This window comes from Leucopleurus acutus (assembly GCF_964270905.1).
Source record: "Leucopleurus acutus genome assembly, chromosome: 2".
NCBI lineage: Eukaryota > Metazoa > Chordata > Mammalia > Artiodactyla > Delphinidae > Leucopleurus > Leucopleurus acutus.
Genome location: NC_139143.1, coordinates 124,901,573 through 124,973,661, shown reverse-complemented (window position 1 = coordinate 124,973,661; position 72,089 = coordinate 124,901,573). Strand labels below are relative to the sequence as shown.

Sequence of the window (72,089 nt, the reverse complement as noted above, 5' to 3'; positions counted from 1 at the left end):
GACTTATTATGATTTTGGGCAGCCTCTCTGCTAATGGGTGGGGTTGTGTTCCTGTCTTGCTAGTTGTTTGGCATAGGATGTCCAGCACTGTAGCTTGCTGGTCGTTGAGTGAAGCTGGGTGCTGGCGTTGAGATGGAGATCTCTCGGAGATTTTTGCTGTTTGATATTATGTGCAGCTGGGAGGCCTCTTGTGGACCAGTGTCCTGAAGTTGGCTCTCCCACCTCAGAGGCACAGCACTGAGTCCTGGCTGCAGCACCAAGAGCCTTTCATCCACAGGGCTCCTTAATTTGGGATGATTCGTTGTCTATTCAGGTATTCCACAGATGCAGGGTATATCAAGTTGATTGTGGAGCTTTAATCCGCTGCTTCTGAGGCTGCTGGAAGAGATTTCCCTTTCTCTTCTTTGTTCTCACAGCTCCCAGAGGCTCAGCTTTGGATTTGGCCCCGCCTGTGCGTGTAGGTCGCCGGAGGGCGTCTGTTCTTTGCTCAGACAGGACGGGGTTAAAGGAGCCGCTGATTTGGAGGCTCTGGCTCACCCAGGCCGGGGGGTAGGGAGGGTCACAGAGTGCAGGGCGGGCCTGCAGCGGCAGAGGCCGGCGTGACGCTGCAGCCTGAGGCGCGCCGTGCGCTCTCCCGGGGGAGCCGTCCCCGGATCCCGGGACCCCGGCAGCGGCGGGCTGCACAGGCTCCCCGGAAGGGCGTGTGGCTAGTGACCTGCGCTCGCACACAGGCCTCCTGGCGGCGGCAGCAGCGGCCTTAGCGTCCCATGTCCGTCTCTGGGCTCCGCACTCTTAGCCGCGGCTCGCGCCCGTCTCCGGAGCTCTCCCAAGCAGCGTTCCCAATCCCCCCTCCTCGTGCACCAGGAAACAAAGAGGGACGTAAAAGTCTCTTGCCTCTTCGGCAGGTCCAGACCCCTCCCCAGACTCTCTCCCGGCCAGCCGCGGCGCACCAACGCCCTGCAGGCTGTGTTCACGCCGCCAACCTCAGTCCTCTCCCGGCGCTCCGACAAAAGCCGGAGCCTCAGCTCCCAGTCCCGCCCGCCCCGGCGGGCGAGCAGACAAGCCTCTCGGCTGGTGAGTGCCGGTCGGCCCGATCCTCTGCGCTGGAATCTCTCCGCTTTGCCTTCCGCACCCCTGTTGCTGTGCTCTCCTCCGCGGCTCCCAAGCTCCCCCACTCCGCCTCCCGAAGTCTCCACCCGCGAAGGGGCTCCTAGTGTGTGGACACTTTTCCTCCTTCACAGCTCTCTCCCGCTGGTGCAGGACCCGTCCCTATTCTTTTGTCTCTGTTTAGTTTTTTCTTTTGCCCTAACCAGGTACGTGGGGGGTTCCTTGCCTTTTGGGAGGTCTGAGGTCTTCTGCCAGCGTTCAGTAGGTGCTCCGTAGAAGTTGTTCCACGCGTAGATGTATTTCTGGTGTATCTGTGGAGAGGAAGGTGATCTCCGCGTCTTACTCTTCCGCCATCTTCCCGGAACTCCTCATTTTTTATTTAACAAACTATTAGACATAAAATAAACTACAAGGATACATTGTACAACTCGGGGAATATAGCCAATATTTTATAATAACTATAAATAGAATATAATCTTTAAAAATTGTGAATTACTATATTGTGCCCCTGTAACTTATTTAATATTGTACATCAACTATACTTCAATAAAAAATAAGTTAAAAAATAAACTTGCCTTTTTATTAGCCATCTGTTTATTAAAACAACCCCCTTTAGGCTACAGTCAGATCTTTTGTGGAGCAAGATGAATGAATAAATAAATAAAGCCTATATCCATAGCTTGATAAATTGCTTAAGAGGGTGGATTAAAGATATAATAGTTATTAACTGAGAGTGACCACTGCTCCTGGTTGTTTCCACAAGGTTTATGAATCTCAAATAATCACCCGTAAAATATACATTTTTGAGAGTCAATAGTGTGGGTTATTATCTGGAGTTGGAATTCTGTGAGGTAATTCTGTGAGGTAGCATTTTAAAAGCATGCCAAGACTAATATGTCATTCAATAACTGTTGACTGGTTAGTTAAACATTCTGAATTAGTAACTCTGAATGTATGTACCCCGAGAAGTAGTCCTTCACAGAGATTGTACAGCATATAGACAAAACGAAAAGGTGGAATAATTTTAAAGAAAGGAAACAAAAGGGGGTCATATTTCAATCTAATCATTCAGGGGTGATTCAATTCAATAGAGACTTCATTTCTTTCACAGAAAGAAATGTTCTAAGATGTGGCAGAGGTAAAGTAATTGTGTGAATAACGCTAGGCAGTACGGCTTCTTTGGATGCCTTTACCACATTGTGAAATTCTCTGTGAATGCTTCTCAAGATCACATATGATACAGTCAAATTCTCAACTAAATATTTTAAACTACTTGTATGATTTCACTTTATACAATTTAACTTTATTAATGCAACTGGTATTTATTGAGTCCTTACCGTGTTCCAGGTTTGGGTTGAGATAACCTGAGGGAACAAAACAGACAGAATTCCTATCCTCGTTGGGATAGGGTGAGAAATGCCCACCAAAGAAGTTGACATAGTCCCAGGAAGCTGTGAATATGTTAATTTCTGTGGCAAAGGGACTTTGCTGGTAGGATTAGGTTAAGGACCTTGAGACGAGAGGTTAGCCTCACAGGATTATCCCTGTGAGCCCTAAATGTGATTACAAATGTCTTTACAAGAGGGAGGCAGAGAGAGATTTTCCTTCAGGAGAGGAGAAGGTGGAGATTGGAGTGATGTGCTATGAAGGTATAGGAAGGGCCCACAAGCCGCGAAATGAGGGTGGCTTCTAAAAGTTGAAAAAGAGAAAGAGATGGATCCTCTCATCAGAGCCTCCCTGCTGATACCTTGGTGTTAGCCCAGTGAAACTGGCTTTGGACTTCTGAGCTCCAGAACCATAAGAGAACACATTTATGTTGTTTAAGCCACCGAGTCTGAAGTAGTTTGTTATTGCAGCCATGGGATACTAAGGCATTCACGGAGATGTCATCCTAGAGGGGGAGAGAGCAAATAATAATTACAATAAAGAAAGAAATCATATATTATGTTAGAAGTTAATAAGTACTATGGAAAAGAGGAAACGTAGTGCATGGTAAGAGGGATGGAGAGGGTCTGATCCATGCAGGGGTGCTGGTGAGGCATGGGGGGAACAGTTTACAGTATAACTAGGAATAGAACTCATTGAGAAGGGGAGATTTCAACAAAGACATGTAGTTGGTAAAGGAGTTGGCTAAGCGGATATCTGTGGGAAAATTATTCCAGTCGGAGAGAACAACAGTACACATGCCCTAAGGTAGGAAAAAAAGCCAGGGTGATTAAGATGATGAGGTAGAGAAGGATGATGAGAGAGGTAGTTGCAAGCTGATCGTGTAAGCCACCGTAAAGTCTACAGTTAGGAAAACGAAACCATTTTACAGATTTGCTAGAAGGTATTTTCTAGAAGATGATAAATATCTGGTCAGTTAAGTTAAATAGGCTTCAATTGAAAAAAATTATTGATAGGGTAAACTAGGGGATAACCCTAGACCCAGAGACATCTTCTAAATTAGTTTTGAAACACCAGTTAGGAAGAGTGAAATTAATTAACTGATGATGTGTGTGAGACAATAGTTTTCCATTGCTTTTGAGTGTAAATACATAAGGACTGTACTTAAACTGAATTTCAGCGGATATCACTGCCTGTTTTTATTTTATAAAGTTTTGATTGATTATTTTAAGGTCAAACTTCACAATTCTGACGAAATAATTTCTTCTTAATTTTTTTCTTCTTCTAGCATATGGTTTTGGATTACAGTGCAGTTTTGGTATAGTCTATATCTGGATTTAATGTACCTGAAACGGACAGATTCCACATGTGAGGCAGGGGTAACTATCAATACATTTTAGTTGGATGGGTCAGCCTCAGGCCCTCATGGCCGAACAGCCTGGACTGACCAATTGGAGCAGATATCTTGGTAAGTTGAAGGCACAATGACACAGTGATTGCCAACCTAATCCTGGCCCAGTGGTTCATTTCATATTCCAAGTACCTTCAGGCTTTCAGAGGTAGCCTGGTTTACCCAAAGTATTTTCCATACCACACCCTGATGTGGTTAAGTTCTAAAATCACCTGTAGATGTGGTGTGATTATGAGCTCAACTCCTCTTTCTTCTTCACATGTTATATTTGGGTGATGTCTACCATACCAATTCTATCAAAGACCTCTTGCCCACTTAAATTTTAGCTGCATAACTTGATGGCAAACTTACTCCAGAAAGTCTGGAATCGTATCCAGAATTTTGTTCAAGCTAAACCCATAAACATTTGTTGAATAAATTAGTAAACCAGTGGTAGAATTAGCAGGGAGTGCCTGTCTTTGTTAGAATCTTCTCTAGCAGATTCCTGGGCTTGTCCTGATGGAGCGGTCGGTGGACTCAGACCACAAGCAAAGGGGAACTGGAGTGGACTTTGCCCATGGGGTATGTGGGAAGAGTCCTAGGCACGTGCATGTCCGGTGGGCTGACTTACACTAATTCCACTTCATTCACCCACTCTTTACAAACAGGCTTTTCCCTTGGTTTTTTATTCTGTCCTCTAGTTCCTTGTGTGACTGGTTCTCTGTATGGAATGCTATCTAACTGCTGGTGCCCTGACCACCCTCATGGTGTATGGGAGGGTCGTTTTCATGTAGAGGCCAAGCAGTAGGATTAGGATTTTGTATCAGGGTTCTCCAGAGAAACAGAGCCACTAAGTTGTGTGTGTATATGTATATACACTGAACATCTGATTAGAACAAAAAGGCAGGCGTCCCCAAGTGAGAGGGAATTCTCCAGTGGTCTGCCTTTAGACTGGAACTGGAGCATGGTCCTCTGGGTCTCTGCCTGTGGGCTGAACACTCATGTAGTATATTACATATATATGTATATAATATATACTTTATATATAATTTATATATATAATATGTGTAATATATATATGTAATGTATATATGCACACACACACGCATACACAAGCACACACACACACACCTTATTGATTCTGTTTTTCTGGAGAACTAATACAGAATCCTAAAGAGCATTCTAGCCTAGTCATTTCTCTTTTCTGTTCCCTTGCCTGTTGTTCTCCAGTGTGTAGATGAGATGTCTGAAGATCAGAGGAGTCCAGTGACTTGTCCAAGATGATCAGCTAATTAGTGACTGAGTTGGTATGTTGAGCTATCGGTGGGGTAGGGAGAGAGGGGGCATCAAAGATGACTAATATATTGACCTGCTGGATACCTGGGATTGTCTAAAGGAACAGAGATGTCAGGAGAATGTTCACATTTTGAGACAAAGTTTGACCCTCATTCAATTGTGTTTAAACCATCAGCTGTGGCAGAGACGCAGAAGGTAGTCAATGTGCAAGAGAGGTGTTCTGGAAAGGGAGACATCTCTGTCTGATGATTGTCCTGTTGAGAATAGAGATTTATTCTCAGTTATGATGATGTGAAAGAACAAACTCTTAGCATGTGTGAAAAGAGCCAAGTTTCTATTTGTCAAGGCTGCAGCATTCTAACAGCAGCATTGTTCCCTCTGATTAGTGAAAAATGCCTCTGGCTGACATTTTCACAAGATGAGAGCCTCTTACAGTCAGAAAAGTCACACTCTGAAAGCCAATTTTTTTTTGAATTAAAAGATAGTCATGACCATACAGAGCTTTCAACCTTCAATTTGATTAAAAAAATTGTTTTACGATAGAAGAAGAAACAATGTCAACCACATTAGAATAAGTTCTAAGTGGCCTTTTTGAAAATGAGATGTGATGCCTCAGCTCTGTCTGGGTAGGAAACATGTTGTGGAGAACGTGGCTAATAAGTTGCACAATTCAGTCTGAGAACGACTTTTCCTCTTAATTTTTTTTTCTGCCTTGTGTGTTGGATAACTTGAGAGTATTTTTTGGTTTTAATTTATTCAGCCTATAATTTTGATCTCCACTTCACATTGTCTAGAGAGATATGGTTACTGAGACAAGGGAAAACACAAATGTATGTGGTGATTCAATACACTCTAATGATCATCAACAAAGGAAATGTGCTAAGTTTTAGGGAAGATACAAAAATATAGATGACACAGCCTCTCTGTCAGTTTAGCAGGTAGAAAGCTTTTAGTGCCATAAGGGAAAAGTTGTTACAGGAATTTATTCATTCACTTACCAAATGTTTATTGATTATATGTTATAGCCTAGAGGTACCCAGATGACTAGGATCCAGTGTTCAATGTGTGTAAGCTGAGAAAGAAATGCAAAAAGCAGGAAAAAGGGCAAAGGTACTAAAATATAAAGCTTTTCCTTCCTTTGTGGTCTGTCTCTGGCCTTGTCTTGGTGTTGTTTATTTGCTAGTTGATGTTCTAAGAAAATAGAAACTAAAATAATACATTACTAGCATGAATTTTATTGTTCTCTATATGGTGCAATACCAATTCAAACGCAAATATCACATTTCACTTTGGGGTGGAGTCACCGAAATTACACAATTTGTATTTTGTGGCTTGTCCTTCAAGGGTGCCTCTAGCTGGTCAGAGACAAACTCAAGACTGAATGAGGAAGGTTGGAAGGAAGAAGAGAAAATCCGGCAGCCTGGAGCTGGCTGAGGGAGCCCTCGGGGCATAGGGGCCAGTGCAAAACCCTCACAGATACCCAAGGGGCCCGTTCTGTGATTTGAGGTGTGTATGCATTTGCTGGGGCCTGATGGCTACTGGGTTCCTCCTCCCCTCAAACAAGGGACCCATGTGCAGTGTCCCAGTAGGGGACTTGGGCCAAGGGAGTTTAGCCAGGTGGCTCCCTGTTTCCACGGGCCCACTGCCCCACCCCACGGTAGATGGGAGAACCCTCAAGATCTTAAACCTCTGTGCCAGGATGTGCTCAGTACCTGGTTGAGGGGGTGAGAGGCTTGTCCTGCCCTGGCCCAGACAAGTCTCACCCGGAGTGGGAATGGCAGCAGCCATGTTTGGCCCAGAGATGCCAGAGTGTGTGCCTGATCTCCACCCTACCAAAGCTCGTGGCCAGGCCCCTTCCCAGGTAAAGAGTGGCAGCAGTCACCTGCTGGGGGTGTCAGAGGAGACTGGCTGAGGTCTGGGACAGGGGAATGAGTGGCCAAGAACCCATCCCAGGGAGGCCCATCGCAGGGAGATGGGATTGTACAGGAGTTGGAGGTCTAAGCCCTTGGTGCAGGCTCCATTGTCCCACTGCACTTCACTTAAATACACAAGTTCAAAGATAAAATGATGAAGTGATTTCAAGGTCGCACTGGCTGCCTGCCCAAGAAGGCAGCCCTACTCTGGAGCTCGGCTTGTGGCTACTGTTTCCACAGCTGAGATGGCTCCATCTTTCAAGAAAAGCAGTATCCCTTTTGTGCTGAGCTGGAGGAACAGTGAACCTATCACTATTTTCTTCTTCAAGCTCTCTTTACTTAAATTGCAGTTCAAGGGACTCATTTTTAATGTTTTTTTAAGGGGAGGTTTTCTTGTCTTTAGCAAGGATGGTCTCATCATCTTTCATGGTGGTTTCAGATTTGCTCTGGATTTGGGTGCGGGTGTTTTGAAACTTCACTGAAGCAACATTCACGTGAAAACCCTGGACAAACACTGAATGCAGATGAGGAATCAAGATGACCCCTGATAACTACTTAGCCACAAAGGACATTCCGTGACAGCTGCCAATACTGGGAAAACCCTGCGTGTCCAACCACAGCGTGCGGGGACGTCTTGACAGCTTATCATTTTCAGGGAGGCGGTTGGGCCAGGGGTTAGGGTCAAGGAGTTGAACAGACCTGGTACTGAGTTCCTCCTCTACCATTAAGCAATTTAACCCCTTAATCTTTCTGTGCCTCAGTTGCCTCTGTGCAAAACGAAGATCATGATTTTGCCTTTTTAAATAGAGTTCTAGGGTAAGTTACTTGAATATATATGTAAAGTGTTTAGCATTGAGACACAGCCAATTCTCAACAGATGTAAATTCTATATCTTTTCATATGCAAGCATGCAAAAAATAGTGAAGGAGACAAAGTTTCTTTGCATAACACTGTCTTCCTTTTTGGCCCCTGTGGGGTCCCCAGTGCCTTCAGGCATTTCTGTGATGCTGCATCTGGTCCATTCTCTCCCCTGATGCAAACTCTTGCTTGCCACTTTCACTTTTGTCAAACACTGTATGTCTTGTGTCTCACCTGCTCAGGGCCACTTAAAAATGATAGTTTACTGGGTGGATTAAATTTGCTTCTTAGTTGGATCCTAGCTATCTATATGAAATATTGAAGTCAAATAAATCAGGAAGAAAAGTATCAAAAGGGCAAATGGGAGCCAGGAAAAGGATGAAGGTGAAATGGAAAGAAAAGTGAAAAATCGGTCATTAACAAGAACTAGCATACTAGTTTAGATTTTAAGTTTCTTGAAGGCAGAAGCTGGGGCTACATGATCCCTGCATCTGAAAAGTCCTTAGCATAACACCTTGCTCAGTTTGAGTCTAATAAACTTGTAGAATAAATAGTGAATGGTGATAGGCATCCAGGGCTCCAGAGGGACTAGCCAGGGACAGGGTCCAGGCTGATGGGGAGATGTGGGAATAGACGGGAGTTTTAAGAGGATCTGCATGGCCCCCTGTCCCTGAATGAAGCAGAAATTGCTGAGCACCTCATGGTTTGGGTTGCATCTCACTTTCATCATAGCTGTGTGATCTTGGACAAAGAATTTATGTTTTTTGGGCTTCGGTTTCTTCCTTTCTCCTCTGTGTAATGAGGATAAAATGACCATCTGATGGTGTTGATGTGTGCATTTAAAGAGCCTGTCACAGTGCTGGGCACAGGGCAGGAAGTCAATAAATATTGTCTTGCTATTCTGCTTCCTTCCAACCTTTCCCATCTTTTCACCTCATAGACTTTCCATTCTGCCTGTCTTGAAGAGTTAACAAAAACATCAGTGCTAAAAAAGTGGCATTGTGGGTCTTGGATCTTGTGAAAGGATGTAGATGGATTATTGAAAAACTTCTTGCACCAAAAGAAAAACAATACAGGCATTTGTCCTTCTTGTGGTAGGCTTAGCAGCAACAAACCCTGTGCATAAAGGACAGCACTTTATGTTTTATTAAACCCAGAGGCAATACGAAGTGTTGGTAAGAATATGGGTTTTGTGGTCAGATAGACTTGGTTTTGTCACATGTACTTGCCACTCTAATCAGGCAAGTTACTTCTTTGTGCTTGGGTTTCCACTTCTGTAGTATGTCTACTTCATTCATTCATTCATTCACTCATTCATGAGCACTTCCACAGCATGTGCAAGGTGCTGGAAATACAATGGCAATGATAGACATGCAGTTAGCATGATGCACAGAAACCACAATAACTTTTGAGCACTGAAGCCTGAATAGGGATCAGGCAATGTGTGAGGGGTTGGAGGAAGATTGCTAAAGATAGAGGTGGCAGAAGGCCAAGGGACAGGTTGTAGGAGTTGAGGATGTCAGTGTTGCTGAGGCAAAGAGTTTGAGCAGTGAGGAATGAGAGTTAAACCTCGGGGCAGAAGTAGGGGGATAGATTAGGAAGAGCCTTGAAAACCACCCTTAAAGAATTCAGAGTTTATCCTAAGGATGACAATAGCACTTCCCAAATAGTACTTCCAAGGGGGACCAGAGTCCAGTGGGAACCACTGAGCATGGTAGGTCTGTCAATGAATAATAATTTCCCCATGCATATATGGAAACTCGGTCCGTGAGAGATATATGTTTCAGATTAGTGGGGAAGGGAGGATGTACAAATTTGATAGGGCTGCCATAACAAAGTACCACAAACTGGGTGACTTAAACAACTGAAATGTATTGTCTCACAGTTCTGGAGGCTAGAAGTCCAAAATCAAGGTGTTGGCAGCATTGGTTCGTTCTGAGGGTTATGAGGGCTATGATTCTCTTCCAGGCCTCTTTCCATGGCATGTAATTGGGTCATCTTCATGTTCACATGGTGTTCTCCTTGTGTGTCTGTCTCCAAATTTCCCCTTTTTATAAGGACACCAATCAGATTGAATTAGGGCCCACCCTGATGGCCTCATTTTAACTTGATTACCTCTGTAAAGACCTTATCTCCAAATAAGGTCACTTTCTGAGGTGCTGGGGGTTAGGACTTCAATATTTGCATTTTGGGGGACACAATTCAACTCATAATAGTGGGATCATTTAATAATGGCACCACAAATGTTGGTTATCCATATGGAGAAAAACCCTGGGTTCCTACTTCACAAATACTCAAAAATAATTATCTGAAGGATTAAAGACTCAAACGTGGAAGGCAAAAATGTTAGAACATTTAGAAAATGTATAGTAGAATATCTTTATAATCCAGGTTCTGGAAGGCATTTTAAAATGTGACACAAAAAATGTTAGAGTACAGCATAAAATGTGAGATTAAAAATATTTAAATTTGACACCATTAAATTAAGCACTGCTTGTAAAAAAAAATGATAGCAAAGAAATGATAGTAAAGAAAATGAAAAGGCAAGCTGTGATTTGGAAAAAGATGTTTGCTCTACAACTGATAGAGGATTAGTATCTAGAACACATAAAGATTTAATAAGAAGATAAATAACCCAGTAAAAATTTGGACAAAAGAGACAAACAGATATTTCACAGAAGAAGAAACAGGAATGCAAAGAGAAATATAATTTAGTTTCCCAATGTGATATCACTTTACAACCATCTGGTTGGTAATAATTAAAGAGATAGACAATTGCAAGTGTTATCACAAATGTAAAGGAAATCTCTTAGGCACAGCCTTATCTTGGCAAGTTAGACATTTTCATATGCTATGACCCAGTAATTTCACTCTAGGTATATATCCTAGAGAAACTCCTACACAAAGTGATAAATACAAGATTATTCATAGTAGATTATTTCCTAAGAACAAAAAACTGGAAATAATCCCAATGGTTATTAATAGGATGATATTCTAAAAATTTGGATATCCAAACATTGACTATAGAATTTTGTAAATGAATAACTATTACTGTATACAATATGTGTGAATCTTATAAATCTTGCATTAAAGAAACAAGTTACAGAAGGTTAAGTTACAAAACAAGGAAAATTAAATTACATATTGGTTCATCTGGTTATTTATGTGATAAAACAATAAAAGGCAAGGGAATGATGACAAACAGTTCAGGATAGGGGTTATCTCTGGGGGATGGATACAGAGGAATGAAATGGAGGCAGAAATATGCAGATAGATGTAACGATATTAGTAATGTTCTAGTCTAGCCCTTGTTATGGATGGAATTACTCCCCGCCCTCCCCTCAAATATGTTGAAGCCCCAACCCCGGGTATCTCAGAGTGTGACTGTATTAGGAAATAGGGTTGTTGCAGATGAAATCAATTAAGATCAGGTCGTACTGGAGTAGGGTGGATCCCAAATCCAATATGACTGGGCTCCTTATAAGAAGATGGCCACGTGAGGACAAAGAGAGAGAATGGCACGTGAAGATGAAGGGCAGAGATTGGAGTGAGGCATCTACAAGATAAGCAACAATAAAGATTGCCAGAAATTCATCAGAAGCTAGCCCAGGGTTATGGAACAGATTCTCCCTCAGAAGGAACTAACCAACACGTTGATTTTGGACTCTAACCTCCAAACTATAAAACAATACATTTCTGTTGTTTAAGCCACTCAGTTTGTGGTACTTTGTAACAGCAGTCCTAGGAAATTAATGCCGTCCTTAAATTGGATAGTAGGTGCATGGGTGTTTATTTTATAATTCACAACTTACAAATGCATTATGTATGTTACTTTTCGTGTTTCAAAGAGTTACATAATAAAAGTAAAAAGACAAAAGAAGTTGTTATTAGTTTCATTACTACCAAACTGGGCGTAGTTTCTAGTATTAATGTCAATGGCAAGTTCCAGAAAAGTTTTCCTAGACAGTTTTATTAAAACTATAAAAATCAACTTCCAACACTCCCTTTGATTTTTATGGAGTTTTAATTTCAGCCTCAGTGTCACTGAGTCCCAGTTTCTCTGGCTTTAATTATAATGTGCACACTCTTCTGAGCAAAGTGAACTGCATCTAATCCTGAATGAAGATGATTGCCAGGTACACACCTGTCATGGTATGTTATCTCCTTGCAGACAGGCTGACATCAGCTTTGCCTCCATTAAAGGGAAGCCACCAAATCACATCAGGGTTTTGGACAGATGCTCCACAAAAGTAAGTACCTCCCCCAGCCTAGAAGCCATACCAGAGCAGGGGCTTGGATTCTTTGTCCACACAGCTGTACCTCTGCCTCTTAGAAACAGTGCCTGACACAAAGTAGGTGCTCAAGAAATTTGTTGAATGAATGTATAAATTAAGAGTTTTATGTGCGTCCACTTAGCAGTAGCAATACCAACTACCACTTTTCAGAAGTTTATCAGCCATCCCCTCCCCCCACACACAATTTTTGATCTGTTTGTTTCTCTCATCTGCTGATTGGCCAGCTAGTCTTCCTTATATAAGCAGTCAGAGGCTGCCATTGGGAACTTGGAATAGGGGATCAGATTTGGGTGTGATAAGGCCAGACATATATTTTTTTCTTTTAAGAGTAGTTAGTTAGCTGTTTAATCTTCCATATAAATTAGTAGCCTTTTCTACTGATACTAATATATTCTTTCTATCTTGAGAAGAGATGTAGATGCTTTAGAATCTTTTATTGAGACTCAGGTGAAATGTGTCGATTAAGGAATGGATTCTAAAAAAGGAACTCCAAGAATACATGTGAAGTGGATGCTTTTTTTTTGCGGGCCTCTCATTGTTGTGGCCTCTTCCGTTGCGGAGCACAGGCTCCGGACGCGCAGGCTCAGCGGCCATGGCTCACGGGCCCAGCCGCTCTGCAGCATGTGGGATCTTCTCGGACCGGGGCACGAACCCATGTCCCCTGCATCGCCAGGCGGACTCTCAACCACTGCGCCACCAGGGAAGCCCTGTTGGAAGATTTTTAATCACAGTCTCCACTTCAGTGCTTGTGATTGGTCTACTTACATTTTCTATTTCTATTTCTGTTTTCTATTTCTTCCTGTTTCTGTATTGGAAAGTTTTTTTTTTAATAGGATTTATCTAGTACTTTGAAAACTAAATTAATAATGTTTTGAATATATTACATAATAAATATTATGACTTGAAATTGCATTAACGAGAATTTTCTCTTTCTTTACCCAGTAGATTGAGCAGCTGTTGTTAGTGAGATGTGCCAGTGAGAGATGGGGACTGTTCAAGATTTTGAAGTGTGATACTGGAAATGTCAGTTATAACACTGATGAATTCAGACAGCGTTGGATAAGTGACCAGGCATAGTCCTGGGTGAGGACAGAGAGATGAATGAGACTTCTGCAGGAATTCAATTCAGTGGGAGAGACATAAGTAAATAGGTAATTGCATCTAATGTGATTAAGTGCTGTTAATCACTAAAGGAAAGAATAGTTCTCTGTGTCATGCACATTTTCCATGTGGTTTATTACATAGTTGTTTTTTGGACACTGGTCATCCAGATGTAATATTTCTCTACTAACCAGAATATTTGGTTAACCAAATTTTTCAATTCCCTGACCATACCTGAGTAACAGTTTATTTTACAAGTTATGATCATATCATTAAAAAAAACCCTCAATATTTACCACAGGGGAAAGCTGTGCAATCATTCTTTTCTATAGTTAATGGCTAATTTATTTTATCTCACTGTAGCACTTTATGATCTTTTCCAATTTCTAGGAATTTAGAGGCCCTTTCTGATTTTAGAATGGAGAAAAGAGAGTTTATTTCCATGTGGCATTGGTTTTTCACAAAAGCCGTGGCAATATTTTACTGATAAAAGAGCAAAGGTCAGTAATAGATTTCCATAAGTGATTAGCTATAAAAATGAGATAGTTAATAGGTACAGATCAAAACAATATTAGCAAAAAGTGGTTACAGCATTAAAATGGCTCAAATTATAATTCCTAATGAAGTAGTGGATTTTTCTTTACTTGATCATAAAAATAATCTCCACAAAATTTAAGAGTCACATCTCTTTGGGTAAACATACCACTAGAAATTCTCTCACCATTGGGCTTTTTTGATCATTAAAATGTTACTAATGCTTTATCTGCATGTGTCCTGTGAGAATACTGCTTATCCCTTTCCCTTCTCACATTCTTTAGAAAGCTAGGAACAGTCCAGTCCTCTAAGTGACAGTGAATCCTAAGGCAGTGACTTTCCATTGACAACACGTGGCCCGAATACCTGTTTTTAACTTCCTGGGGATGTCGGTCCCTAAGCCCAAATACACCATCTCTTTCCTTCTACCTGGTTTCTTTATCCTTTTTGAGCTGGATTTGGGAGGAAGTGTCTGCAATCTGCAATCTGACAGTTCAAGACGCTGTCACGACAGCTTTCTGCAGGCTTTCCTCAGCTCTCCTTGTTCCTATTTTACAGCCGTAGAGATGGCGCCTTTAGCTGGAGAATGAGTTTAAAACAAAACTTTTCCTTAAGTGGTCGGGCAGCTGAGGGGGCCGCTCTGATGCTGAGGAGGGGGACGTAGCACCCGAGCGCGGTTCTCAAGTCCCTCCGGGTCCGGCTCTGGACTCCAAGCAAAAGGGGCGGAGAGGAAGGGGCGGAGGTCAACCGCGCCCTCCACCCCGCCCAGGCGGTGAGCGCCGCTAGGTGCTAAAGGATCGGGGGAGCCCAGCGCACCCGGCAGGTTCCGCGCTGGGAGCGCGCGCAGAAGCACGCGCGGCGAGACAGAGTCGGAGCCCGGGCCGGAGCTGGAGCGAGAGCGCGGCGCAGAGCCCCAGGAACCGGCGGCATCGACGGAGCGAAGCCGGGCGCGGGATGGCCCACGGACCCGCGCGCTCTTCTGCTCCACCTAGAGCCCTGCCCGCGGCCCGGGATGCCAAGGTAAACACCCCTTCAGCGGCTGGATTCCCACGCGTTGGCCACCCGACTGAGGTTTAGCCACCCCACCTCGGATGCCCGGCGGCAGCAGCAGCCGGCGGCACCGGAGGGCACCTTAGCCTGAGCTGGCCAACAAGTTTGGACCAGATGCCCCAAGCTGGGGAGACCCGCAGAGCAATGTCTGATCCGTCTGAAGCCTGAGGTGCGCGCCTGGGGACCGGGTAGAACGGATCTCAGAGGAGGGAAACTGGTAAAGGAAAAGATCCCCTTCCCTCTCCTTGCTTCCCCGCCCGCGACACTTCGACTCCGGCATCCTGGCCAGCGCAGGCCTTTGGCGCCCCCCGGGGTGGGAGGGAAATCGGCCTCTGGCGTTTGAGCAATCGCAGAAAGTTTCAGGCAGTTAAGAGGTTTGGGAAGGATGTTGCAAGCAGAGGCCTGGGGGCTGTGGGGTAGTAGTGATCGAAAGTCGAGCTGTGAGTAAGACCGGAGGAGGCGGCCGCCCTCCGGGCAGTCTCGGGCGGCCCCACTTGGGCAGGTCCCAGGAAAGGCTGGCTCCGGAATTCCTAGCCTCCCAGAAAGCTGCTGGGGAAACGCCGGTGGAAATAGCTCGGGGCGGGGTGGCAGTAGTGGCGGGTATAGAGGGTCTGTGACTCAGGCCTCAACTCACTAGAGAAAGAACGACAAATAAATAATTCGCCTGGGATGTAGCTACCCTGAAGCTATAACTTAGATCAACAGCATCTAGGCAGATGCGCCCACAGTGAGGGCGGCCTGCCTCCTATGCTCTCATCAGCCAACATTTCTGCACAGGTGGTAGCTGGACCAGAAAATCTTCCTAGAGACTCAACACTGAGCCTTCCAGGGGTCACTGATGTGTGTGGTTTGCTGTTATTTGACCTAAATCAAATAGTTTTAGAACTTATTCAGAGAAGCCCCATGCAGCGTCAGTGAGATTGTGGCTCCACTTTGCACCCTCCCAAAGTTTGGAGAAGATGATTTTGTCTGCCTGACAGTCATAGGTCTCAAAGAAATAATCTGCACTTTGGGGACAAAGCTCATCAGAGAAAAAAGCAGAAACTTTAGAAAGTCACCTAGTTATTAAAATAGACTATTATACTTTAAAAACTCAACTGGGTTTAAATCTAGCCTTGTTAAGCGACTTCGTAAACCTTAGGAGTTTTAAGGTGTCAGTGAATTGTCAGGAGGCAGTTTAGGAGGTGCCCAGTGGCAGAGTAGCCATAGAGGTTAGCCAAGGGGTCTCAATTCTGGTAGCTTCTTTACCTTGAAAATGAAATGTGGAACTGCAGGCAGATGTGTGCTGTTTTCAGTATGATGCAACCTTGCTCATGACAGGCCAGATAAGTCTGATTCCCACCACAGGGTGCTGGGGAGCTTTGGCCTTCAATGTCAGATGAACAGTTATCCAGGGCTCATAATTTCTCTGTCTTTATGCTACAGATCTCTGGACCGCAAGCCTGCACTGTTTTGAGAGGGAGATGACTTGAGTGGCCAGCTCTTATCTCCACAACAATGTCCACGAACAATTCCAAACAGCCAGTGTCTCCTGCAGCCGGGCTCCTTTCAAATACAACTTGCCAAATGGAAGAAGAGCTTTCAATATCTTTTTCGATAACCTTCATGACAGTGGGAATCTTATCAAACAGCCTTGCTATTGCTATTCTCATGAAGGCATACCAGAGATTTAGACAGAAGTACAAGTCATCGTTTTTGCTTTTAGCTAGTGCTCTGGTAATCACAGATTTCTTTGGGCACCTCATCAATGGAGCTATAGCAGTCTTTGTATATGCTTCTGATAAAGACTGGATCCATTTTGACAAATCAAACGTCCTTTGCAGTATTTTTGGTATCTGCATGGTATTCTCTGGTCTGTGCCCACTTTTTCTAGGCAGTGTGATGGCCATTGAGCGATGTATTGGAGTCACCCAACCAATATTTCACTCTACGAAAATTACATCCAAACATGTTAAAATGATGTTGAGTGGAGTGTGCTTTTTTGCTGTTTTCGTAGCTTTGCTGCCCATCCTTGGGCATCGTGACTATAAAATTCAAGCATCGAAGACCTGGTGTTTCTACAAAACAGATCACATCAAAGACTGGGAAGATAGGTTTTATCTTTTACTTTTTTCATTTCTGGGGCTCCTAGCCCTTGGTATTTCATTTTTTTGCAATGCCATCACAGGAATTTCACTTTTAAGAGTTAAATTTAAAAGTCAGCAGCACAGACAAGGCAGGTCTCATCATTTTGAAATGGTCATCCAGCTCCTGGGTATAATGTGTGTCTCCTGCGTTTGCTGGAGTCCGTTTCTGGTAAGGACCTATGGTTTTGACAATTTTTGCTTTGTTCAGTTAATCGATATTCAATACAAGGTTTCTTGTCTTTTCAAAGTTGGTAGTCTTGATGGGCAATGCTGTTTCATCTTTTAAATGCTGGAACTTACTTCTACTCAGAACTTACTTTAGTTCTCAGCTCTGGCTTAGAATTAAGCTATTTATGACATAGATGGTTATTTCCCCACAAGCCCAGAATTAAAAGAAATCTCTCCCTAAACAATTCTAACCATAGTGTTACCTGTTGCAGTGTGGTATAAAGTAATTTTCACAAAAGTAACATAGTTTTAATATACTGAATATGATTAGTTTCTAAAATGTGAAAAAAAAGGCTATAAGACAATATTAGAATGGACTCCAGTAAGTCTTGATAGAAAACCACATGGACTTGTAATTTATAGACTGGCTGCTTCTCAGCACACAATGACCAGGTCTCAGCTCGCAAAGGGAGGTGATGGGTTGAGATAGTTGGATAGTGTAGGTGAACTAGATGGGTAGATAAAGAATCACTAGTTCACTAACCCAGGATGATAGTAATGCAGGGAGGGGTATGATTGGCAGGAGAGCCAGGGATTCTTCTCTTATCATTTCATTCCTTCCCCTTTTTCAATTTAGCCAGCAGCTATATTTAACATCTTGGTATTTTTATTTGGAAATGACGGCTAAGTTTAAAGAATTAGCAACAAACATAAATCATTTATATGACTTTCTAGGTAGAAGACAAAATACTTATGATTGATAAGTATGACCATAACTGTCTCCAACAGTTTACTTTATGATGGAAAAAGTGATAACATACAACGAAAGAGAAAACATCCTTCTGTATGTAGCTCCTGATGGCAGTAAAGATTATTTTGATCCCTTTTTTTGTACCAGTGGGGAAACAGATTGGTATCCAAAGATAGTAATACAGGTGATACCCAGGTAGAGGTAAAGCAAAAGGGTGAGACAAAGGTAGACATAACACAAAGGTCATGGTCATACCTTGCATCGTGTTATGCAGGTGCTTGTTAATAATGCAGTTCTTCTAGGCCCCCTTAGGTCCATTGTCCAAGAACTGTTGCCAGTAGGGTTTTAATAAACAATCCTGATGGTCCTGGTGAACAGAAAAGTCTTTGACAGCTGTTGCTGCAGACAGATCCTATGGTAGTTGATTTTATTCTGCAAAAAGATTTCTACTTTTAAAATATTTCTTGGGCTTCCCCGGTGGTGCAGTGGTTGAGAGTCCGCCTGCCGATGCAGGGGACGCGGGTTCGTGCCCCGATCCGGGAGGATCCCACATGCTGCGGAGCGGCTGGGCCCGTGAGCCATGGCCGCTGAGCCTGCGCATCCGGAGCCTGTGCTCCGCAACGGGAGAGGCCACAGCAGTGAGGGGCCCGCGTACTGCAAAAAAAAAAAAAAAAAAAAAAAAAAAAATTTGTTTCTATCTCTGTTATTTCCTCACAATTTGAATTTGGCTTCTGGAATTTTTGTATCATTTAAATATTTTTTTCGTGATGTTCCAGAACTGTCCTAGGGGCCCAACCGAGGAGAGGATAGGCTACATCTGTCAATGGCAAGTCAACGTTTTGAGGCTGGCTTATTGTCAATTTAGGAGGCCTTGGGTGACCCCAGTTAGGGGTCTCATCTGAGCTCATAGTTCAGTTGTTTGAATCTGAATAGCAGAGACGAGTTCTATCAACACATCGAGTCATTTCAGTGTTCATTCTTAGAGAGTTTAATTTATGCTACTTGACAAAGGAAATTCCCTTAGAGTAATGCTCCTCTTCTTCTTAAACTTTTAAATAGAGTAGCTTTTTAAAATAAACAGTGAGTCTGAGCAAAAACGAAATTAATTTGAGGGTTGGAAAGGGAATACTAAGAAAGGGAGAAAAGAGGTAGCTGAAAATATTTAAAGAAAATGTAAAAATGAAGGTCCTAGCTCTGGAGAAAACCTGAAAACCATGAAATAGTGAACTTAATGAGAGACAGATAATCTGGACAACTGGGCTAATCACTGGTGTTTTGGTTTTTGCTTGTTCTGAGTCACCTTTAAAATTCTACTTAGTTCTGGCTTTTGACTTTGAGAAATAGGAGTTATAGGTTAACTACTGTAAGGGAATGGAAAGTAACAAAATTTCATCCTCACCATGGATATTTTGAATTTATGTTTTTCTCTAATTTCTTTTCCTGAATTTTTGGTTTTCTTTACTGTTAAAATAGATATTACAATTTAATTCATATTTTGAACATATTTCCTAGTGGAATATAATTTTATTTTTGTGAAACATTTTCTGAGGTCTGCGTTCTATTTAACTGTGAATTATTGCTACACCTATGACACCAATGTATCAATACTTCTAAAATGCTTTTTAGTGTGGAAAATTATTTCTGCATTAGATGTGTAGTAGGTCTACCACAGATACCCCTGCTGGATTGATGTTTTAAGTTGTTTCAAGCATTATTTTCAGTTTCTCTTGTGGAGTCTTGGGTCTTCATGGCAAGTTCTGTCTGAAGGATTTATAACTTGTGGCCTGGACATAAGTGCCTTGCACATTACATTAAGACCACCAGACAGTTCTAAATGGAACCTGAGTGAAAAACCCAGGCTTGGGAATGCCAAAATAACACCTAACACTGATTCCTCTGTTGAACCATTTCTTCTTTACTACGTAAGTGCCCAGGAGGAACTGCATAGGTATTAATGACTGAGCCATTATTCTCCACCCTATATTTTAAAAGCTTCTTGTTTAAAAAGTATCTCTGAAACCAAGCTTCTAAATTCCCATAGATGCACTATAGTTGTGACATCTTCCATGTCAATGGCCTACTTTACACCATGTGCCTTCTCTCTATGATTGATGAGGATGAAATGTTGGATTTGTCATTTGAATGAACATCTGAAGACACTCTTTGACCTGTGTTCACTGTCATTTTCAAGCCTCAAACTGGAATGGGGTACAGGTGCATACACTAAAAGGAGGAAGTGAGTAATGCGGATGATGGTGTCTGGGTTTGGCAAGATTTACTGCATCAAAACATCAATAGTGGCATAATTTCTAAAACTTTTTAAATTTGTAGCTGATGAAAAGGGGGATACTTTATTAAGTTTGATGATTGACTTTAATACAAAGGTAAGATGATCATGATGTTTGTTAGAAATCTCTCTTTTAATAGACTTAATTTTTCTTGTGTAGTTTTAGGTTTACAGAAAAATGAGTGGAAAACACAGAGTTCACATATAGCTCCTCATGTCTCCACCCCTCCACCCCACAGTCATCCTTATTATTAACATCTTGCACTGATGTAGTACATTCGTTACAATCAATGAGCCAATACTTGTACATTATTATTGACTAAAGTCTGTAGTTTACATTAGGGTTCTCCTTATGTTGTACAGTGTGTGGGTTTTGACAAATGTATATTGACATGTGTCCACCATTGCAGTATCATATAGAATAGTTTCACCACCCTAAAAATCCCCTATAGCTGTTTTTCTTAATTTAATGTTTGTTTGTTTTTTTCCCACAAAGGGGAAAATGTGTGTGTGTGTGTGTGTGTGTGTGTGTGTATTTTCAGGAACTGAAATTTAGAAATGTAGTACAATTGTAATATTAGTTTAAAATATAACTCGTTAATGACTTAAAAAAATTTTCAATAACTGAATTTTATAGTTTTAAACATGGTTAACTCATATAAATTCATTTAATTACAATCCCAACTGAAAAATCCAGGAAAATACAATAGGTACTTATTAGCTTACAATTCCATTTAGCAACAAGTTAATACAAAAATCTTTGAGAGTCAAATGGCAATTATAAAATTGTCTTGCATGCATTCTAGGTAAATCACTTTTTCCAAATAAATCTTGAAGATTTTTTCTGATGTTTCTAAAGTGACGGAGAAAAAGAAGACATTTAACAGCACTTCTAAGTAACATTTCCTTAATAGTCTTTGCTTCTGTCTTTCTACAGGTACTGATTCTTTTTAATGTTCCATTTCTAGAATATGTAGTCCTAAAAGGAATTTATTATTATTGCTATGCTTATTTCACTAGTTTGGCAGAGCATTAAATACTTGTTGACTGCTTGACTGTAACTTAAGTAGTATGAATGTCAAGAGATTGGAAATGATTGACCAGAATGTGGATTCTGAGTTCTGTAGGTGAGCGTTAATTAAGCAAATATTGAAACCAAATGGTAATTTTTAATCTGTTCCTTAAGTCAGCAACTGTCGAGTTATGACACAATTAAACTTCAGGGATCTTTTCTGGAAGGCTGTTTAGTTTGTTTACCTTCTCTTCAAGGGTAGAGGTTCATTTTGAATTGGGAAAAGAAGTATAAAGTATATGAAGAGAAAATGATACCGTATGTAGGTGAGTTTACCCAAGAAATGTGTTTTCTTGTGTAGGTAGAGTTTGAATTTGATTTTTCTAAGGTTGTTACTCTTCTGCTAGTATTTCTAGTCATATAGTTAAACATTTGGTCACTAAGATGTTTGTCAGATATAAATCAAAAAATGAATGGTTAATTGAATTCTACTGAATTACTAAAGGTATTGGCATCATAATGACCAGGTCTTACAGGGCTAGTGGCAAACGATGGAACAACACAACAGAATAGGACATTTTGACTACTAGTGAAGATTGCTTTCTTTGAGAGGCTGGCTCTCATTATTGTATGTAAGACCTGTGTAATGGAAATCTGTGTATGTGTCTTGTGCACCTGCCTCTACACTGAAAGGACGGTGAACAGATGTATAGTTACATGCTTCAAGTGAAAAGAAAAATATGGAAAATGTATAAATATGTATATACATAATGTGTACATGTTTGAATTATTTCCCAAACTAAAAAAATTAACTAATTTTTAAATTAGTTTAAAAATTTAACTAATTAGATCCATCATTGGATCTAATTGTACCAAATAAAAAGGGCTTTGAATGGGTTTCATTCTAAAATTAAAAACAAAATGGACTCTCACTCTCATATAGTTTTATGTCAGATCTTTTTGGTTATTCTTACATTGCTGCTGATCTTAGAGGCGATTTGTCGGAAATTGTTTTAGCTGGTTTCCTCTGTGAAGTGGGAATGCTCCCCGGTTTGGAATGTGGAAGTAGCAATCATGATGTCTGGAGAAAGGACTGGTAAGACTTAGGTTCTACTTTTAGGAAATTCGTAAACAACTCAGACTCATGCAACTTAAAATTCATATCCAGACGAAAATGTATGTTTTAGAGATACATTAAATATAGTTTCTATGATGGGAATTCAGGCTGCTCTTGTGTTTGGGTGGACGTGGAGTACGTGGTGTGAGGTCAGTGACAGGAGCTGGCAGAGGAGCAGTTCTGAGAGATTTGGGAACATATTCCTGTCCCTGAAGCCTTGGTGTTCTCTTGCCTGGAGTACTCTCCTCCTGACATCCATGTGGCTCTCCCCCGACTCCTCTCTTAAATCTCATGTTGTCTAGGTAGTCTATCTTAAAAAGTACCCTTTCTCTTCTCTCCTCCATTGCTCTGCCTTATTTACTCTCATAGCACTTAGCAGTATTCGATAACATGGGGTACATTTCTCTGTTTATTTTGTGTTTTGGCTTCTGCCTCTAGCATGTAAGCTCCTTGAAGGAAGGGACCTCGATTATTGCTGCGTCCTCAGTTCTGAGACCAGTGCCTGGCACAGAGTTGAGCTCAGTAAGTATTTGCTAAATGAATCTCCCATAAAGGAGGGCTCAGTGGGTAATGGCCCTCATTTCCACTTTGGACCCAGTCTGCTGATGAGGTCAGGACTTAATTGGTCGGTCTCGGGAATACTTCCAATACTTTGAATTGGGATTTGGATTGGAGAAGTCCGAGAGGGGAACGTGTGTTCAGAGGTTCCCCAGGAGTATTAGTTGGAAATGGTGTCCTGGAGAATCCTGAACATTCTACAATTTGCATCTGGTGCTGGAATTTAGGAATTTTGTCAGCATCATGGATAAACTAGGAATGATATTATTTTGTTATGATGTTTACATGCCAATTTCCTCTGTTACTCTGTTAGTCTCAATGGTCCTTGGTAGCTAGGAGCTATATTACTGGTTTGTGTTTTAGTTTCTACAAGTAGTAGGTCATAAACCAATGTTAATTGAATGAATGGCCTAAGGAACCAAGTATTAAATACAAAGTATTGAAGGCAAAGGAAACAATTAGGTGATATAACTTATTCATAGTTATATTTGCCCCATTATTTTCTTTAGCACCACCTTTTTCTCTACATGCACACATTTTTTCTCCCAAAATGTATGTATTTTTTATTGGTGTTTTATCTTTGAGGGGGTCACTTCAGGAGACAGAAGGAAAAACTTTCTTTGAGTAAAGACCTGCAGATACTGGTTGTACATTGTCATAAATAAAATCTCCAGAGTAATTGTCGAAATTTCTCTATAAAATAGGCTTGCTTACCTCAAGCCTTTGCCAGCTGATTGAGTGACTACATGGCTCAATTTGTATTGCTAATCAGACTAAAAGATTGAGTAGGTCTTTTATTCAGGGAGGATTAATTCTCAGAGAACTCCAACAGACCTGCTTAGTAGACATGGTGCCCCACCCAGATCCCCTTTGTGGTGAGTTTTGCCCCTGGGGAAAGTACCCTCAGTCAAGGGAGCTGCCTTGCCCGTGGTTGTGCCCCCCTCTCTTTGGTCATTCTGTGTACAGTGACAGGTGGGTGTGGGGATCCAAAGCACTTACCCCCTTGCCTCATTTGGGACATTTCTGAAGGGTCATATGCGCTTCAGAGCTTGTAGCTCCATTCCAGCTCTGCTTCTCCCTGTGCCAAGTCCTGCTTTCCTCATCACCTCACTGTGCTCAGAAAAATGCCTGCATGTAGATCTCTGTCTCAAAGTCTGCTTCCTGCAGTATCCGGTTTAGGACCGTTTTCTAGAAGTCCATTTGTTCACACATTATCTAAATATAAAGTATATTACACATAGGTTTACAGTGTGATTTGGTGAATATATTGAGTTATGCATAGACCTTTGGAATTGAACTCATTTGAGTATATGATCTCTCTTCATGGAAAAGTATGGTGCAAAATTGGACCAAAAGTCAATCAATTAAAAAAAGACACTGCTAGGTTGAGAATTTACACAAAAGTCTGTTGATTTAGTTGTGCACGGTTGTCTGGAATACTTAGGTATTTTAAGTTTATTTACTCTTGGCAAAATATGGCTTCCTGTTTTTAAGGAGAGAGACATAAAAACGCCCAAAGATATCAGACATTGAGACGGCACTTACAAAACATTACTTGAATGATTCAAGTGTAAATGAATCAGAAACATGTGGATTAAATTTATACCCTCATGAATCTAAAACTCTTCTCCCTTAATGTGTTTTGGGGTTTTAAATTAAGCCCCCAAACATTTCAAGAACAATTCAAGATGTTGATTTGCCCCAAATCTCTCTGGGTTGCCAGTTTTAACTTCATTTGCTTAGTCTCATCCTTACAGGAGGTATATAAAATGCATTTGCATTTATGTTTGCTTCGGAAATCATTTACAGCCACACCAGATTTTAACTGTTATTTCAATGCCATTTATCTGTATTTAGAGAGGATTTCATTCAATAGGAGAATTTTGTCTTTTGATATTTGCAAATATTACCTTTCAAAGCTTGTGTAAATTTGTCATTCTGTCAGTCCTCCGTCCTGGGTGTCAGGATGGTAATGCCACAGAGGAGTGGGTACAGTTGTGGCTTTATACAGACAGGGAGATGTTTTTTCTCACTCCTTCTAAGCTATTGAATCCCCAAATTAAATTCAGATTGTGAAATGCCAAAACAGAGTATGGCTGCGGTGTGACGGCAAAGGAGACAGAGACAACTGGATTGTGTAAAAGATTCCCTTTAGCTTTTAGTGCACAGTCCCAAGTCAAGCATTTCTTTTAGAATGCTCTAGTTATTTAAGCACAGGCGGGGGGTGGGGCAGGGTCCCAGCCCCACCATCTCTTAGCTGTGACCTGGAGTTACTCTAAGCCAATTTTGTACATCCATGAACTGATTATAAAAATGGATCTTACTTAAAAGTACCACTGGATAATATGATTTGTCCTTACAATCTCATAACATAGTGATTGGCATACAGTAAATGCTCAACACAGTCCCCAGATCCTCAAGCGTCTATTGCTGTTATTGCTACCTGCCATCTCAGTTAGAAATAGTCATCTGTGTTTAGTCCAGATGTTTTCCATTTCTCCTGTCTTGAGAAGGTTTGGTCATGCTGGGATCAGAAAACGTTCCTGAACAATGTCCCTCGAAGGTTCAGATTATTGTGCCTCATTTCACTGTCTCACCAGAAGTAAAGATGTTTTGTGCTAATCTTTCACATCTTATTTGAATTCAAATAATCTAATAATGTAGTATTATAATTATAATAATGTATTAGATATTAACTTATACATTATTGAACCAAGCTAAAATCAGCAAAAACTATTGAGACTGTTATGTATAAAGTACTACTATTGGGGCTGTGCCCATTCCAGGAGTTAAAAGATAAAGCTTTTTCCTCGAAGAGCTGACAACTTAGTTGGAGTAAAAGATATACTCGAGGAGCTAAAATATTAGCTCAGTGTCATGTAGTAGTTAAGAGCCTGGGTTCACGTCCTGTTTCTTCTGGTTCCTGTGTGTCCCTAACCACTCTGTGCTTCAATTTCTTCACATGTAAAATAGGTAGAGTAATAGTATCGCTTCATTGGGTTGTTGTGAGGACTAAATAAATGAATAGATGTAAGTTAAAATAGTGCCTAACATAGTACCATATGCTTCAGTTATACTATTATCATTATGTTGCTATTACTGGCAAATATTAATGCTGTCGACCAATAAAAGCCAACAAAAGATCATCTCTCAACAAGCTGATCAAAGGCACTTTTTAATTAGTTATTAAATGAATAAGGGTGCTATAGTAGGAAGCCGTTACTTCCAATTTGGTAGTCCACAAGGAATTATTTGTCTACTTGTTTGACAAACGTTTATTGAGCACCTGCCAGGTGCCAGGCAGTGTCCTAGCTGCAGAATAACAATCTCTGTGATTTAATTGGTCACTATATCTATGGCCTTAATTAACAGTGTTTATAGAAAAGGAAAAAGGAAGACATATATAGAAAATTGAAATATGAAGATATTTGATTATAATTTATGTTAGAATAAAATAGCAGGTACATGTCAATCCCAAACTCCCCAACTATCCCTCTGCTATGTTTAAAATGGATAACCAAATAAATGCCTTTGCTTGAAAAAAATACAATAAAATAGCTATGGCAAAAAAAAAAAAAAAAAGAGTAGCTGGCATACTGTTATGAATGTAGTAGATAAGATTATTTTTGATAACTTATAAATATCTATAGCATATCATTTAGAAGGAAATATTACTGGAAAAAATTGTGATCCAAAGCCAAGTAATGTAAATTGTAAGGTAAAACAAGGAGAAAACAGATACTAATGTATATAATTTCTAGAGATATAAAAGCGTAAGAATAACAAACTCTTTAGTATTTGGGACAGGCTTGAACAAGATTAGAATACAGCAGGTTGTAATAAATTAATATTAAAAGCTAGATTTTTTAAGTAATGAAATATGAGTAGTAGAAACATTAAATCAGATGATAAAAATTTCATAATTCAAAGTAGTATTTTATACTATCTTTTGACAAGGGAAGTGACTCAGGATATAGAAGAGAAATAAATGTTGGTGAAATGAAACATCACAAAACCCAATAATTCCTTCCAAGAATTTAGGTTAAGAAAGTGTTAGCAAGGACTGAAGATAAAGAAAAACAAGTTGCTATGAACATTAATAATATAAATGAAGAAAATTTAAAAATCATTTATTCTTTAATCTACTTGTTAATTTACTCACTGATTTATTCTTTGAGCAGGTTTTTACTGAACAAAAGGCTGGGTGTCTCTCCAGGTGGAGAGTAAAGCATAGAGACAGAGACATGACCTGGGAAAATTATCCTGAGCCAAATTCTAGGAATCATATTTTCCAGCTCCTTCAATTTACCCACAACATTTGTGCTCGCTCCTCCAATCTCTCTTATGTGCGTCCTCCTTTTCCTTTTCTTTCTTCTTTTAGTATGACATAAATAAAACTATTTGTATTTTTTTGACCTTGCCTGGGAGCAGGGTAGAGGGTTAATTGCTTTAGTAATAGTGGAGGAACCTCTGGGTCCAAAGGTGTATTAGTATTAAATAATAAATAATAACATTGCTGTAGCAGCAGCAGCAACAGTCATTGTTGCTGTTACTTTGATTACATCTTCCCCTGTTTTGCTTCTCGCATTTTTGTTCATGGCAGAGGACCACAAAACAAGGAAAATAAAAACCACACAACAGACAGAGAGACGGAATGCAGGATGGGGAGCGAAGCAGGGATGAAGCAGCGAAGGCAGCAGAAAGCTGGCATATATAGATGTGAGGGTGGAGAGGCACTGTCATGTTATAGGAACTCTGCTGGAAAGGAAAGACCTCGCCTTATTTCCACGGGCATCTTATCCTTATTAAGGAATATTAAATTTCATGTGTTATATTCCCTCAAGCTACTTTGAAATAATGCAATGTTTTCTTTAACTATAAAATTTTATTGTAAGAAAGTACATCAAGCTACAAATTAAAATTTTGAAAAATCTTCCAAATCTGACTACCCAGAGATAAACACTATTAACATACTGGGTACATCCTTTTACTCATCTGATACAGAATACATATTAGTTTAATTTCTTTGATTAACAGAGTGAACTTTTTTTCTTATATTATTGGGCATTATCTCCTTTCTTTTGTGAATGTGTGGGTATCTGTAAATGATTTTCAAGAACTTTTTGGATAACAAAGACCAGATAATGCTAATATATAAAAATAATTATAAAATCAATTGTTATAAAAGCAATTGTTTTTCCGTATTCATTGTTCGCCTTTTAACTTAGTATTTTAATTATACAAGTAGTGAATGAATCAATAATTTCTTTTGTAGTTACTGCTTTCTGTTTCATGTTAAGAAATACTTTTTCAGGCTAAGATGACATTGGTATTCATTTCTTTTTTCTTCTAGCACTTTTGCTTTTTCATTTTTTTGTATTTATGTTTTTAATACATTCATAGTTTATGTTGGTTTAATTTGCAAGTTAATAACATGAATTTTCTTTTGAATGGTTAGCTAGTTATCCCAAATCATTTATTAAATGGTCTTTCTGCAGCTGTTCTAAATTCCTACCTTTATTACATATGAAATTCTTAAATGTGTTTGGATCTTTCTTTTTTTTTTTTTTTTGCTCTACGCAGGCCGCTCACTGTTGTGGCCTCTCCCGTTGCTGGAGCACAGGCTCCGGACGCACAGGCCCAGCGGCAGTGGCTCACGGGGCTAGCCGCTCCGCGGCATGTGGGATCCTCCCGGACCAGGGCACGAACCCATGTCCCCTGCATCGGCAGGCAGACTCTCAACCACTGCGCCACCAGGGAAGCCCTATTTGGATCTTTCTATACTCTTTATTTCATCCTATTGATCTAAATTTAACTTTACATACAATTACCATTTTCTTCACATTTTATTTAGACTTGTGTTCAGTTTATCAGTTACAATATAGAGTGTCCCCTTTCGTGATCATAATCATGTTTTGAATAATAATTTTGTAGTTTTGTCATAACACAAAATTTGAAGTTTTTCTTTTAAAATTAGTCTTTCCAGAGGGCTGTTTAGTTTAACAGTTTAAAAATGCCTTATATCCTTTGTCAGTTGCTTCACCACTGTAAAGCAATTATACTCCAATGAAGATGTTAAAAAAAAAAGGCATACATCAACTTACAAACCTTACTGTTTTCAAGTTAGTTAACTTCTTGGTTTTTTTCTTTCTTTCTTTCTTTTTTAGTTAACTTCTTATTATCAGATTTTATAAATATCCCATGGGCATTTGAAAAGAATTTACACTCTTTTAAGTTACAAAGTTCAATACATAGGTATTAAATCAAGATTATTGGTAATAGAATATTATTTTCTTATTATTCTTTCTAATTGTTCTGTCAAATAATGTGTATGAGGGCTTCCCTGGTGGCGCAGTGGTTGAGAGTCCGCCTGCCGATGCAGGGGACACGGGTTCATGCCCCGGTCTGGGAAGATCCCACATGCCGCGGAGCGGCTGGGCCCGTGAGCCATGGCCGCTGAGCCTGAGCGTCCGGAACCTGTGCTCCACAACGGGAGAGGCCACAGCAGTGACAGGCCCGCGTATGGCAAAAAAAAAAAAAAAAAGTGTATGAGAACTTGGAATTTTATTATATTTGTGTTTTGTTAGTTTGTATTTCTAATGGTTTTCATTGGATTTCGATGATTTAGATTTCAACATAATGTCATCGGGTTAATTCATGTCTGTTATATCTTTGTTGTAAATTATTCCTTTTATAAACATAAAGCAACCTTCCCTCTCACTTTTAAAACAGTTTGCCTTAAATTCTTTTTATCTTATACTGAAGGTGAGCATTATTAGTGCCATGAAAGCAATAGACTTTTCGGGTTTTTTGCATTTTGTTGTGCGTTTACTATTATTGGGATAGTCTAAGAATCTTTTTGTGCCATTCTTATTAATGGAATACAGCATCATCATAACATTCAAACAGAACAAGAAGAGCTTTTCTCTCCCTCTCTGTCATGCCCCCAATACCTCTTGGTTGAGCTCTAGAATTCTGACATTGAAGAAAATACAACATGGGGAATAAATTTTCTGATATTCTGTAGTATGTACTCTGGTGGGTGCTTTAGTTCTGCTAATTTGGGAAGCATGAAGTTGAATCAGAAGGGGGGTCAGTGAAGGGAAGAGCATGGCTAATTTCCAGTTTAGAAAGTAGGTCAGTTCTACCTGTTCCCACGAATTTGTTACAGACCACAGTGGACCTCAGCACCTGTAACTGGCCTGTCCCTGCTCCAGGTTGTAGTTTGGAATTGCCCAAGACCTATGCACTAGGAAGAAACTTCTGAGAATGTTTCTGCAACCCAGCATATCCCGTGGATAGGCTTAAATTAGAAATGCAGTCTTTTTGGGGAAAAGCCAGATTAGAATTGCATATAGAAAGAAAAAACAGTGTGAATGCCTTCTTTCTCCTCATTTCCTAATATGAAAGCTTATTTCCACATTGCAACACAGAAGTAACAACACATATCTCTTTCATTATGCTTGTGTTCAGTGCAGTGGACAGAAAATTAGTTTCTGATACAGTTTAATATTTATGTGCTTCTATAATGACATTTTTGTGACTGACCACTTCAGTGTTTCTCTCATATACTATTTCTGAATCAAAAAACGACCTGACATACAAAAGAGTTAAAAAAAAATTCCATAGTCTTTATAATCTTTGCTAGCATGAGGTGGTTTTGAAGCTATTATAGGATGTGTGGTGATTGTTTTTTCCATTGAAAGTCCAAAGACAGCTAAGGCAGACTCTTTCTTATTTCAAGGGAATATAAAGAATTGCTGTTTTCAATCAAGAAAAAAAAATACTAAGCAGCTCTAAATGCATGACATTTAGAGGACATCTTTGCCTTTCTAGTTCATCTCTCTAAGCTTGTATCAGGCTCATCTGTGGATACGGATGCCAGGGCCATCTTGCTAAAAGCATTCCTGGATGATGGAGAAGACAACAGTATGTCTCAGAGTAATTTCCATTGTGTGCTATTGACCTCCTGATTGCGCACTTTAGGTTTGTCTGTCTAAGATAAATGGTAGTAATACAAAAGCTAGCCTGCTTATTTCGAGGGTTTTAGATTGACGTGGATTTCACGTTTGATTTGGCAAGCCATTTTATATTTGGCTGTTACGATGAATGAATAACCAGCTTTACCTATATCGGTGCCCTTGTCTCGAATACCTGCTTTGAGTATGAATTGACTTAATCTATAACCACAGCATTGGAGTCACCTTTCTCTTGGAATTCTTGGTTTGTTTTACGTGGTTGCCGAAAGCTCAAGTTTATGTCAATTCAACTTGCCCAGAGCTTATTTATCTGCTAAACAGGATAATGAGACAAGTAAGCAATCAGTTAAAAATCACGCATCACAGTGATTTCTGAAGGATGCCCAGCATATTCAGGTCCTGAGCAGAGTAACAAAGCCTCGTGAGTCCTGAGGAGTTTCTTTGTTACCTCCACCCCACTACCCACCTTTCTCCAACAGCAAAACCAAAACGTTTCAGCTTGAAGGATGAAGGTGTGTATTCTGGGATTAAGCTCATTTTTCCTGTCCACTGAATGCCACTGGCATCTGTGGGAAACAGGAGCCTTCTTTGTGGTAGGTAGAGGGAGAAGTTTGGTCTCCCTATTCGGTGACAGATTACCACCTAGCCTGAGGAGGGGACAGAGGAATTAATGTGCTAGCATGACTTTAAGTACAGGTGAATACAGTTCCTTAAATAATGCTTTTATAATTAAAATCAGAACACTCATATATGAATGTTGCTTAAGTAACTTAAGTATTTTTCCTTCCAAAATTTCTTGAAGAAAATCTAACGTTTCATAAATGAAATGCCGAAATTGCATGGTTTAGCATGAAGTATATAGTCAAATGTATATACGGCTGGTGGCTAAAGATCATCTCTCTAGGAGAATATGTCGCTATAGCATGTTACACTGATGCAAATCTGATTTTGTTTTTATTAGAGAAATTACAATTCTGGAAGTCTTGATTTGTTTTTATTTATAGCTAATGATTTTCTTCATGAAACCTGTTCTGATTATTCTAACCCACATTTATCTCTCTTTCTATGGATAAAGTATAGCATCAAATTCTATATAGTCACAAATTTGCACTACTTGTCTTGTGACTGTCTAATATCTCAAATGGACAGGGAGCCCCTAATGACAGAGTCAAGGCCATATGTTTCTACTCTATTTCTTGTGGTGCGTGGTACACTACTTGGAGAGGTTCAAGGAAAATGCAGCTCATCCATTAGAATCCTTTCGTTACAAAAGAAATTAGTGAATGAAGCAACATCCTTATAATGATGGTTATTAAATGCATATGATGTCACATAAGGATTTTATTTTTAAATGTTAGTTTTGGAAAAAAGCAGTAAAGTTCTTGAAAGGTAACTAGAAACTATAACTGTGGTGATCATTTTAAACGTAAAGTTTTTGCCTAGAAATTTCATTTTGTAGTGTGAGAATTAATTAAAACCCCTCATCTATATAGCTCCTGCCATATGTCAGACAATGCTCTCAGCAGTTTACAGATGTTAACTCACTGAATCCCTATTACCTTTTCAATTGTATATTTCTTCAGACATGGAAACTATTTACGATTCTGTATGTTCAGAAGGTTTACCCAAAGAATACAATCGTATTCTTGGACATTATTTGCATTTAGCTGGACATTATTTGCATTTAGCATCATGAGCAGTTGTAACATCACTGGCCATGTGTTACAATGCAAATTTTATATAGTTAAAATTAAGATATCTTCAGATTTCAGTCAAGAGAAGAGCTCTGACATGAAGATAGCTCAAAGACATTGAGATGGTTGTAATTTGTGAAGAAAGATGAACAGGATTAAAAGGAGGATTATTTTTGTACTCTACTATTTTTCTGACATAGGCCTGACTGGGAGTAAGTCGTTGAACAAATTTGCTAAAAACGTCTGCCTTAAATAAATTAGAAAAAAAAATTGCTTCTCTTCTTCCTATTGATAATATCCTTAGTCTCCTACCTTTTCCTGCTGTCCCCAAGCTAAATGGGTCCTAATTTATCTGGGTAAATTACAAAAATGATAATAGCAGCTCTGTTAGTTGCTATTGAATATCAAGAATAGTGTGCCATGAAGAGCCAGTTTCAGAATTTTGATTACAGCAAAACAAACTTTTATCCTGAAAATGTGTTTATCTCTCAGTGAACAGCCTCTTTGTTCCAAATGTCTTGCAGTCATAACCAGGCATGTTTGCAGCTGGAAGAAGCCATCATCCTTGATTTTTAGAGAGAGCTGAAGATATGGCCCTAGTGAAAATTCACTCTAAAAAAAACCTAAAATGCATCCGTAAATATAATATGTTTAGAAATGTTCATTTATTCAATAAATATTTTTCTTAGAGCCTTTCATGTGTCAGAGACTGTTCTGTGTTCTAGGAGCATGTGCTGGATAAGACAGGCAATATTCCCTCTTTTATGGAGGTTACATTCTTCTGAGGGTGGTGGTAGCCAGGGGTAGGGATTATTTGTGGGGGGGGAGAGAGAGAGAGAGAGAGAAAGAAGAAGTAAACAAAGAAATTAACAGAATGACTTCGTATAGTTGTATGTGCTATGACAGAGGGTGGGCTGGGACTCTTTTAGATTGGATGGTCAGGGAAGGCTTCATGATGAGGTTAGGACTGGATGACAAAAAGGAGTCAGCCACAGGAAGATATATGGGCAGGGTGGTCGGGTAGAGGGAACAACCAGCACAAAAAACTCAGTGGTGGGTATAAGCTTCTTGTAATGAGAAGCAAAACCATTTGTTTTGGTTTACCTCACCACAGGTAAGGGTGGTAGGATTTGAGGATGGAGAGGAAGGCAAGGGTCAGATTTTCGAGGACGTTTTAGGTCACTGTGAGTTTGGATTAAATTAGGTTGAAATGCTTTCTTAACAAGAGAAAGATATGATCTGACGTATGGCTTTAAAAGATCATTTTGGCTTCTACATAGAGAATGGATTACAGCAGAGCAGGAATATGGCAGAAAGTTGTTTGAAAATTTTCATTTGAAATATACGTAATGTATACATTGCTTTTCTAGAACTTATATTGCGAAGTAAGGCAAATAATAAATCACTGTTAAATAAAGATTAGCTTGTGAGTAACAAAGGAAACACTTTCAAAACAATTCTCCTTAAGGCTTAAAATACAATTATATTGTGTGGCAAAAGTTTTAAAGGAAACATTTAGTTTCATCTTATCTATTCTATTTGGTTTATAATCTTCTTTACTGCCTTAGCAAAGGGCATTTTGATGAACATTCATTTGGTTGAAATATGCAATTATCCATCCTATTTTGCTTTTGAGATGAGGTTATTTGGCTCTCTTTTAATTCTCTCTCTCTTTTTTTTTTTTTGCGGTACGTGGGCCTCTCACTGTTGTGGCCTCTCCCGTTGCGGAGCACAGGCTCCGGACGCGCAGGCACAGTGGCCATGGCTCACGCGCTCCACGGCATGTGAGATCTTCCTGGACCGGGGCACGAACCCATGTCCCCTGCATAGGCAGGCGGACTCTCAACCACTGCGTCACCAGGGAAGCCCTAATTCTCTTTATTATTGTAATCTTTTTTGGTTTTGGTTTTGCACAGCTACACACACACACACACACACTCACACTCACACTCACAAATTTGATAACTCCATGCTTTAGTTACAAATGATTTTCTGTTTCTTGACCCTAGAACAGCGGTCCCCAACCCTTGGGCTGGGGACGGGTACCAGTCCGCGGCATTTTAGGAACCGGGCCATACACAGGAGTGAAGCTTCATCTGCCACTCCCCAGCGCTCCCCATTCCTTGCATTACTGCCTGAACCATCCCCCCTCGCATCTATGGAAAAATTGTCTTCCACGAAACCAGTCGCTGGTTCCAAAAAGGTTGGGAACCGCTGCTCTAGAGAAATCAGCTTTGAAATGCCCTAATAATTATTTTACAACAAAAGAAAAGTGTTCAACCATTATTGTGTCTATGATAACAGTATGAAGGACACACATGTACATGCATTTCTAGAAGAGTGTGTATTACATGTCAGATGGACCATGGGCCAGGAGTTTACATATCCTTTGTTTGGGGTTTTTAGGTTTTGACTCTGGAATTAAAAACATTTTTTTTTTTTTACTATCGATTTTAATACTGTAGTTCCCATTGTTTAAACTGTATAAAGCAGGAATGGGGCATATCCTTTTATTTTACAGAGCTTTTCTACAGGGCCTTAAAGTATTTAAGGGCAGAGAAAGAGAGCAAGCCCCACCATAACAAGCCTCAGCAAATTCTGACTTGAGAAGAGGCTGTGTTTTCTGAGTCAAGGTGCTTAACTATTCTCTAGCTTCTGTTGCTGGGAAGAAAGGATCAGTATTCATTCCCTGTTGAATGGCATAGTTAGGACCTCAGTACAATTCTTTGACTTGGAAAAATTGTTGTTTCCCACTTTATTTCTGCATTCACTTACCAAATATTTAGCAGGCACCTACTATAGTCAAAGATGTCTTGATTTTTTATGTTGTCTACATCAATGAGCATCTTCATCAGTGTTGACTCCACAACATAATGACTATACTGAGTCTCTGTAGCCTATTCTTGAATCTCTACTTCTAATTAGGTGAGTTCCCATAGCCTATTGTAGTGTGCAGAAATTTCTTTTTCAAAAATTTTTAAATTTTACTGAAGTATAGTTGATTTACAATGTTGTGTTAATTTCTGCTGTACAGCAAAATGATTCAGTTATATATATATATATATATATATATATATATATATATATATATATATATACGTTCTTTTGCAGAAATTTCTCACTACCCAAGTTTGGATATGCTAACCACATCTCCTTTGACAAATTATTAAGGATTTTTGTAAGCTTAAATTTTAACTTCTGTAAAATATGGTTAACAGTACTGATTATATCTATATACTGATTTAATCAAGTAACCTGTGAATTTTCACATGACATCTGGTAAGCACCCAGCGAAAGGTGCTGTGTGATTGTTCTGATTATTATTATAACCATTATTCCAAATGATACTCTAGTAAAACTCAGTGGTAATTTGAAAAACATTCACTAAGTGCCTTCCATGGGCATTTATTTGCACATGTGCTACATGGGTATATAAACATGAATAAAATGAGATCCTAACTTCAAAGGAATTTGTAGTTTATTCGGGGAGGCAGGAGCAGAGCTGGCTCTGTTACAAGAGAACCCTGTGAGCAAGTGCCCATGACCTTCCAAGGAGCAGCTTTGCTGGAAACTTCATCTATGTTTAGTCTACACCAAACAATGGAAGGTAGAGAGTTCTTGACCAAAGCCCCCTTGACTTCAGGCTTAGGTGGTCTCTGGTGGTCTTTGGGTTTAGTGAAATAGGCGCTTAGCTACCAATCATGAGACAGAGTTCTCTTCTAGAATTGCAATTCTTGTCTTTTGATTCAATCATTGATTTATAAACTTTCTGTTTTCTTTTCTTCCTTGGATTAAATGGTCTCATCTTTTCCTTACACTGATTTCTTTTCCATAAACTTGTAGTAAACACCATATTCGGTTTGTACCGCCTCCTTTCTTTTCATGATGTGTTTCTTAATATGAATGTATTTAATAAAGTCAATTCTTCTCGAAGATGCCAACCTGACATCGTTTCACCTTTTGGGATTTTGGACCTTTGCAATTCAGGGTTTTGGATCTTGTATCTTTCACTGGTTAACCCAACCAGGGAAATCTGGAGGCTAGTTCAGCTCTTCTTTATCAAAACACTTACCTGAATGCAAAGCCTAATTTCTTGTTGATTACATATGTTTATCTCCTCTTGTTTACTTCTGGGAAAAATCATGTTCTTTTAAGCAAGGCCATTTTTGTGGTATTATTTGCAAAACAGCTTAGGAATCCAATGTCTTCTATATTACCACAGAAGAAGGGCTTGGCTTTCTGGTATTGCAAATAATACCACAAAACTTGGTAGCTTGATGGAAAAAATAACAGAGAATTTGTATACTGGAAAGAATGGAGTGGCATTGGAACCAGTTTGACAGTACTGCAAGGATGAAATTTCCTGAGCATTTTCTGAGAGTCTCCTAAGGGAAGAACAGTCTTGATACCTTTGATGGTCATTTTCAGACCTACTAGACCTTTCTTAGTGATATGAATGAATCATTAGTGCAATCTGGCAACAAACTGCCTTCAGTTTGGGATCAATCATGATTAAAGTATACAGAGGGTGTCTCTATTGCCTTCCTTGAATGTGTTTATAAAGTGAAAACAACTTGACCTCTTTGGTCATCTATTTTAAATATAGTAGTGTGTACATGTCAATCCCAAACTCCCAATCTATCAATCCCCCCACCCTGACCCCCAAGTAACCATAAGTCCATTCCCTATGTCTGTGAGTCTGTTTCTGTTTTTAAAGTGGATCTTTCCATTTCCTCAGTTTTAAATATTTTATGGCTTTGTGCAATGCCAACTATTGTTAGTTAGGCACCATTGATGTTGTGATAGTGAACAGCTGCACAAATAATATTTCAAAAATTATCCAAAAATGGAAAGGAATAAGTGCAAAATTCTGAGATAGTATTTTTTAGAAGTCATTTCTTGACATTTCTAAAACAATTCTATGTTAAGAGGAGAAACAAATTATCTGTTGGGAAGACCAGGATTGTGATTAAAAAAAAAAAAAAACCCCACCAATTTGACCTCTTAAGCTGCTTTTTATGTTAAATTTACTTACCAATCTGGTGGATTTTGTAAAAGTACTTATTTAGTATGTTGACATGCTTTAATTACTATTTTTGATTGCCCCTGGGGTCTGAAAATCAAGCTCCAAGGATTATTACCCTAGTCATTTCATAATTTGAAGGCAGGTAATGGCAAGGTCCCCAGCATTTGCATTCTCTGAAGACTGAGTTCATGTGGGGAGATGTAATTTGAGCTACACGGTTTTACTCTGTCCCCTCAGGCAGGATAGGATGGTCAGCTTGCTGGTCATGCGCAGGCCACATGGGTTGGTTTTGATTTCTTTTTTGTTTTCTGGCTGAGCTGTGCAGCTTGTGGGATCTCAGTTCCCCAACCAGTGATTGAACCTGGGCCACCGCAATGAAAGTGCTGAGTGCTAATCACTGGACCGCCAGGGAATTTCCTGGTTTTGTTTTCTTACTTTCCCATTCGCCATCCCTGTAGACATGTCTTTCTCCCTTCTATGCCAGTTCTGTTTTTTGTCTCATGCATTTTTTAAGTAAGCCAGCTTGCCTTGTTGATCTAATTGCACTCTCTTACCTTTCTTTGTAAGTACAGGAAAAAATAGTTAATTGACAGAAATTCTTCAAAGAAAGTGGAAGGCTGAAGTTTGTTCTTCCCAGCCAATTCAGGGAGAGAAATATAATGATTACTTAATTAATAATTATAAGTCGTGAAGCTCTTCTTCACCTGGCATATACCTGTATGGCTGAACTACTTCTTTATTGCCCGTGCCATTCTAATTGATTGGTAGCAATGTTCTAAACATTTTGAATATCACCATTGATATGGTATATTTTTATTAACAAAGTAATATGTGTTCATTAAATATGGTTTGGAAAATACAGAAAAAGGAGAATTGAAAAATGTAAGCCCCTGGCTTCCCTGGTGGCGCAGTGGTTGAGAGTCCGCCTGCCAATGCAGGGGACACGGGTTCGTGCCCCAGTCCGGGAAGATCCCACATGTCGCAGAGCGGCTGGGCCTGTGAGCCATGGCCGCTGAGCCTGCGCGTCCGGAGCCTGTGCTCTGCAACGGGAGAGGCCACAACAGTGAGAGGCCCGTGTACCGCAAAATAAATAAATAAATAAATAAGTAAAAGTAAAAGAAAAATGTAAGCCCCTTTAAAGGGCTTGTTTATTTCTTGATTAAGTAAATTCCTAGTTTATAATTTCTATGCTATTTTGAATGTTTTTTTCTTTTTCTTATATTCTCTGGTTGCTAATGTTAGTGAGAAGAAGTGTTTTTAATTTTTCTGAGTTGGTCATGTATTCAGCAACTTGCTGAACTCTTTTATTGGTTTCAATCATTTATTGACTCTAATCATTTCTAGACAACAAAGGGTTGATCCCTTTTCTTCTAATTCTTATATACCTCATTTTTAAAATAGCATTGGCCAGGAATTATAATACTAAGTTAGGCAATGGTAATAATAATAGATGTTCTTATTTTATTCCAGATCTTAAAATGCATCTATATTTTCTCCATCAAGTATAATGCTGTTGTAGGTTTTTAATACACAAATTTTAGTTTCCTAATTCTAAGTCCCTCATAAGTACTGTATTAGTTTTCTATTGCTAGATAACAAAGTCCTACAAACTTAGCAGCGTGAAATTGCCCACTTTATTATCTCACAGTTCTGTAGGTCAGAAGTCTGGGCGGGTTCAACTGGGTTCTCTGCTCAGGGAATTGAAATCACGGTAAGAGTGAGGTTGGGCTCCAACCTGGAGGCTTGGGGGAAGAATTCTCTGCAAAGCTGATTAGGTTGTTGTCAGAATCCAGTTCCTTGTAGCTATAGATCTGAGGTCCCCATTTCCTGGCTGGCTGTCAGCTGGGGGCTGCTCTCTGGTCCTAGAGGCAGCTGAACTCCCTTCTCATGTGGTCCACTCCATCAAAAAAGCAGAAATGGTGTACTGAATCCTCCTTACACTTGGAATCTTCGCTGGCTTCTCACGCTACCTGCTGAAGAAAATTCTCTGCTTTTAGAGGAGCGCCTGTGGTTAGATTAGGTCCACCTGTGATAGTTGCACTGTGTTAAGGTCCACTGTGCCTTTTAATATAATCGCGGGAGACATATCTCATTGTATTCAGGGATTGGGTTGGGACATCTTTAGGGAGTCATTCTATTGTAAAAATTTTGCTTAAGACAGGTATATACCCAACCTCTCTTAAGTACTGTTGATATTCTTCTATGCTTTCCTCAAAGCATATACACAGGTATTAGAGAGGCGGTATTAAGGGTGTGATTTGGGGAGCCAGATTATCTTTACTAACCATTTGACCTTGGGCACGTTAATTAACTTTGTCTCTTTTTCCTTATAATTAAAATGGGAATATTTGTAGTACCTATTTCAGAAGGTATGTAGTAATTATGCAATAAGTTTCAGCTATTATAATTATTATAGTAATCAAACTAAAATGCTACTATTTTGTAATCTTTATTTGCTTAACTACAATATAAATGTTTTATCTTATCTGTAAGCATTCTTAGGCAGCATCATTTTAATGGCTACAAACTGTTCCATTGTGTAGGTATCCTATAACCTATTTCACAAATCCCTGCTTATTGGAGGCTGCTTCTGCTTTTCTGTTTTATAAAGAACATTGAGGTGTGCATCCTGTGGATTTTTGCACACTAATTCTATTTACTTCCTTAGAATAAATTCATAGACATGGAATTGATCGTTTCAAGGGGAAATATCTTATGAAGATGTATGGGGTATTTTGCCAAGTTGTCCTACAGAAAGATTGAACTAGTTTGTACATTTCCCTCTCCTTTCTCCCAGAAGTCTGACTTACTTTTTAAAAAACTTAAAATTATGGAATAATATATTTAGGGAGTGAGCCTAGGGTGGTCAGTACCTTGAAGCAGTGGAAGGAGGAGAATGAGTACAATTCAGAGCTCATGGGGAAGTGGTCAGAAATAGAAGTCTGTGTTGGAGAATAGCATCTGGGGAAAAGGAGAATGTGAAAGACAAGTGTAAGTACCTTTGGACTACCTAGGAAATTGGCAATCTAGGGGTCAGAACCCTACATAGCTTTCAGATATGACATAAAGTTCCATTTAGAAAATAACTCTTTTTGTGTGTTTGTGTGAGGATTACTAACATTGCAACAGAATTTTATTTTAGTTATTTTTTTGTGTGTCAATGGCACAATATTTTAAACAAGCTTATCTAGTAAGTAGATTCTACATTGTTATGTGAGCTGTATTCTGTGCTCTAAAAAGTAACTGATAAATGAATGCTATTTCAAAAGTTTGTAAATCAGGGACTGTCTATGGTTCGTTGTTTAAAGAAGTGATCCAGAGGATTTTTAAAGTACTCGGGTCGCTCATTAGTTCGAATGTTGTACTGATACACTGCTAACTCTTGGGAACTGTATTCCTAGCATGTATAGAAGTGGCCTCCAATTCAGCAAAAATATCAATACCAGATTTCTGGAAACAAAATCTCAACAGCTCTTTGGAACACAAAGATCTGGTTGTAATTGATAGCATAAAACAGTGTATGGATTCCTTAATCTTGATGGTGCCTTTTAGGCAGCTGGTGTAGTAGCTTATTGAGTATAATCATCTATTCATTGAAAAAGAATGATATAACTTGATAAGGGCACTTGTTAGAGGCTGGTGAAACCTTCTCCATCTCTGTACTTGCCCTCTTCAACCTCCACACTCAGCACACTCAGCAACTGCACATACCCAGGCTTGATGAGTTAGTTTACCCCAGAAGGTATTAGAGCCAGTTTACTCCATCTGACTCCAACAGAATGAGGAAGAGAGTAAATACATGCTATCTATAGTATTACTGCATTTTTATTAGTTCTTGAACCCAGAACCAGAAAAATCCTAATAATATCAACAATAATAATGACATCTTTAATAATTATGCTAACGCTCATAAGCAAATACTAAATGTACCTTTTCAGGAATTTATTATGTACCTGACATAATACTAAGTGTTTAAATATTTTATTTAACCTTATTCACTTATAAAGTTGTTTTTTTTTTTTTTTTTTTTTTTTTGCGGTACACGGGCCTCTCACTGTTGGGTCTCTCCCGCTGCGGAGCACAGGCTCTGGACGCGCAGGCTCAGCGGCCATGGCTCACGGGCCTAGCCGCTCCGCGGCATGTGGGATCTTCCCAGACCAGGGCACGAACCCGTGTCCCCTGCATCGGCAGGTGGACTCTCAACCACTGCGCCACCAGGGAAGCCCTAAACTTGCTTTTATTATTCCCATTTTACTGATGAGGAAAGTAAAGCACAGAGAGATTAAGGAAGTTGCCCAGGCTACATTGCTAGTAAGAAATAGAACTATGTTTTAAACCCAAGACTCTGACTCTAAAACCTATATTCCTTAAAACAACAACAACAACAAAAACAATCCAAAAAAAACTATACAAGCTTTTTTTTTTAAATTTAGATTTATTAAATAGTTGCAAAGATGTTAAGGAGAGTTTATATCTATCTATCTATCTATCCCCTTCACCCAGCTCCCCCTAATGTTAACATCTTGCTTTACCATAGAACAATTACCAAAACTAAGAAAATCACATTGGTACAAGATAATTAACTTAAATATAGACTCTATTTGGATCACTGGTTTTTCTATTATGCCCTTTTTCTGTTCCAGGGTCCAATCCAAGATCCAGTATTACATTGTTGTGACTCCTTAGTCATGTCTTAGTCTCTGTGACAATTTCTCAGTCTTTCCTTGTCCTTTTTGACCTTGACACTTTTGATGTATTCTTGTCTTTATTTTGTAGGATGCCCCTCAATTTGGCTTTGTCTCTGGATAGTAAACTGATAGTCTTAATTGCTAGTTCTCTTAACAAAGATTGAGTTCATTTTTTTGTATAATTAATTTATACTTGTGTGTTTGTTTTGATGGACTGTATCACTTTTCATCCCTGGAATCCTGAGAAGCTACCCAAGGATTACATAAGTGGCAACATGCCTCCCACTGTTTCTTATAGAACTGGAGAACTCCATGCTGGAAGGACTCCTGCAGCCAGAAATATTTTACTTGTTTTTCCTCCCAGACAGTGCCTCAGTGACTCAGTGGGCTGGAGGTCTGTGAGGGATCTCAAATGTGCTTACATGCTCAAGTGGGTGCCTGATTCCTTTACTATCTGCCTCAAATTTCTTCGTGGCCCTCACTTGAGCCAGGAATTACAGAACTGAGTTTTAACTGTTCATACAAGGAATTGGTTATACCTTCTTTATCATAAGACTTCTATAATAGGGGCTGAACAGTACTGAGTTAGAGTGTATCTGGCCATCTTCACAGTTTTGGCAAAACCATTGTGGTTGCTGAGGCATGTAGAAAGAAAAGCAACAAGATAAGGAAGCATTTCTATTGAGATCTTCAAGCAAGTTGGCAAGGTCATGTCCCATGTATGCCTTAGGGAAGGTTTTTTTTTTTTCTGTTTTTTGTTTTGTTTTGCTTAAAACCCTTTAATGGCTTGTCAGGTCTACAGAATAATGGCCAAATTCCTTAGTCAGCCAGAAAAGACCCACCCATGATATCCCCAGCTTTCTTTTCTGTGCTCTCTCTCTGAGACCTTGATCACAGGACTTATACAGCTGTGTTTATTTTTTAATGAAGGATGAAGTTCTCACTAGAAAAGAGGGGCTTAATAATTAATCTTGATATCTCTAAGTACCCAGTACTGATTTATAATAGATGCTTTATAAATGCTTATGAAATGAGTGAATATCTGCATTGGCTACCTCTTTTGTTAGGTAAGTCAGCAGAAATGTAAAGAAGACATGAAAAGGGCTACTTTAATGATCAATAGAAGAAAGGCAAAACATGTGATTGTATCCTGCATGCTGTTTTTTGCTCTCTCTCTCACTGGCAAGACAACTAGACTAAAATAGATCTGCCTCAGTAACTGAATATGTTTTGCCACAAGGAGCTTGGGAATCATAGTTTGATTTGAGATGTTGCAGATCTAGTCCCAGCTCTGACACTAAATAGCTATTGGGCAAATCCCTTATCTCCTTGGCCTCAGTTATTTTCTTCCCTGTGAAATGAACAACTTAAGCTACATGATTTTTAAGGTTCTTTCCAATTCTAACCTTTTATACTTTTCTATAATAAAGTATTTGTCTTATGTCAATCGGAAGGGGATCATAATAACTTTATCTAAAACTCTATACTTTGAACAAATGCAAGAATTTTTTTTGCTACTAGTTATGCCTAGGGTATCCACCATGGCTTAATTGAAAAGTTCATGTATATCCTCCTTTTTAATGGTATGAAAATGGTATCCCAATCACCAGTTCCAACATGTAAGATCAATATAAGGGTGCCTAAAATGAAGCAGTCCATGGCTATTATAATATTTCCAGCCTTACTTAACCTTTATCACACTTACGTGCTTGAAGATGTAACAAGGGACCTGCAATGCAATTCTGATGCTGACTGGCCAGAGTTATTTCAGATTGTACAGATTAAGGGCACAATCCCCTGCAAGACTGCCCTTACTTCAGACACTAACTGCAAGCTTGGGGATTCTCAGGCCACCTGCATTTCTGACCAACTGGAAATAAATCCAGGCATTCCTACTACCTCCTCAGGTTTGATAGTTCTCTAGAATGACTCATAGAACTCAGAAAAGTGTTATGTTTAATGTTTTACTGTAGAGGATATAAATCAGGCTAGCCCAAGGAAGAGACCCATAGGGCAAGATCAGGGAGGGTCCTAAACACCAAGTTTACCTGTCTTCAGGGTGCTTCACCCTCCCAATACATCAAGGTGCAGCACCAACCAGGAAAGCTCACCCAAGCTTTCGATGTCCAGAGGTTTTATTGGATTTCATTACTTAGTAATGATTGATTGAATCATTGACCCTGTCAATCTCCAGGAGGTCAGGCTGATCTCATGTGGTTCAAAGCTCCAACCCATTAATTACATGAGTGGTCTTTCCAGCATGGCCTGACCCCATCCTGAAATTATTTATGGGTCCACCATGAGTCACTTCATTAGCATAACTCAAGCCTGATTCCAGGGGCCCATCATAAATAATAAAGACAAATCTATCATTTGGGAAATTCTAAGGGCTTAGAGGCTCCTGCCTAGGAACCAGGGGACAATGGCCACCCAAATTCTTTTTTATATTACAGGACCAAAGGTGGTATTACAATATTTTGTTTGCTGTTTTGAAATCTTAGAAACTGTTTCAATTTGCTAGTTATAAAGTGTAAGCAATCTTCTGAAATTAGTGATAGACTTATGTAATAAATCTACATAATGATCGTACCAAGGAGTACTGTTGTTGATTTTGGTCTATTACTGAGACTTATTTATATTAGATTGGCAATATGCCTTTAAAAGCAAAACATACAAACAAAAAATCCCAGGTCCTGCCCCATACTGCAAGAACTATACACAATTTAAATTATTCACTGGAACTAAAAGCTTATTGCTAGACCTTTATTTCAAAGTGGTGTCCTATTCAGTGATAAACAATTGAAGACAACCAATACATTTTTCCAAGAGGCCGCTTAAGTGTAGGGTTGACGTAGCATCAAGTTTAACACCACACTGAGAGTGGAGAAGGCAGGAACATTCCTGAACCTCCATTATAGGCATGATTCATTTCTACAGAGAGTCTTAAATGAGGTGACTGAATCCTGCTAGGCATGTCTTAGTGCTCTTGCCTTTTGCTTTGTTTGACATCATTTGTCAGCAAAGAATGATAGAAATGTGTGGTGTGAGTGGACAGAGTAGAGGTAGCCTGGATAGCGCTAACATCCAGCTTGCCACAGACATCCAGGGTCCCAAACAGTTTCACCTATAGGTTCTCCTGAACACTGAGGGGCACGACAAGAACACCAGTGATTTTACTGGAATGAAGCCAGGTCACCAGCATTTTCGTATACTCTTTAAGATGTAGATCCTCATTTGGGACAAATAGAAAGAATGGGGTCGCCACCTATGTCATTCTTTGGCAAGCTACCAGTGAGGCAGTAAGCAATACCTCAGTCAGTAGCATGGCAAGGAAATGCTCATAACAAACACCGTGATTCGTGAGAGTAACGTGAGTGAAGTGTCTTTGGTGGAGCAAAAGTTTGGGGTCAGTATTGAGTCAAGGAGATGTTTCATGGATGGGTTGCAGTCACCCATTAAAAGGGATAGAATGCACTTGTGTTCATTGTAGAGATAACCAGGACTTACCCATAAAATAGGTGGAAGACGCAATCTGCTTCATAAAAGGCCGATCTCACAAGGCCGTGTAGCTCTTGTTAAGGATTAATGATAGCATGGCTCATGTTTCTTTTCTAGTAGAACACGTTGGCAAATTCTCAAAGTCTTCTTCTTATACTTTACCAAAAGCCATACACTTCAGCCACAAAGGCAGCTGATATAATTCACATTATCAACTATGAATTTTTAGGTAAGATAAAATGCTTTATAAAACACAGAAATGTTGCTTAAGCTACATGAAAAAGTCAGTACTTTTTTTTTTTTACATCTTTATTGGAGTATAATTGCTTTACAATGGTATGTTAGTTTCTGCTTTATAACAAAGTGAATCAGCTATACATATATCCCCATATCTCCTCCCTCTTGCGTCTCCCTCCCACCCTCCCTATCCCACCCCTGTAGGTGGTCACAAAGCACCAAGAGGATCACCCTGTGCTATGCAGCTGCTTCCCACTAGCTATCTATTTTACATTTGGTAGTGTATATATATCCATGCCACTCTCGCACTACATACCAGCTTACCCTTCCCCTTCCCCATGTCCTCAAGTCCATTCTCTACGTCTGCATCCTTATTCCTGTCCTGCCTCTAGATCTTCATAACCATTTTTTTTCGTAGATTCGTATATTCGTAGATATATTTGTTAGCATACGATATGTTTTTTGTCTTTCTGACTTACTTCACTCTGTATGACAGACTGTAGGTCCATCCACCTCACTACAAATAAGTCAATTTTGTTTCTTTTATGGCTGAGTACTATTCCATTGTATATATGTGCCACATCTTCTTTATCCATTCATCTGTCGTTGGACACTTAGGTTGCTTCCATGTCCTGGCTATTGTAAATAGAGCTGCAATGAACATTGTAGTACAAGACTCTTTTTGAATTATAGTTTTCTCAGGGTATATGCCCAGGAGTGGGATTTCTGGGTCGTATGGTAGTTCTATTTTTAGTTTTTTAAGGAACCTGTTCTCCATAGTGGCTATGTCAATTTACATTCCCACTAACAGTGCAAGAGGGTTCCCTTTTCTCCACACCTTTTCCAGCATTTATTGTTGGTAAATTTTTTGATGATGGCCGTTCTTTTTTTTTTTTTTTTTTTTTTTTTTGCGGTATGCGGGCCTCTCACTGTTGTGGCCTCTCCCGTTGCGGAGCACAGGCTCCGGATGCGCAGGCTCAGCGGCCATGGCTCACGGGCCTAGCCGCTCTGCGGCATGCGGGATCTTCCTGGACCAGGGCACGAACCTGTGTCCCCTGCATCGGCAGGTGGACTCTCAATGCCTGCGCCACCAGGGAAGCCTGATTATGGCCATTCTGATTGGTGTGAGGTGAAACCTCATTGTAGTTTTGATTTGCATTTCTCTAATGATTTGTGATGTTGAGTACTCTTTCATGTGTTTGTTGGCAATCTGTATATCTCCTTTGGAGTAATGTCTATTTAGGTCTTCTGCCCATTTTTGGATTGGGTTGTTTGTTTTTTGATATTGAGCTTCATGAGGTGATTATAAATTTTGGAGATTAATCCTTTGTCAGTTCCTTCATTTGCAAATATTTTCTCCCATTCTGAGGGTTGTCTTTCATCTTGTTTATGGTTTCCTTTGCTGTGCAAAAGCTTTGAAGTTTCATTAGATCCCATTTGTTTATTTTTGTTTTTATTTCCATTACTCTAGGAGGTGGGTCAAAAAGGATTTTGCTGTGATTTATGTAATAGAGTGTTCTGCCTATGTTTTCCTTTAAGAGTTTGATAGTGTCTGGCCTTACGTTTAGGTCTTTAATCCATTTTGAGTTTATTTTTGTGTATGGTGTTAGGAAGTGTTCTAATTTCATTCTTTTACATGTAGCTGTCCAGTTTTCCCAGCACCACTTATTGACGAGGCTGTCTTTCTCCACTGTATATTCTTGCCTCCTTTATCAAAGATAAGGTGACCATATGTGGGTGGGTTTATCTCTGGGTTTTCTACCCTGTTCCATTGATCTATATTTCTGTTTATGTGCCAGTACCATACTGTCTTCATTACTGTAGCTTTGTAGTATAGTCTGAAGTCCAGGAACCTGATTCCTCCAGCTCCGCGTTTCTTTCTCAAGATTGCTTTGGCTATTCAGGGTCTTTTGTGTTTCCATACATATTGTGAAATTTTTTGTTGTAGTCTGTGAAAAATGCCATTGGTAGTTTGATAGGGATTGCATTGAATCTGTGGATTGCTTTGGGTAGTATAGTCATTTTCACAATGTTGATTCCTCCAATCCAAGGGCATGGTATATCTCTCCATCTGTTTGTGTCATTTTTAATTTCTTTCATCAGTGTCTTATAGTTTTCTGCATACAGGTCTTTTGTCTCCTTAGGTAGGTTTATTCCTAGGTATTTTATTCTTTTTGTTGCAATGGTAAATGGGAGTGTTTCCTTAATTTCTCTTTCAGATTTTTCATCATTAGTGTATAGGAATGCAAGAGATTTTAGCGCATTAATTTTGTATCCTGCTACTTTACCAAATTCATTGATTAGCTCTAGTAGCTTTCTGGTGGCATCTTTAGGATTCTCTATGTATAGTATCATGTCATCTGCAAACAGTGACCGCTTTACTTCTTCTTTTCCGATTTGGATTCCTTTTATTTATTTTTCTTCTCTGATTGTTGTGGCTAAAACTTCCAAAACTATGTTGAAAAATAGTGGTGAGAGTGGGCAACCTTGTCTTGTTCTTGATCTTAGTGGAAATGGTTTCAGTTTTTCACCATTGAGAATGATGTTAGCTGTGGGTTTGTCATTTATGGCCTTTATTATGTTGAGGTAAGTTCCCTCTATGCCTACTTTCTGGAAGATTTTTCTCATAAATGGGTGTTGAATTTTGTCAAAAGCTTCTTTTGCATCTATTGAGATGATCTACAGTTTTTCTCCTACAATTTGTTAATATGGTTTATCTCATTGATTGATTTGTGCATATTGAAGAATCCTTGCATTCCTGGGAAAAACCACTTGATCATGGGGTATGATCATTTTAATGTGCTGTTGGATTCTGTTTGCTAGTATTTTGTTGAGGCGTTTTGCATCTATGTTCATCATTGATATTGGCCTGTAGTTTTCTTTGTGACATCTTTGTCTGGGTTTGGTATCAGGGTGATGGTGGCCTTGTAGAATGAGTCTGGGAGTGTTCCTCCCTCTGCTATATTTTGGAAGAGTTTCAGAAGGGTAGGTGTTAGCTCTTCTCTAAATGTTTGACAGAATTCGCCTGGGAAGCCATCTGGTCCTAGGCTTGTGTTTGTTGGAAGATTTTTAATCATACTCTCAATTTCAGTGCTTGTGATTGGTCTGTTTATACTTTCTATTCTTCCTGGTTCAGTCTTGGAAGGTCGTGCATTTCTAAGAATTTGTCCGTTTCTTTGGGGTTGTCCATTTTATTGGCATATAGTTGCTTGGAGTAATCTCTCATAATCCTTTGTATTTCTGCAGTGTCAGTTGTTACTTCTCCTTTGGATTTCTAATTCTGTTGATTTGAGTCTTCTCCCTTTTTTTCTTGAAGAGTCTGGCTAATGGTTTATCAATTTTGTTTATCTTCTCAAAGAACCAGTTTTTCGTTTTATTGATCTTTGCTATTGTGTCCTTCATTTCTTTTTCATTTATTTCTGATCTGATCTTTATGATTTCTTCCCTTCTGCTAACTTTGGGTTTTTTTGTTCTTCTTTCTCCAATTGCTTTAGATGTAAGGTTAGGCTGTTTATTTGAGATGCTTCTTGAGGTAGGAATGTTTTGCTATAAACTTCCCTCTTAGAACTGCTTTTGCTACATCCCATAGGTTTTGGGTCATCGTGTTTTCATTGTCATTTTTTTCTAGGTATTTCTTGAATTCCTCTTTGATTTTTTCAGTGATCTCTTGGTTAGTAAGTAATGTATAGTTTAGCCTCCATTTGTTTGCATTTCTTACAGTTTTTTTTCCTGTAATTGATATGTAGTCTCAGAGCATTGTTGGAAAAGATACTTGATATGATTCCAATTTTCTTAATTTTACCAGTGCTTGATTTGTGACTCAAGATATGATCTATCCTGGAGAATGTTCTACGAGCACTTGACAATAAAGTGTATTCTGTTGTTTTGGGATGGAATGTCCTATAAATATCAATTAAGTCCATCTTGTTTAATGTGTTATTTAAAGCTTGTTTTTCCTTATTTATTTTCATTTTGGATGATCTTTCCATTGGTGAAAGTGGGGTGTTAAATTCCCCCACTATGATTGTGTTACTGTTGATTTCCCTTTTTATGGCTGTTAACATTTGCCTTATGTATTGAGGTGCTCCTATGTTGGGTGCATAAATATTTACAGTTGTTATATGTTCTTCTTGGATTGATCCCTTGATCATTATATAGTGTCCTTCTTTGTCTCTTGTGATAGTCATTGTTTTAAAGCCTATTTTGTCTGATATGAGAATTGCTACCCCAGCATTCTTTTGATTTCCATTTGCATGGAATATCTTTTTCCATCCCCTCACTTTCAGTCTGTATGTGTCCCTAGGTCTCAAGTGGGTCTCTTGTAGACAGCATATATATGGGTCTTGTTTTTGTATCCATTCAGCCAGTCTATGTCTTTTGGCTGGGGCATTTAATCCATTTACATTTAAGGTAATTATCGATATGTATTTCCTATTACCATTTTCTTAATTGTTTGGGGTTTGTTATTATAGGTCTTTTCCTTCTCTTATGTTTCCTGCCTAGATAAGTTCCTTTAGCATTTGTTCTAAAGCTGGTTTGGTGGTGCTGAATTCTCTTAGCTTTTGCTTCTCTGTAAAGGTTTTAATTTCTCCATTGAATCTGAATGAGATCCTTGCTGGGTAGAGTAATCTTTGTTGTAGGTTTTCCCTTTCATCAGTTTAAATATGTCCTGCCACTCCTTTCTGGCTTGCAGAGTTTCTGCTGAAAGGTCAGCTGTTAACCTTATGGGGATTCCCTTGTATGTTTTTTGTTGTTTTTCCCTTGCTGCTTTTAATACTTTTGTTTGTATTGAATTTTTGGTAATTTAATTATTATGTGTCTTGGCTTGTTTCTTTTTGGATTTATCCTGTATGGGGCTCTCTGTGATTCCTGGACTTGATTAACTGTTTCCTTTCCCATATTAGGGGAGTTTTCAACTATAATCCCTTCAAATATTTTCTCAGTCCCTTTCTTTTTCTCTTCTTCTTCTGGGACCCCTATAATTCGAATGTTGGTGCATTTAATGTTGCCCCAGAGGTCTCTGAGACTGTCCTCAATTCTTTTCATTCTTTTTTCTTTAGTCTGCTCTGCAGTAGTTGTTTCCAGTATTTTATCTTCCAGGTCTCTTATCCGTTTTTCTGCCTCAGTTATTGTGCTACTGATTCTTTCTAGAGAATTTTTAATTTCATTTATTGTGTTGTTCATCATTGTTTGTTTGCTGTTTAGTACTTCTGTGTCCTTGTTAAACATTTCTCGTGTTTTCTCCATTTTATTTCCATGATTTTGGATCACCTTTACTCTCATTACTCTGAATTCTTTTTTCAGGTAGACTGCCTATTTCCTCTTCATTTGTTTGGTCTGGTGGGTTTTTACTTTGCTCCTTCACCTGCTGCATATCTCTCTGTCTTTTCGTTTTGTTTAACTTACTGTGTTTGGGGTCTCCTTTTCGCAGGCTGCAGGTTTGTAGTTCCTGTTGTTTTTGTGTCTGCCCCTAGTGGCTAAGATTGTTTCAGTGGGTTGTGTAGGCTTCCTGGTGGAAGGGACTGGTTCCTGTGTTCTGGTGGATGAGGCTGGATCTTGTCTTTCTGGTGGGCAGGATCGTGTCTGGTGGTGTGTTTTGGGGTGTCTGTGACCTTATTATGATTTTAGGCAACCTCTCTGCTGATGGGTGGAGTTGTGTTCCTCTCTTGCTAGTTGTTCGGCATAGGGTGTCCAGCACTGTAGCTTGCTGGTCGTTGAGTGGAGCTGGGTCTTAGTGTTGAGATGGAGATCTCTGGAAGAGCTTTTCCCGTTTGATATTATGTGGAGCCGGGAGGTCTCTGGTGTCCAATGTCCTGAACTCGGCTCTCCCACCTGAGAGGCTCAGGCCTGACACCCGGTCGCAGCACCAAGACCCTGTCAGCCACATGGCTCAGAAAAAAAGGGAGAAAGAAAGAAAGGAAGGAAGGAAGGAAGGAAGGAAGGAAGGAAGGAAGGAAGGAAGGAAGGAAGGAAAAAAAATTAAAATAAAAAATATAATATAATTATTAAAAATTAAAAAAAATAAAAATTAATAAGAAAAAGAAAGAAGAGCAAAGAAATCCAGCAATGATAACAAGCGCTAAAAACTATACTAAAAAAATAAAAATAAAAAAGGACAGACATAACCCTAGGACAAATGAGAAAAGTGAAGCTATACAGACAAAATCACACAAAGAAGCATACACATACACACTCACAAAAAAAGAAAAAGGAAAAATATATATCGTTGCTCCCAAAGTCCACTGTCTCAATTTTGGAATGTTTCGTTGTCTATTCTGGTATTCCAGAGATGCAGGGTACATCAAGTTGATTGTGGAGATTTAATACGCTGCTCCTGAGGCTGCTGGGAGAAATTTCCCTTTCTCTTCTTTGTTCGCACAGCTCCTCGGCTTCAGCTTTGGATTAGCCCCGTCCTCTGCATGTAGGTTGCCCGAGGGCGCCTGTTCTTTGCTCAGACAAGACGGGGTTAAAGTAGTTGATTCAGGGGCTCTGGCTCACTCAGGCCGGGGGAGGGAGGGGTGCGGATGTGGGGCAAGCCTGCGGCGGCAGAGGCCGGCGTGACGTTGCACAAGCCTGAGGCGCACCGTGTGTTCTCCCGGGGAAGTTGTCCCTGGATCGCGGGACCCTGGCAGTCGCGGGCTGCACAGGCTCCTCGGAATGGGGGTGTGGATAGTGGCCTGTGCTCGCACACAGGCTTCTTGGTGGCGGCAGCTACAGCCTTAGTATCTTATGCCCGTCTCTGGGGTCCGCACTTTTACCTGCGGCTCGCGCCTTCTCTGGAGCTCCCTTAAGCAGCGCTCTTAATCCCCTCTCCTCGCGCACCAGGAAACAAAGAAGAAAGTCTCTTGCCTCTTCAGCAGGTCCAGACTTTTCCCCGGACTCCCTCCCGGCTAGCCGTGGTGCACTAACCCCCTGCAGGCTGTGTTCACGCCGCCAACCCCAGTCCTCTCCTTGCGCTCCGACCGAAGCCCGAGCCTCAGCTCCCAGCCCCGCCCGCCCCGGCAGGTGAGCAGACAAGCCTCTCGGGTTGGTGAGTGCCGGTCGGCACCGAGCCTGTGTGCGGGAATCTCTCCACTTTGCCCCCCGCACCCCTGTTGCTGTGCACTCCTCTGCGGCTCCGAAGCTTTCCCCCTCCGCCACCCGCAGTGTCCGCCCACGAAAGGGCTTCTAGTGTGTGGAAACCTTTCATCCTTCACAGCTCCCTCCCACTGGTGCAGGTCCCATCCCTATTCTTTTGTCTCTGTTTATTCTATTTTCTTTTGCCCTACCCAGGTACGTGGGGAGTTTCTTGCCTTTTGGGAGGTCTGAGGTCTTCTGCCAGCGTTCAGTAGGTGTTCTGTAGGAGCTGTTCCACATGTAGATGTATTTCTGATGTATTTGTGGGGAGGAAGGTGATCTCCACGTCTTACTCCTCTGACATCTTGAAGGTCCCCCAGTCAGTACTTTATTTCAGAAAGAACATCAACTCAACCTAATAACTATATACTGCATTGTAGAGTTTTGGCTTTATTTAAAAGTTGAATTTTTATGACTTTTAAAAAAGCTATGGGATTAAAGGTTTAAATGGTATAAATGCAGTAATTTTTCATATTGTCGTAAAATGCTTTAGATTTTAGCCAATGACTGCTGGCCTCTGAATCTTAACTGTATCTTAAACTAACAAAAGAATTTATTGTAATTTTTGATGATGATGGCGATGATGCTAATACACCAGTAAATGACAGCCTTTCTGAGGTCTTAAGGAAGTGATGATTAATGGAATGCAAAAATGTCATTTTAATTGCATTCCCAAAATCATTTCAAAGAGACACATCAATGACATGCTTATGCCAAACTTTTAAGGTCTAAGTTTACCACTTCAAATATCTGAGTCTCTTACCTAAAATAAAATAAAATAATAAATTTAAAAAGATCCCCCTTCCCCAAACCCTACAACCCATTAATTCTGCTTCTATTGGATGTTGAACATAGAAGTATCATGAACTTGATGAGTGTTGGCTATTCATTTATTTATGATATGATGTGGCCATTGCAGCAATTGGGATGGTTTTCTGCATTACTGAGAAGACTGTATACCAATTCAGTTAGGCACTCACTATGTGCCCAGCGCAGGGTAAAATAAGAGTCATGGTTTGTGACCTCCATGGACCATAAAATTTCTTCTCATTCATTCTTTCATTTGGTATTTATTGAGCACCTGTTATATACCGCACATTGAACAAGGCACTTGGGATAAAGGAGTCCACAAGACAAAGTCTTTTTCTTGATAGAATTTACTGTTTATTGGAGCCAATGTATGTGCTTCTGAAACAGTTGAAACAGCTGAAAATTCACATGGGAGTGAATTTGTTTGGATTTACGCCAGTAGACTGTTGTCTAGAGAATGCTAGTGTATACACTGATTTACAACTAAGGAAGACAAATTTAAGTTTGCTACTTAGATACCCCAAAGAAAAATTAAAAGTGTAACTATATCTCTCCAGAGAATTAAGTTCAGAAAGTAAAAAAAGAAATCTCAATGATTAACAAGTTGTCTTATCCTGGTGACCAAACAACCAGACTGACTCAAGTGCTGCCATGAAATGGAATTATTAATTAAATTGACTGGATAATCTGTGAGGCCTGATTTTTTTTCCTGACCAGAAGTATATGTTGATTTCATTTTGAACTATACTCATATTATGCTTTAGATTTAAATAGACATTGGTTATAATCCTGAGCCAGACTCTACCTAGTTATGTGTTCTGTGTCTCAATTTGTTCATTTGTAAAGAGTTTGTAACAAACTTACCCATAAGGTTGCTGAGAGCCTTTGCATTTTGTCTGTGGGCTTAGGTTGCCTTTTTCAATGACTGATTTTCTCTTAAAAATGGTGGATGTTTTTTCTCTGTAAAGGGACACTCATTTCATTAAAAATTCCCATTACATAATAAATTATTGTGCTAGAGCCTAGAGAAGGCTTTAGAAAGTCCTTCCGAACTTCTGTAGTAATAAACCGACTTTGCCTGTAGGAAATTTCTCTTTGGAAAAACAGATGTTTTACTGAAACAGATGTTTTACTGAAACACCTTAACATCTGTCCTGAAACACCTTACTGCTACAGTCTGCTTTTGCTATTAAAACAGTGTTGCCACTAAGTGTCCATCAACAGATGAATGGATAAAGAAGATGTGGTACATATATACAATGGAATATTACTCAGCCATAAAAAGAAACAAAATTGAGTTATTTGTAGTGAAGTGGATGGACCTAGAGTCTGTCAAACAGAGCAAGTCAGAAAGAGAAAAACAAATACTGTATGCTAATATATTCCATATATATGGAATCTAAAAAAACAAATACCATATGCTAATATATTCCATATATATATTCCATATATACGGAATCTAAAAAAAAAAAAGTTCTGAAGAACTTAGGGGCAGGACAGGAATAAAGACACAGACGTACAGAATGGATTTGAGGACACGGGGAGTGGGAAGGGTAAGCTGGGACAAAGTGAGAGAGTGGCATGGATATATATACACTACCAAATGTAAAATAGACAGCTAGTGGGAAGCAGCCACATAGCACAGGGAGATCGGTGCTTTGTGACCACCTAGAAGGGTGGGATAGGGAGGGTGGGAGGGAGACGCAAGAGGGAGGAGATATGGGGATGTATGTATATGTATAGCTAATTCACTTTGTTATAAATCAGAAACTAACACACCATTGTGAAGCAATTATACCCCAATAAAGATGTTAAAAAAGAACAACAGTGTTGCCAGCAGTCAAAGTAGTCTTTTATTCCCCAAATAGTGCACCTCCAATACTACAATTGATTTCCAACCAGTTGTTCTCTCTTTAAATCATAGGTGAGTTGTTAATAATTATCTTAGTCATGACATTTTAGATAAACATTTCTTGATTAGGGTGAGAATATCTTATGCATCTCTCGTTGCTAATGTTTAGAGCATAACCAATATTTCTTTAGCCTAACCATGGGTTTAAGGTAGATACTCATAGCTAGAAAAAACCAGAGTTTACAATACTGCTAAAAGCATAATTCAAAGTAAAATGCCTCAAATCATTTTTATAACAAGGTAGGACATATAAAGAAACATACATATTTTCATACACGTTTTCTTTTTCTAAGACTTAAAATTTTTTTCCTACCCATTTTTTATTTTCAATGTTGCCTAAGAACAGAAATGATCGACTAAGGATAACAATTAGAAGTGTGGATTAAAAAAAGATTCAAAAGGGTATTTGAAGACCAGTCAAAAGGATGAGAGGAAAGAGACTAATAAAATGATAATCATGCCATTTATCATGGGGTAGATAAGAAGAAGAAAAAAAACCACGATGCTGAGCTTTGTCTATTCTATCACTTTACATCTATTAGTTAATATTAAAAAAAAATACCTTTCCCTTCTGGATAAATAGCTCTCCTCTGCCCTTGCAGCTTTTTGACAACCGTCCTTCTGAGCCTAAGTTGGTACCCAACTCATATGACTTACCTGTCAGTTGCATCTGTTGTTATGGCACAAGAGATGTGGAGCAATACATTTATAAGCATATGTTCCCGACTTAAATAAAAGTTACTAGTGAAAGTATATTAATAGAAATACCGGGTGAGAGAGTGCTAGAATCAGATAGAAAGACAACTAGACATAGGCAGACAGAAATAGAAACCTAGAGATTTAAAAATGAGACCTACCAATGCCAGGGAGACCAGTATGTGAATCCTTATTCACCATCTCCCACTCCTCAAATCCTGACTCCACCACATTTTAGTTGGGTGACCTGGGGCAAACTGCCTAACTTCTCAGTGCTTCAGTTCCTTCATCTTAATATAGGGATAATACTGCTTTCCTCAAAGAGTTAACAGGTTTAAAAATGATATTAGGTATAAAGTGTTAAAACAGTGCTTGGAACATAGTGACTACTCACTAAATGTTAATTGTTATTTTCTTTTTATCTTCTTGTTCATGAACGTAACATAGCACTACTGGTCTCATTACTGGGAATGGATCACAGGCTTTGAAGCCAGATAGACTTGGATTTAAATCCTGCCTCTGCCATTTACCAGCAGTGCAAACTTGGGCAAGTTAATGTCTTTGTGATTTAGTTTTCTTATCTGCAGTATCAGAAAAATAGTAACTACCATTGGGAGTTTTGTTAATATATATCTAGTGCCAACATGACTTTTCCTTTCCCTTTCTACCCTCCACTGAAGACAGATTGGGATTCCATTATTCCTACTATGCCCAAGCCACCTTAGGTGGGCCTAGTCTTCCTGTACCACTCTTGTGACTGGAGGTGTCAGACACTGAAAGGAATATCCAATGGCCAGCAGTAGGTGGCTTCTCTAAAATTAAATGAAACTGATTACCAGTGAGTTTGATTTAACAGTGGTTGAATCTAACAACTTATTATGTAGAAAATGCGAGAATGGCACAAGCTCGCTCTTTTTTTTTTAAATGGTAGTAAACATTACATTCTTGTTCAAAGAATGAGATAAATTTTTAGACAATTTTTGAAATCTTTTCTTTGAGTTATACTTGATGTACAATATTATGTAAGTTACAGGTGTACAATACAGTGACTCACAATTTTTAAAGATTATACAATTTATCTGAATGAAGGTAAAAATTATTTTATCAGTGTTTCAAAAAAGTTTTTCATTTTGACTTTTTCAGTTTTGTTTTGTCTCCTTTGGAATTACTGTTTGCATTATGTTTTGATTTGGTTCAAATTCAAAAACTTTAAAAAGGTAAGTCTCTTTCACTCTTGTCCCATCCCTGACAGGCAACCACTGATATTAGTTTCTTATTTATTCTTCCAAAGACATTTTATGAATATGCAGGTAAACATAAATATATGTATAAATTATTTTCCCCTTCATACAAAATGTAATATATGCTTTCCTGCACCTTGCTTTTTCACCCTTAACAATGTGCCACAGAGACAGCCCTATTAGAATATATCAAGAGTGTCTCACATCTTTTTTTTTTTCTTACAGTACTTTCTTGTATAGATATACAATGTTTTTTTTTTGTTTGTATTTTTGGCGTTTATTTATTGATTTAAATTGAAGTATAGTCGATTTACAATATTTCAGGTGTACAGCAAAGTGATTCAGTTATATACTCTTATATATATTCTTTTTTCAGATTCTTCTCTATTATAGGTTATTACGAGATATTGAATATAGCTCCTTGTGCTATACAGTAGGTCCTTGTTGTTTATCTATTTTATGTATAGTGTGTATCTGTTAATCCTAAATTCCCTATTTATCCCTCTCCCCTTTTCCCCTTTAATAACTATAAGTTTGTTTTCTATGTCTGTGATTCTATTTCTGTTTGGTAAATAAGTTCTTTTGCATCATCTTTTACATACATATAAGTGCTATCATATGATATTTGTCTTTCTCTGTCTGACTTACTTCACTTAGTATGATAATCAGTACAAGCTTTTTAACCTCTAAGACAGAGAAGTCTCTGTTGTAGCACCTTGAATGCACCCATTCCCCCTGCCTCCCATTTCCAAACTCCCAAATCCTTCTGGGATCTGGCCAGTGGAAATCTCTGCATCTGCATCTGTCCTCTTCACCCTCCCATATCATTCTCAGTTTTGACCAGAGACTATGACCCTTCCCTAAGGACAGGAAAGATTTCTGGGGAGATGTTTGATTTCTAACCTTAAAAAAGTTAAATATTTAAAACTCAGTGTAATTAACCATGTCTCTTTAAGTAAATAAGCACTTTTGGGCAGACTAAAACTTAATGGTCTGAAATATCTGAGGCATTCGTTGAAACACATGTCCACGTAAGCTTTCTTTTATGTCTGTTGTTTTTCACTTTGAATCCTTGACTTGGATCTGGGGTTGTCAGGCCTGCTTTCTGCTTAAATCTCTGAACTTCTGTTCTTGAAATTGCCTGTTTCTTCTTGTCTTTCTCACCTAAGCTGTGGGAGTCTTTTCCCTATTGTCCTGCGTAAGGTAGAGGAGAAGGATTTGAGAAAGTGAAAGACATAATTCCTATCCTCAAGACACTTACAATATAATTGAAGGACTACCATACATATACTGACATTATCTCATTATATTTTTCGTATTACGCTGATACTATGTCTGTCAATGCTCATGAAGTGGTGCCAAACATGATGGGAACGTATTTAGAATGAGAGATTACCAAGCTACAGAGAGCTCAGGGAAGGCTTCCTGGAGAAGATGGGGTAGGAAGGATAGAAGGATACGTCATTCCCAGTGAGGGAAGGACAGGAAAATGACATGTTTTTGGCATTTATGAAATATTTGATAAAAGAATAAAGAAGTTGAAATAAGATAAATAAATAAGTAAAAAAGTTGAGTCTGGAAGACCAGTTAGGAGCCTGTAATATAATGTTCTGTTTTTTAAGTGATAAGACACTGAAGAGGGAACAGGATGTGGGTTTGAGGGACATCATCAAAGTGGATCAAAGAGCGTATGCATTGGTGCTGCTTCAGGTTTGACATATGAGGCTCTGGAACTGGATGTTTATACCATGAAGTAAATCCACTGACAGAGTCATAAATCTGTGATTCTAACTCTGCATATATTTAGATGTATGAATATATTGATGTATATTTATACATTCATATATCTAAGTGTGAATAATTTGGAAACAAGCAGGGAAAAGTGAAGGTTATCTTACTCTACATATTCACTAAGAGTACAATTAATAAGAAGCTTATTTCCTATAATGTGCTAGGAGTTAGGATCCATTCATAGGCTGCATGCCAAGGAAAAACTAGCTGACATACTCCTGGAAGCACAGGTAGGTAGTTTGTCCAGATAACAGGAAATGATTGTTCCGTTGAGCTTTGTACTTACTGGACCATTTATAGAATGTTAATTTTATTTCTGACCAGTGCAATTCTTAAAAGGAAGAATGAAACTAGGGTATAAGAGGTAGACAGCCAGGAGTTTGCAAACTGTGTTGTATGGGAAGCAGTTGAAGAAATGAAGAAAATATAAGACCAGCGTTATCTTTAAAGTATGTGAAAGGCTGACATTAAACAAGTGCACTTATTCCATGATGCTCCGGAGAGGAAAAATTAAGATACATAGAATAAATTTTAGCTTGTGATAATAGAGAATGTTCAACAACTCACACAGTTAAAATGGCAGAGATTCTTTCATGAGTAGTGCTGAGTCTTTCCCACTAGTTACTTAAGGACACCTGCAAGGGATTTGTGCTTTGTGGAGAAGACTGGACTAGATAAAGGAAACTTTCCTGTGTTCACTAAGATTTTGTGATTCTGTCTTCTCAGGTGAAGTGATGTAGACAGGTACATGTGTACATAATAAATGAAGCACATTTTGTTTTCCCTTCTCTCAGGATTAAATTATATTTTTGCTTTCTTTGAAACATGAACGTAGGTCTTAGTGGTAGTGATCACAAAATCACATAATCATTTACTGTAGCTCATGACTAGATTTGGGCCAAGAAACTTTAGCATAGTTCCTCGGACCCCTCTGACTCAGAGACATCAATCCTAAACTTTGTTTTATGGCCTCTGCCTTATTCTTGGCCTCTCATAGGGGCAAGTTGGATATATCTGTGTTAATCTGAAGGGAAAAAGAGAAGGGCTCCTTCAGGCATTTTTACAACTGGAGCAGGGCTTCAATCCTGCCCCGCTTTCTTCTTCCATCCCCACCACTGCCTCAGGGTGGACGGAGAGGTCGGCTGGAGCAGAAGATTCCCGGACCGCCTTCTCTAGGCCTGGTTGCGGTGAGAGCTCTGTTCCCTCAGGCAAGTGTCTCTCTCAGTGTCTCCCACTCCCTAGGAAGCTTTGTTTACTCTCCTGAGTGAAGTTTGGTAAGAATATTGAGCAAGTAAATTGCAGGACCCTTAGGCAGTTTGGTGTAGTAATTAGAAGGACAAGCCCTGGACATGCTTTCATTCAGGCCCTGACATTAACATGGACTGGTCCTTTATCTTATTGAACCATAGTTCCCTTATCTGTAAAGTGTAGATAACAATAGTACATATGTCATAAGGTCATTGTGAGGTTTATTTGACCTAATACATAAAAAGAGCTTTCCTAGCACAGGGCAGTACTCAGTTCTAATTTTAGTTGTTATTATTTGTGGCTGTATCTCTTACTCATAGGTGGCATAGCATGTTGCTCTTGTTTACAGGAGACTTTCTGCCTTTCCCATGATTTAGGATCCCATAACTGCCAGGATGACCAGTTCTTATGGTCTGATGCTGGCCTGTGTTTTTTTTTTTTTTTTTTTTGCGGTACGCGGGCCTCTCACTGCTGTGGCCTCTCCTGTTGCGGAGCACAGTCTCCGGACACGCAGGCTCAGCGGCCATGGCTCACGGGCCCAGCTGCTCCGTGGCATGTGGGATCTTCCCAGACCGGGGCACGAACCCGCGTCCCCTGCATCGACAGGCGGACTCTCAACCACTGCGCCACCAGGGAAGCCCTGGCCTGTGTTTTGATGGTGGTCCAGTTCTATGATAGAGTCTGCAGTTGTAGTAAAGATGTTCTCTTAACTGTATAGTTTGTTCTCATTCATTTATGAGTAAGTTTCTCTCATTGTAGCTCAATACAATCTCTATTTGGTTTGTAGAACATATCTTTTGATTGTATTCATTTCACATTTCCTATATTTTTTTCCTTAAAGAAATCACATGTGATATATATGTATATGTGTGTGTGTGTGTGTGTGTATATATATATATATATATATATATATATATACATTTTATTTATTTAAAATTTTTGTTATATTTTGTATTCTGGGAAAAATGTATTTTACTCCTTTGAAAAGTGTCAGAAAAAAAATATAAGACTTGTTTTTTTTTTTGTAAGGCCTAGCAGCAGGGGACCATGTGGACGATTATTCCTAGGAGTTCTGGCATAAATTTTCCCTCTAAACAGACTCAAAAAAAGTGCAGGCCTCGGAGAAGATACCGGAATAGAAAATGAAAATACACAGATTCTACAAATGAACCTTCTCTAGAAAGATTAATATTTTGTTCTTTCAAATATTATACGGTTTTTCTTCTCTATGCACTGTTCAGTTGAAATTTTTTCCCGCTCTTCATTTTGCACCTAATTTCCTCAGCCGGCACGAAGCAGCAAAGATGCATACAGAATATTATGGTTTAGGACAGTCCCATTCTAGGGGGAGCTATCTTCATATAGCATGCCCTGTTTTCTCACTTCTTTGTAACTGTCCATGTCTTTAGGCAGAGACAAAAATGTGCTGTCAATCGGACCATTGGTTAATCCTCTATCACCAAATAAAACAGAAAAAAAAATTTATTGTACAAGTGTTTGTATTTTGCAGCACTGATGTATACTTTAGGGATAGACAACATTTCACAGCTCTTCTAGAGTTGTGGTGTAAGAAATACCACGTGTTTTTGTCCGTTTCTCCCTGCACTATAATATTTCTGTCTTACTTATCTCTGAATCATTCACCATGTGCAAATACTGTCTTAATTTTAATGAGTATTCAATAAATAGGAAATGAGTGAAATATTACCTTCTATATTCAACAATGTAGAAATTTATAAAATTCATGTATGGGAAAAGTTCATAGTTGAAAGATATATCCTGCTAGAGCCTCTACATTTCAATTTGTTACTTAAAAAAAAATCTATTATTTGGGAGTTACACTAGAGTAAGTTTTTTTCTCAAGGTTCTTGTAGTCACTGATGCAGAGATAAAATATTCTATTTTAAGAATAAATGCTAGAGTTAAATCACCACAAATATATTCAACTCTAAAAGTTACCTGTTGTATTGAGATGGATTCAGTGATTTATATAATGTACCTTTTCCAAAATTGCCATTAAGGCAATTTAAATGAACATGAAATGAAATTTCTAATTTGCAATACTCATAGGTGCTGTGACATTTAAAAATCATTCATCTATACCTGGTTCTTTACTCACTAGTTATCCAAATTAACACATAGATTGAACTTCTCAAACTTGGAGGTGTAATGAAATGTTTCCTTGGTAAAGCTTCCAGATGGACCATTGTCATCATCTGGTAAGACTGGATTGTAATCGCATAATCACAATTAGCCCCCATCTCTGTGGTTATTCAAGTGCCAACCCTAAAGATCAGTCTCTGGATGACCATGCTATAAGGGACAATAACTTGCTAATCAGTGAACTGTACTTCTGTGTATGCTTTCAGTCCCCAAAGAAAGTGTCCCAGAACTAAGTCTTTTATGATGACAGAAAGGAGGAAAGGAATGGTCTGCTTCTTGGAATAAGAAAACTATGTGTGAGGGGCTTCCCTGGTGGCGCAGTGGTTGAGAGTCCACCTGCCGATATAGGGGACACGGGTTCATGCCCCGGTCCGGGAAGATCCCACATGCCGCGGAGCGGCTGGGCCCATGAGCCATGGCCGCTGAGCCTGTGCGTCCGGAGCCTGTGCTCCGCAATGGGAGAGGCTACAACAGTGAGAGGCCTGCGTACAGCAAAAAAAAAAAAAAAAAAATGAAAGCTATGTGTGAAAATACCTGCTTTAGTGACTAGATGAGAACCATGTATAGTTGTCATAGACATTGTTCATATGAAAATAGATGTTAATAAAATGCTAGAAAATGGTTTTGTATCTAAAGAAGTTGGACATTCTACCAGAAATGGTTTTTTGATTATGTATTCATTTAAATTTCCTTAAAAAATGGTGCCAAGGAGAAATACAAACTCTAGCAGAAACAAAATTCATAATTAGTGAAGTCTGAGTAAATGAAGTTTTGATGTACTAGAAAAATTGCAAAAACTCATTATTTTAATTACTGCATCTGTGATCATGTACCAGCAAATAGCTCTGCCTACGGTACCCTTTATATGTCTTTATTATATTACTTACAAATGATAACTTTGCTTTCTTGTCAGTCTCTCATCATAGGGACTTCATTCATTTAATTCATTCAACAAATACTGACCTGCCCTACTCTATGCCAGGCGCTGGGGATACAGCAGAGAACCAGATAAAACACGTGCCTAAAAGATGATATTTTAGTGGCAGAGACAGAAGTAAAAACTAGATAAAGAAGCAAAATATATGTTGGGATTTCTCTAAATATTGTTCTTTGCATCACTAGCATCTACCACAAGGCCTGGACATAGTAGACACTCAAACTACTCACTGCTGGCTTGATTTACTTTCGTGATTACTCAAAGGAACAGAATTATAATTCTTGAATTTACCATTGCTTTTCATTGTGAGCAGCCACTGGAGTGCTGATACCAGTCAACAAATATACAGACTTAGGGTAGGGGATGATGGAGTAACTTCCAGAATAAAACTTGAGTGACCATGAGCTCTATTATCTGTGAGTAAAGTAGCCTGGTAGATTCATTAATTTGGTGACCTTAACAGTTGATATAATTGTACTATGGGGCCCAAATAAATGGAGATTTTATTTTAACACCTGTTTTGCTCTTTGCAGCTAGCAATGAACATAAACACCCTGGCCCATACACGTCTTTGATTTCATTATTTCTCTATTGTCTTAATGTTGAGTGTCTTGAGAAGTATCAGGTTAATTAATTTATTTTTTCATAGAGTATCCAAACATTTGGCCTTTCCACTTCTCAGTTAGAATTCTAATCATAAACAAAGATGACCAACTGTAACCTGCCAAGGTCCAATGGAAGATATTTTAGAAAATAACACATAATAGTTACATGTCAGGTAGCTCTTGGAAACTAGATGAAAGGCTGCGTGTGTGATGAGAATCTGTGCATGGCTTTCTGGAATCCAAGTTCCGGTGGGCTGGCTGGAGAAGAATGCTTTCAGGGCTTGTGAGGTGACTGTTGATGGAGCCTAGGGAAAATGGTAGACATTCCTGTTCTTACCCCAACGCCCAACCTTCTACCAGGTTTATCAGGGCTGAAATTCCCCAGCAATTCTGCAGCACCTCTCTCACATACACATAGACATTCATAAATGATTAACAATAGCTCTGATTCTTTAGTACCATAGTACAGGCTTACCTTGGAGATATTGTGAGTTCGGTTCCAGACCACTGCAATAAGCTGAATATCGCAATAAAACGAATCATGAACTTATGGTTTCCCAAGGCATACATAATTATATTTACACTATACAGTAGGCTATTAACTGTGCAATAGCATTATGTCTAACAAAACAATGTACATACCTTAATTAAAAATACTTTATTGCGAAAAAAAATACTGACCATCACCTGACAACACAAGGTTACCACAAACCTTTAATTTGTAAGAAAAAAATGCAGTATCTGTAAAGCGCAATAAAGCAAAGAGCAACAATACAAGGTATGCCTGTATATTTCAACAAATTACATGGGAAGAAAAGATACAGATTACAAAAGCGATGCACAAGCTATCCAACAAATTAGTAAATTAGAGACAAACCAAAGGAGAAAATCAAAATCCTCTGTAGTTCTACTATCTGGAGTTAACAAAGGAAAATATTGAAATACACTCCAGGTTTTTTTTCTATGCGTGCACAAAATTATTATTATTTTTTAAAATTGGGATCATACAGTGAATACAGTTTGGTAACTTGCGGGACTTCCCTGGCAGTCCAGTGGTTAAGACTCTGCTTCCACTGCAGGGGGCATGGGTTCGATCTCTGGTTGGGGAACTAAGATGCCGCACATGCCATAGGGCGAAGTTTGGTAACTTGCTTTAAAAAAAATTAAGACTGAATCACAAACATCAATGCTTTCATTTTTTTCCCATTACATGAAATTACCATAATTTATCCTTTGTTGCATACTTGGTTGTCCTGAATTTTCAATAATATACTATTGTCAACAATATACTATGATCTTTCTTTTACATGAATACTCCACCCACATCTTTACTGGTGGGTAAGTGGTTGGTGCTTCTCCCAAGCTAGGCCCTAAAGCAACCTCTCTTCCAGGTTGGGGCTGGGGGTCAAGGGAGGGAGAGAGAGGGAGTGCCTGGCCACTGCCCCGGTGTTCTGGAGAGAAGCCTGGGTACTGGCTGCCCTCAGCAGAGGACTCAATGGCTTTTCACGGCTGGTGACCACACTGCTGCTTGCAGGGAGGGAGGAGAGTCAAGTCAGAGAAGTGTGTGTCATGTAATTCAGGTGGGTTTTTTTTTAATTTTTATTTTATATTGGAGTATAGTTGATTAACAATGTTGTGTTAGTTTCAGGTTGTTTCTAAACTAGGCCCAGCTGTTCCATGCAATTGCACCAAGCATCTTTGTTCCCGACTACACAGAGCCATGTCTTGGCTGGGCTCTGAAATCTCCAGGAACACACCTAGTCATAAATAGGAATCGCATTCACTTAATATTCATGAGGCAAGAGGAAGATTGATTCCTTCATTCTTGAACCAAAAAAACCCTCCCAGAACTCAGCAAATAGATTTTAAGTTCCATAAGGGCAGGAAATGTCTGCTTTGTTTGCCACTGTGTCCTCAGTGCCTAGCACATTTCCTGACACATAGCAGATAATCAACACATATTTGATGGGTAAAGAAAAAACAGGAAGTGAAAATATTGGGTTGGCCAAAAAGTTTGTTCAGGTTTTCTTGTAAGATGTTATGGAGAACCTGAACGAACTTTTGGCCAACCCAATATCTCAATCCGATAGCCAACTGGGGCTTGGCTCTGCTTTCTTCTGAGAGAAACAGGGCTCATATAGGCTTAGTTCTTCAATCCTGCTGGCTAACTGGGGGAGCAGGGATATAGGACTCTGGACCTGACCCAGGTACTACTGTATGGGGACTAATTTTCTCTGTGTTTGATACATTTTTCCCCTACAAAAGGACCCATAAAGGAAAGAACCATTTCCCAAAGAATCTGTGTGGACTGCAAGATCTTGTTCCTTTTAGCGGCAACAAACCACCTTGGAATACTTTACTAGTGGATGGTGTTGTGTTACAACTTTTAGAAGCATTCTAAGCCTCAGGATATTAGACCTCTGTCATGGATGAGCAGATGTTTCTCTGATGACTAGCTGCTGTGCTTCTAGAAATAGCCTCAATGAATAAAAAATAATACAATTTTATTCATTCAGCACTTACTAAGAACATCTTAGGTATCAGCTTTATACCAGATATTAGAAATAAAAATAAAAAGAAGAGATGATCATAGATATACAGGATAATACATAATTATCAGGCAGTGTGACAAGTGATACAACTGGGTATAGACAGGGTGCTGGGGCAGCACAACTTGCTAGTTCATCTCGGTGAAGTCGGGGGAAGTTTCATGGAGGTGAGCCCATTTGGACATGGGGTTTGAAGGATGGGTAGGAGTTTGTCAGGCAGAGAAAGGGGGAGTAGAAGTTCAAAATGAAGAGACTTACACAAGCCAAAGTTCAGAAGGGAATGTTGCATTTGGGACAGATGAGGCCTTTACAGCAGTTGGAGCAGGGGGTGTTGGCAGGAGAGAGGAGGTTTAGAGGAGGATTTCAGATGCATCATCAAGAAGGCAATTAAGGAGTTTCTACTTTGTTGTGTAGGTAATGAAGGTTTTGGTAAGGGACATTTTTCCTTCAACCATTAGTATCACCAGGCCAAATTAAGATATTTCTTCTTGATAATGACCCATCAGGAAGACCAAGAAGACTTGATTTTCTTTTCATTTGGGTTTTAGGCTTTTACATCTTCTCTTAATCCTGGTGGCATAATAATCTAAGTCTCCCTTAAGTTTTCCGTTTTACCTTTTGTTCATTTATTTGTTATTTGTTTTTATATCCTAGGTGTTTTCAAAGATATCTTGTTTGCTCTGCAGTTGTTCATTTAGAAGTTAAAGCTGGGCTCAGTGATTAGACCAGTTCTAACCTATAGCTGGGATCATTTATGGAACTTATTCTACAAAATGATCTCTTTAACATCATGAGTGGTCAGGAAATGGACACATGAGACCAAAATCTACATTGTTATCGTTAAGTCTCAATGGTAATGAAGAGGGGAACCCACTTCCTCAAAGCCCTTAGGAAATCCCATTGCATTTTGGAATATTTTAGCCAAGTTAAGGCTAGGGTAAGAGATGAAGGAAAGGGAATATGAAAGAGAAGACATTAGTATCATTGTAGTCACCAAGCAGAAAATTTTAAAAGTAACATTCCAGAACAATATAACATACCACGTGCAAATTAGTATCAGATGCACTAAATAATTTTTTTAAAACTCTATAGTTTATCCAAACTTTAGCTTATCTATACTTTATTTGCATAAATACACTTTAGTTTTTTCATTGAAATTTACAAATGTGTGTTGGCTTTGAATTTTCTCTTCCCAGAAGTAAGAAAAGGTCTGTTGCTAGGATCAGTGTTTGTCCTCTCTTGGGTCATTCTATTTGTGCACATTTGACTTGCCAGATAAGTTATCATTTTTGTAGTTCTGATATCAGTTTGAATTCAAGGGATTCAGATGTCTACATCAATGTTTCTGTGACTGTTCATTTCTTCTTCTCAGTATTTTGCAAAATAACATCACTTTGTGGAAAGTGAAATGAATAGCATAAAGCAGTTTGTTCAGTTAAAAAACTATAGGACTGAGCTTTGTGACCACCTAGAGGGGTGGGATAGGGAGGGTGGGAGGGAGACGCAAGAGGGAGGGGATATGGGAATATACGTATACGTAGAGCTGATTCACTGTTATACAGCAGCAACTAAAACAACAATGTAAAGCAATTATACTCCAATAAAGATGTTAAAAAGCAAAACAAAACTATAGGACTGAGAAAATGTCTCTCAGCTGATTTCCATATTTTGTTTTGCAGGTGACAATGGCCAGCATTGGAATGAATAGGCAAGATTTTATGGGTGCCTGTGAAAGAACCCTTTTTACTCTTCGAATGGCAACATGGAATCAAATCTTAGATCCCTGGGTGTATATTCTTCTACGGAAGGCTGTCCTTAAGAGTCTCTACACATTTACCAGACGCTGCTGTGGAGTACATATCATCAGCTTACATGTTTGGGAGCTTAGCTCCATTAAAAATTCCTTAAAGGTTGCTGCTATTTCTGAGTCACCAGTTACAGAGAAAGTAACTCAGCAAACAAGCACCTAGTTCAGTAGGATGGTACATCAGTGTAGGTCTAGGACCAAATTAAGGAAAGTTTTGGCAATATTTCAGTTAATGTATGAATACAGAAAGCCTAACTGGAAAAATCAACCCTCAGCCAGATAGTTTGGGGGGCACTTTTGTCAGATTTGGCTTTTGAAATTTGTTAAATTAACTGTATAATTGTGCATTTTCACATGTTTTTGTCAACTGGAGGTAAACGTGATGAACTAATGCCACAGAAGTCAAATTGAAAACAATTTTGGGCTTATCTGTGTTATTGATGCTTTTGGAACAAGTAACTCTCTTGAAGCCTGTAGCATTTACTTGGCCTACTACCTGTGCAGTGAAATGGCTATTTGGGGGTGTCACTGCTCTATAGCAGTTCCTTATAGACTAGGCACAGTGAAGCGGAGTGCCCTCTTTTGATCTGGTCTGTTTTACCCCAGATTATGGAGCCTCAATTAGTGTGTTGTCATGTCACAGTGGATTCGTTGTGGCTTTTTATAATGACTTCCACGTACGTGACGTGTGGCTGTCAGGTTGCCTGATCTTGTGAGCCTGTTTCGAATGAGCCTATCCTTGTTATATTTGACAGATATGACTGCTTGCATTTATTATTATGGAGGTCAAGTGTTGTTTGAAGATATTCTTGTTAAGTCATAGTTTTCAAGTAATCACCATTTCCTCTGAAAATTCTAGTGTATAGTCAATAATTTTTAGAGAAACAAAGGCTCTGTGAGCACGTGTATAGGTGACATGCATTATAGCAGTTCCTAAGCTCTGCCATGGATAATGCAAACCAGTAGAACTTAAACCCCAAGTGATGGATGCAAAGAACATTGGCAAATGCGCTTTACTTTTAGAGTCATTGACACAGTGTCATTTCTATGTCAGGGAACAAAAGAAACACAACCTCTAGAGAATAATATTCAAAGACCATCTGCAGCTAGTGTGGTTCTTTCCACTTACACACACACACATACACACACACACACACTCTCACACACACAAAGAACATCAGAAATTTCAGTTGAAGAGGGCTCCTTAAATCTGTAATGTGGCATCTTCTAAAGCCTGTGCTACCAGTGCCGAGGAGAGGGTTGGCAATTAGCAGGCATTTTGAGACCCTTATAATGGCTAACCAAGAGATCAAGGGTTGAAATCTTTCCCCAAATTTCTCAGTGATATTTTAAACTTTATTTTTGCTTGTTTGTATAACTTAACCCAAAGAATTTTAGTAATCATTCAAAATGTCGTGGGTCTATCACAGCATAGGGTAGCTAGTTCTGCTTTATAATAGGGAAATGCATTTCTGTAGAAAGAGTCCCTTCATTAACTGGGGTCTGTTTTAAAATTAATCTTCCCCATGAGACTGATTTTAGATTCTCTAGGAAATCTGTGCAGTTCAATTAGACTTAAATTATTATTTTCACAAATTTTTGCTTTTGACTGGTAATTTACATTGGAGGTTATTGTTAACTTTGGTCAATGTTGGTAAATTCTAATGAATACATTAAAAGAAATTGGGGCTTCCCTGGTGGTGCAGTGGTTAAGAATCCGCCTGCCAATGCAGGGGACATGGGTTCAAGCCCTGGTCCGGGAAGATCCCACATGCTGTGGAGCAAGTAAGCCCGTGCGCCACAACTACTGAGCCTGCGTGCCACAACTGCTGAGGTCCGCACGCCTAGAGCCCGGGCTCCGCAACAACAGAAGCCACCGCAATGAGAAGCCCGTGCATCGCAACGAAGAGTAGCCCCCGCTCACCACAACTAAAGAAGGCCCGTGCGCAGCAACGAACATCCAACGCAGCCAAAAATAAATAAATAAATTTTTTTAAAAAAAGAAAAAAATTAAGCAAACAGCCTCAGTGAAGATTTAAAGACAACTATCTTTTTTTCCAATGAATTTAAAGTACGGCAACATACATATACACACTGGCATATGATATTCTTAGTTTATGACCAGTAAATGATGAATCATACAAATGCAGGTCATTCTCATATATAGAGTACTGAGTAGGTGCTTGATACTTGCCAAAACTGGAAAGAATTTCTAGGTGCAAATGAGCATGGATGTGCAAAGTTTTTGTGCATTTTTAAACTGGCAATTACCTACTGGTTATTTTAAGATATATATATATATATATATATATATATATATATATATCTTCAGTGTATATACTTAAAAAAAAGCCATTGCAGTTTGTTATCGTTGTTGTATTACATAAATGTTCTCATGTGTTTTAGGAGCACTTAAAGACTAAAAGAACTTGCAGATGGTTTAGAGGAGATATGTATTTCCTACAGTTGCTTGAGAGAGTGTTGGTGTTTTGTGAGATGAGGCGCAAGGAACCAAAGCTCCATCCTTTCTCCTCAGGCTGGGTAGCATGCTGCAGCGAACACCCCCATAGAGCCTGATCTGGGAGAGATGTGGAGGAGAAACCCTCATTCAGAGTTTTAGGCCTCTTCTCCTTGTGGCTTCTACTCAAATGACAGAATTGTTGCTCTATATCATGACCCTTGGCCATTATGTCATTCTGGCCATGTGTGTCTGCATTGAGGAGATATTGTGACATGCCCATGTGTGGGAGAGTATGAGCTTAGCATGCAAGATTTGGGGGAGTGACAGGGTGGTCATTCTCTGCATAACCTGGAAGGGTTATCTCTGTTATCTGAGCATAGGTTTAGGGTAACTAAATTGGTTTTATGATGCTGTTAAACTCAAAAAATAAACACCAAAAATTGAAAAAAAAATTAGTCAAAGAATATGTGTGTTTACATTGTGTTAGGCTTTTTTCGTCCACAGAAAATGAAATAAAGTGAACACAACAATATGCATATCTGACTTCAGAATTTTATTTCTGTTATTATATGTATTTCAGTGTAGTTTGACAATTTATTGTATACGAAATAATAAATGGAGCATCTACCAATAACTTTCATATGTTTGTTCAAAGTACTGGAAGTAAATAGTGTTCAGCACA

General features: G+C 39.2%; 1 protein-coding gene across 1 annotated transcript; it reads left to right on the top strand.

The window, feature by feature from the left end:
- Positions 1-16,427: 16,427 nt before the first annotated feature.
- Positions 16,428-69,109, top strand: PTGFR (prostaglandin F receptor; the record flags this gene model as incomplete). The annotated part of the gene is made up of 2 exons (XM_082863352.1): positions 16,428-17,225; positions 68,819-69,109. The coding sequence occupies 2 exons, from the start codon at positions 16,428-16,430 to the stop codon at positions 69,107-69,109; spliced, it is 1,089 nt and encodes a 362-aa protein (XP_082719478.1).
- Positions 69,110-72,089: the final 2,980 nt, after the last annotated feature.